At 49.2% G+C, this 70,510-nt stretch overlaps 1 protein-coding gene, 2 long non-coding RNA genes and 5 other non-coding genes across 8 annotated transcripts; 5 read left to right on the top strand and 3 right to left on the bottom strand.

The window, feature by feature from the left end:
• Positions 1 to 9,588: 9,588 nt before the first annotated feature.
• On the bottom strand, positions 9,589 to 11,493 carry ARL4D (ADP ribosylation factor like GTPase 4D). Its single transcript, XM_010594495.3, has 2 exons — positions 11,386 to 11,493; positions 9,589 to 10,843 (listed from the first exon to the last, which is right to left on the bottom strand). Exon 2 carries the CDS (start codon positions 10,755 to 10,757, stop codon positions 10,155 to 10,157), a length of 603 nt encoding a protein of 200 aa, XP_010592797.2. The 5' UTR covers positions 10,758 to 10,843; positions 11,386 to 11,493; the 3' UTR covers positions 9,589 to 10,154.
• A 6,864-nt stretch (positions 11,494 to 18,357) lies between these two features.
• Positions 18,358 to 18,542, top strand: LOC111751800 (U2 spliceosomal RNA). The gene has a single exon (XR_002786882.1). It is a non-coding gene; the product is annotated as a U2 spliceosomal RNA (small nuclear RNA).
• Positions 18,543 to 24,158: 5,616 nt separating this feature from the next.
• LOC111751789 (uncharacterized) lies at positions 24,159 to 35,872 on the bottom strand. Its single transcript, XR_002786867.2, has 4 exons — positions 31,685 to 35,872; positions 29,821 to 29,983; positions 29,193 to 29,251; positions 24,159 to 25,537 (listed from the first exon to the last, which is right to left on the bottom strand). It is a non-coding gene; the product is annotated as an uncharacterized LOC111751789 (long non-coding RNA).
• On the top strand, positions 35,308 to 35,498 carry LOC111751798 (U2 spliceosomal RNA). Its single transcript, XR_002786880.1, has one exon. It is a non-coding gene; the product is annotated as a U2 spliceosomal RNA (small nuclear RNA).
• A 2,805-nt stretch (positions 35,873 to 38,677) lies between the features above and the next one.
• On the bottom strand, positions 38,678 to 40,570 carry LOC135228008 (uncharacterized). The gene is made up of 2 exons (XR_010318245.1): positions 40,031 to 40,570; positions 38,678 to 39,381 (listed from the first exon to the last, which is right to left on the bottom strand). It is a non-coding gene; the product is annotated as an uncharacterized LOC135228008 (long non-coding RNA).
• A 15,431-nt stretch (positions 40,571 to 56,001) lies between these two features.
• Positions 56,002 to 56,192, top strand: LOC111751795 (U2 spliceosomal RNA). Its single transcript, XR_002786877.1, has one exon. It is a non-coding gene; the product is annotated as a U2 spliceosomal RNA (small nuclear RNA).
• Positions 56,193 to 62,604: 6,412 nt separating this feature from the next.
• On the top strand, positions 62,605 to 62,795 carry LOC111751796 (U2 spliceosomal RNA). Its single transcript, XR_002786878.1, has one exon. It is a non-coding gene; the product is annotated as a U2 spliceosomal RNA (small nuclear RNA).
• A 6,422-nt stretch (positions 62,796 to 69,217) lies between these two features.
• On the top strand, positions 69,218 to 69,408 carry LOC135228168 (U2 spliceosomal RNA). The gene has a single exon (XR_010318498.1). It is a non-coding gene; the product is annotated as a U2 spliceosomal RNA (small nuclear RNA).
• The last annotated feature ends 1,102 nt before the right edge of the window (positions 69,409 to 70,510 follow it).

Consider the following 70,510-nt stretch of genomic DNA (forward strand, 5'->3'; position numbering starts at 1 on the left):
TCCTTCACATAGAATTAAAATTAAAAAAAAAAAAAACGGTTGTTATAAGTCAGTTCTGACTCATAGCGACCCTATGTGCATTAGAATTGTGCTCCATAGGATTTTCAAGAGCTGAGTTCTTGGAAGTAAATGGCCAGGGCTTTTTCCAAAGCACCTCTGGTGGACTCAAATCACCAATGTTTTGGTTAGAAGTCTAGCACATTAAACACTTGTACCATCCGGAGATTCAGGATTTTTTTGTGGTTGTTGTTGGATGACATCATGTTGATTTTCAACTTAGAATGACCCCATATGACACAGGATAACTGCCCCCACAGGATTTTCTAGGCTGTAATCTTTACAGAAGTTGGGAGAGCTGCTGGTTCAAACCACCAACCTTTTGGTTAGCAGCTGAGAGCTTAACCACCGCATCACCAGAGCTCCTTTCAGGATTTTTAGAAGCTCTAAAGACAGCACTGGGCTTTTTTTTTTTTTTTTAAATAAATAAGAAAATACTAACTAAACACAGTTTAGTTTTAAAATCCACAGCATCCCAGACCAATCTGCAGAAGTCATCCTTCCTTTCATACCTTTCTCTCTTTCCACTCTAGTACCACTTGTTCTGAAATTATATTCCTGGGGGTAAATGAGGGAGGTGCAAATAATTGACTAAAGAACCCCCTCTTATTTCAGGGTGGTACAGAGAGCTGAGAGAGGACCAGGAAAAGCAGTTGAAAACAACATCCCAGCTCCTCCTCACACCCCACTTCCCTCTGACAGCTCTAATTGAGGCCTGTCACACGGAGAGAAGCCAGCTGCAAATTGTATTCATCAATGAATTACAGCAATTACAGCCCCTGCCTAATGCGGGTGACATGTCCAGTCAGGCAGTCCCTTCCCCTGATTCAGAGATGCCAAATGCTTGGGGTGGCCAAGGTCACTTTCCCCAGGTCAAACCCCGGATTTCACCCTGGCCCCACATCCTGACTTCTGACAATACATCGGGAGAGGATGGGTGCTCTCCGGCCCTCTGAGGGGTCTCCAGCGTGCTTCTCTCAGCCACTCTTGAAGCTCACCCAGCAAGCTAGGCCCAGTTCCTGCTGCTGTTCTTCTTCAAGCCGAGTTTCCTCCAGATTTGGTCCTTGGGGGAATTGATTTGCCTGTCAATAACCCTTTCCTTGTTGGCATTGGGCCCGCTCAACTCCTCCATTGCTCCTGCCCACCCTAACAACAGAAGGCCAAGGCTAGGGTGAGGTTCAGATGAAACCAGTGGAGGTGTAGTGGAAGTGTCACCTCCCAGAAGGACAGGTATGTGGCCACCCAGACTTGTCCCCAGCTGCTTCCCCACTCCCTCCCCTGGAGCTGGCAGCTCTGGTTTCAGCAATGTAAGGTGTGTGTTGTGTGTGCGGTGCCCTGGGAAACTCACATGCTAGGGAAATGGAGATGGGGAGGACACGACGTGGAACCCTCCCTGTGGGATGCTCTTTTTCTCTCTCTTGTTTTTCCCTCAGGATTCTGGCACCTCTAAAATCAGGGGTGTGACTGAAGAAAAGGAAGAGAGGTTCAGAGGTCAGGCCATCCATCTCCCAGCCTTGTGCAGAAATAATCATCTCTTCCTCTCCCCAGCCCCTGTTTAAAGGAGGGAGGGGATAGGGAAAGGAGGTGTCTTTTCTGTTCTGAAGTTTCTAAGGAAGTCAGCCCCGATCCCACCCTTCCCTTCCAGGGAATGTATCCTGTGATGTTTACGGAGGATTCGAGCCTTGAGAATGAATTTCTCCTGAACTGTCCCTTCTCCAAGAGAGGAGGTGGGGAGCGATACATCCAACAAAAGGAAAACACAACAGAGGGATTAGGGCCAGGTGGTCCCTGAGACCCCAAAGCTTTCTACGTAGGGGAGCAGTGCCACTCAGATGACCCATTGGCAAGGGAAGGGTCAACAGGAATACTGAGTCATCCCCAGCTTCCTGGAGGCTCTTGAAGAAACTCAGGGTTTCTTCCTGCATTTTAGGTAAACTCAAGAGAGACAGGGCAGTATCAGTGGCAAGAACCAGGAACTGGGGTTAGAGGGGAACAAAGAACCAGATGTAGGAAGAAACAACAGGACAAGGACAGGTAAGGGTAGAGGCCAAGAGTGAGAGTAGAAAGAGGACCTGATTGCCAAACGTGGGCAGGAATCAGGGCTTGAGGCTTGCCCAGGTCAGCTTGCTCTTCTCTTCTCTTCTCGGCTACTCCCTAAGTGGATGCACTGATGCACCACCCAGATCCCCTCTCCCCGGCTGTGAGTGGTAGCTGCCAATGGTTCCGCTGTCACTTCTCCAGAGACTTGCCCTTGGTCTAGAGGGCACATAGAGTAATCAGCAGCCCATGAACTGGCTGACGGGGGCACGAAAGTCCAGCCTCCCCGCCTCACAGTAGGATGGTTTCTGTGGTCGAGTCTCTATCCAGAGCTGCCCCACTGGATCAAGCCAAAACCAGACCCAGGTGAGAGCACAGCCCTGCGTAGCTCCTTCCCCCAGCCCCATCCTGACCTCCCTCCCATTCTCCTGAGAGTTTGCCCTCAATAATCCCAAATCCTTGGCTCAGGCTCTGCATCGAGGGAACCAGATCTAAGACACCTTCTTTGCGTACTGCTTGCACCTTAGCTCGCCCTGGGTTTTTGCACCTTAGCTCCAGTGCTGAGGACAGCGTGTCAGGGTCATCATAGGCTTTCAGTGCACAGTAATGCTAGATATCATTGAGACTATATGTGACTAATTGAAAGACTGAGTGATTGAATTAATGCACTGGATGGGAGATAAGTGAGTGGGGATTTTATTACAGGACACACACACACACACACACACACACACACACAGTGTTAACCTGATCCCCATCCCTCAACCTAGTACGTCCTGTCTGCATATAAGCCACCTGCTTATGTATATGCAAACTTAGAGATAAATAATAATAATCCACTGTGGGGATTATCCAGCTCCCCAGCTGGCATCTTCCTCCTCAGTATGGCCTCTCTGAGCCCTCTCTCTATTCCAGCACCTTCCTAAAGGGTAGGTGCTAGACAGAGAAAGGCAGTGTTTTGTCAGTACCGTTGAAAGATCAGAAACTATTGAGTCAAATCATGTTAGAAATTTTCTGTGGATTCCAGGTATCTGGGTTCATCAAGTAGACAGTTAAGAGCTGGCTATAGAGTGAAAACACCCTGAATGAAGCTCAGATAACTGCCTCCTAAGTAATCAGGAGTAATCAGGTTTGGATCATTAAGAATGATAAGATGTCTGTTTAGTCAAGATATGCAGTCCTCTCCTATCCCGAAAGTTGCCCAAGAAGGGGAATATGCAGATCTTTCAGGTTTTTCAGCCCTTATTGTCAGGAAGGCCTTCCTGCAGTCTACTCTCCTTCCTGACTGCTTCAGTTCTGTTTCTCATCTGATTTCAGAGACAGGAAAAACAGTGGTGCTCTCTCTCTCTTCTAACCCATAATGTTCCTTCCCCCAAATTATCTGGACCTACAACCATCCAAAAGAAACAGAATGCTAACCACATATGTAATTTTAAAGTTTCTGGTAGCCATGTTTTAAAAAAGTACAAAGTAACAGATGAAACCAATTTTAATAAAATATTTTATTTAACTCATTGTATCCAAAAATGATCATTTCAACATATAATTGATTTAAAAAAGTATCAATGAGGTATTTTACATTTTTTTTTCCCACAGTAAGTCTTTGAAATCTGGTGTGTATTTTACATAGCACATCTCAATTTCCCGAGCTCAATCACCATGTGGGGTTAGCGGTTCCCACACTAGACAGCACAGGACTATGCCTCTGGAGTCCCTTCCCTGCCCACCTGCCCCACGCCCCCTGCTCCTCTGGGGGGTGAGAGGGGGAGAACAGGGATCTAGATACAGCCTGACTATCCTGGGGTGACCTTGGGAGAAGCTAGGGGAGGAGAGTAGTGGAAAGGCTCCGGGGAGTATCCTAGGCCAGGTAATTACAGGGAAGGGAGGAACTGAAACCGTGTCCATTAAACCTTAAACTCAAGCCTTTCCTACTGAGCAGCAGTTTGGGCCAAGAAAATGCTCCCAAGGCCATAGTGTTCCAAATCCCTCATTACCTGGGACCCTTGACTCTGGTTCCAGGCCTTCTTCTTTTCCTCACCTCCAACCTTACTTGGTATCTTCTCTCCTGAGTGCCGTCAGCATTTATAGACTGAGGTGACGCCCCTCCTCCCTCCAGCCCTTGCATGGACACGGGAAGCTGCACAGTTATGTGATGAGCACCTGCTTATGCCGCCACTGTCCTATGGAAATGGTGGTCAGTAAAATGGATGAGGGCCATCCTCATGGAATGAATAGCCTGGTGAGGAAGGCAGGCTGTGAACAAACTTAAAAACAAACAAGATAATTTCAGAAAGCGATAAGATGAAGGCAGAAAGACCATAAGGAGCTCCCGACTCCCACCTTGTGCTGAGAACCATAGAAGGTGAACCGGAAAAGATCTCAGATATTATCTACTCAACTTCCTCATTTTACAGATGGGTAAACTAAGGCCAAGGTACTAGGAATGGCTTGGCCAAGGTCATGTAGAAGTTGGTGGCAGTCTTACCCTTCTGTTGCTTTATGGATTACTTTCTGGGGTGCTCCCTGGTCATACTGGAGGCTCTGTTCCTCCCCCATTACACTGGGAGAATTCCAGAGAGTGAGTAAGCAGTTCTGCCTTCTCTCTCCCGAAGGATAAGACACAGCATCTGGAATGCAAAGCAATGGATAATCTTGTAAAAACAAACAGTCAAAAGCACAAAACCTCAATTTCAACAATGTTTTTAAACCCAGCTGTCATCCCTACCCTCCTCCACCAAACTTTATACCAGATTTAATAGGAGCGAATGCTAAAGAGATAAGCTTGCTTTTAAAGCCATCCTGCCTCCCCATCTCCCTTGTCGCCCACTCCATTCAGGAGGGGATACACCCAGGATTACCCAAAGGGCCTGAATAAGCCAAACAGAGAGCTCAGGCCTCAAACAACCCAGAGGGCTGACATAGCTGAGGCTTCAGTCTTCTGCTTCCTCTTCCAGGAATCCACTGAAGTGATAGTAGTTGGAGGAGGTAGAGGGATCCCCGCTAGAGGGGTCAGGGGCCACTGGGGGAAGCCCTAGGCCTCTTCTGCCCTCCTCTCCTTGGGGCTGGAAGGCCTATTCTTCCTACACCCTCCAGAGTAGTTAGTCCTGGCATCGGCCCCACTCCTTCTCGAGTCATCTCCCAGGGATTTATTTCAGGATCTCTCATCCACTCTGCCTGATGTCTATGAGAAGCTGGGTGCTGGGGAGTCCTCACCATCCACCCACCAGCCAGGCAGCCCCAGATGGGACTCAATCCCCAGCCTCAGAAGTAATATCAGGAGCCTGAAGTCACTCTCCCTCCCTGCAAACCCTCCACCAAGTCACTGGTGATTTTCCTTCTTGCCTCCAAAAGAACAACACTATATTGTCTATGCCACACATACACACACACACATGGACCATTAGCTTGGAGGGACCTTGAAATCTGGGGATGGAGGATGAGGAGGCTGGGTTAAATTTACCTCCTCCCCCCGTCCCCCCCTACACAAGCTCACACTTTGGTAATATCTATGAAAACTTTAACACAATAATTACACTTTTAGGAATTTATCTTACAGGAAATCTTCCACAAGTATACAAAGAAATATGTAGAAGGAGGTTTGTTGGTGTATTGTTTGCAAGAGAAAAACACATGGACAACTGAAAAGCTCATTAGTAAAGGATTTAATTCTAAAATTATGGTACATTCATACAATGGAATCTCATGTAGTCATCCAAAAGAATGAGAAAAATCCATATGTCCTGACATTGAATAACATCCAAGATATAAATGAGAAAAGCAAAACCGTACAACAAATGCATTATAGAATCTCATGTTGGTCCCATTCATACTTTTTTTATATATGCAGGAAAAAACATCTGGAAGGACATACAAAAGCCTGTTCACAGCTGTTAGCTCTGAAGTGTAGATTACGGAGCGCCTCCACTTTCTAGATTAGATTTCTTTCGCAACAAAGAATTATTACTTTTGTAATCAAGAGAAACACAGTTAAAAAAAAATTTTTTTAATATTTAGAAAAAGGAAGAAAGGACAAATACCATAAGCCCCTCCTCCCACACAGCCAATGGAGGACATCGCATGATATTCACCCACAAACTCTCCAGTGAGCAGAGCAGCCATGGCTCTGCAGATGGCCTTGGAAATGGTATATGACCACAGACTATCCACCCCCACAGCCACTCCTGACCTGGGATTCCCTTGCTGCCTTCGCAGCCCCTGCTCCCTTGGCCCCTATTCAAAAGAGGCCCATGTTGGAGAGCAGAAGGCCAAGAGGCCGTCCTGGTGTATGCCTAAGCACTTCATGGAAACTCAGTTCTTCCTAGACCCAGGTGGAGGTGGTAATCTCAAGAAAGACTTGGGTGCCAGGCTACAACTGCCAGCCGTTCTGACCAGAGACACAGTAGAAGGTCCCAGATAGAATGGGAGAAAAATATAGTACAAAACTCAAATTCCTAAAAGGCCAGATTCACTGGACCAATAGAGACTAGAGGAACCCCCAAGACTATCACCCTAAGACACCCTTTGAACCTGGAACTGAAGCCACTCCTGGAGGTCACCTTTCATCCCAACAATAGATTGGTTTATAAAATAAACAATATCCCCTGTGAGTAATCAACTATATGAGACCTAAGAGTCAACATTTACCCTAAAGCAAAGATGAGAAAGTAAGAGGGGTCAGGGAAGCTAGATTAATGGAAATAGAACAAACAGGATGGAAATAATGAGAATGCTGACACATTATAAAAAAATGTAACGACGGTCACAGAACAATTTATATAAAAATTGTTAAATGGAAACCTAATTTGCTATGTAAACTTTCACCTAAAATACAATAAAATATTATTCAAAAAAGAAAAACTTGGAATGACACTGACACGTGGTCAACGTGGAGGGAGGGTCGGGACTCCTGGCCAGACTGGAGGCCTGAGTTCTGCTGGGCTTTGGTGATAAAGCTTCCACTACCAGGAAGGGGAGTGGAGAAGCAAAAGTAGGTCCTTAATCTAATCAAGGGAAGGAGGGGAGGGAGGAAGAAGCCAGAGCTCAGAGATGCTGGACACACTCCCAGGCTCCTATCTGCCCTGTGGGTAAAAAGAGCTGGCCTGGGAGGAAGGATCTGGAGGTTCCACTAAGTAGCTGTGTATTCTTGGACTGGTCCCTGACGTTCTGGGCCTTAAGGATTTTTTTCCTTCTTCTTCCCCTTCGTTCTTCCTTGAGCACAAAAGCAAAGGGAGGACCAGAGAGGACATGGAAAGGCAGGGAATGGACTTTTGACCTTTACTCAAGTTGTTTATGAGCACTGCAGCTGTGGGGGAGTCTGCCATCTTCGTTCTCATAAGGAGGGGCTCAAGGAAGGAGAAGGCGCACAGGGAAAATGCTCTCCATCTGGACTTAACAATCCAACATGTGCCGGGATTGGGGGTGGTTGGGGGTGGGGGGAATGTCTCAGCAGAGAGCCCAAACTCTGGGCCCACAGGTTTCCTCCAGCCTCACCTCGCAGATATCTAGCCCCTGACTACCACCGTTGGCCCCCAGGGACCCTCTGAGCTCAGGGAGCCTCTCTTCAGCTCCCATCTCAGGGTCACAAAGAAATTCAACTTGATAGAGAAACGGGCCAGAGAACTACAACCCTGCCCCCACCTCATCCCATCCTCATTCCTGGCTGTGGCCCAGAGCTCAAAATGTAGAATTACTGGATCCCTGGGATGGGACACTAAGCCTCCCAGACACTAAGGTAATCCCTTCCCTCCCAGCTCTCCAGTCCCTTTGAAGGATCAAAGCAGGAGGACTATTCCCAAAGCTCCCAGACCTCCACCCAGTCAGATATGACTTTCTAATCAGAATTTCCCAGCACTCCCTTCTCCCACCACCCTTTCAGAGCAACTAGTTTACTCCAGCTCACTCTCATCAGCCACCAGTTCCCCTCCTGCCTCCACCACCTGGAAGTCAGGCCAAAGGGATAGGGAGGGAAGGGGGTTGGCAGAGCCAGAACCAGAAGCTGGCAACTTGAAGGCCCCTTCAAGGCAAGGGGAGGGCAAGGACAGAGGAGGGGTACTCTGCACATACCCTCCCCCCACCAAATCCAGACACCTGATTCCTCCAGGTGACTAAAATGGAGAAAACAGGTCCTTGGGGATTGTGAGACAGAAGAGCAGAATTGGAGGACCCAGGCCAGTGCCGTCGGAGGAGGGGAGGAAAATTCTTCCAGCAGGGCAGAGGGTCTTTCAGCCCAGGGCCTCCCCAGCCTGGGCCAAGCCTTGGCATTTTCCTGGGCTGCAAAAGAGAACTCTGCCTGGAGAACTAGGGAGATGAGTCACAGGTGTGTGGAGAGGAGGGCCAGGTAGCATGTGTTCCAGCAGAACCAGCCCAGCAGCTCTGACGTGGACTCAGGCACTGTTCCGAATCAATGCACACCACCCAATTTTGCCAGCCTTGGGACTGGGAGGCATATCTGAACTGGCCCAGACACAGCAGGACAACTCAGGTCCTGCCTGCCCTGGATTTGGGGACAACTAGGAAGAAGCCCATTCCTTAGGATGCCTCCACAGGAGGTGGCTGCCAGAACCTTCTCTCCCTCCCCTGGTTCTTATATCTGATTCTGGAGCAGGGACTCTGTACCTACTCCAGGGATTCCGTGTTTGTACTAAGGATGAGGTGGACCAGGGGATAAAGGCCTATACTTGGTTTTCACTCACTCCTCTCACCCAGGAAGATTAGGAGAATCTAATTGTTTTGTTATCTCAGACACAGCTGGCCCTGGTGCTGGTCGGGAGGAGGCACTCAGACCCTCCCAATGTTATCATTTATTCTTCGTATCGCTACTAGCTACGTGGCCTGTATCCTCCCCCTCCTCTCCTGGAGGGTGGGGAGTGGGTGTCCAGCAGTTCTGACATTCACCAGGAGCAAACAACTCCCATTGCTGCCCCTCTGGAGGGAATAGATTTCGTTCCCAGAGCGGCCAACTCAGGGCTGAGTCAACAGGGCCAGGCTGGCTCCATCCAGCCTAGGCCTCCCCAGCTCCAGCCACTGCCACCACTGCCAGGGAGCTGCAGTCAGCAGGATTGAGCGCTCAGAGGCGGCTTCCAGCCAGGGAAGAATTACTTTCCACTCCCACCACATCCCCGAGGGGGGAGGGGGAATCAGACCAATCTGAGTGCTGGGGGCAGGGAATGGAGATGGGGACAGAAAGGCTCTAGGCTGCACCTATTTAAGCCTAAGAGCAGCTCAGAGCAGCAGAATGCAGTGCACAAGCCGCATTAAATGCACAAGGATCAGCTGGTGTCACGGCCAAGTAAGGCCAGAAAAGGGGAAAAAAGGAAAAAAAAAAAAAAGGTACAGAGATCAGGCCATAGCTTGGGGGTTTCAGCAACCCTCATAATCTCCACCAGCTTGCTTTGCAAATTCAGCTTCAAGGTAAGTCCCCACACCCCCACCCTGTAGGGAAACCCTGCACTATCCTAGGGCCAGGTAAGGAGAGAGGAAAATTCCAGACCAGGGTAAGAGCTACAGTGTCAGTCTTTAATAACTTACAGACAAATGTTAAAAAATAATTCATTAATCATAATAAGAGAGGGCACACATGGCTTCTATAAAAGGATTGTGGGTCTACAAATGAGGGGAGGGGCTCTTGGTACTTTCACACAACACAAAAATAACTATTGTGACTGGCACCCCCAAAGAAGTGGCCAGGAGGCTCCCCAGCAGAGGAAGTTCTCATTCATTCCAAATGCATTCTCCAAGCAACTTTCCATCCCCCCTGGAAACATCGATTAAAAAGCCAGAGAAAAAAAAGGAGAAACAGTCGAGGTAGAGTCATAGTTTACATTTAAGCCTCCACAGTCCTGTAGCTCCCTCTTCTCCAGGAGGTGAGGATGAGGGACAGATGTGCAAAGACACCCCACTGCCTGTCCCCCTTCACCAAAGCGGCACCAAAACAGGACCCTCAGTGCACCTCAGTCCCTCATCAAGGGGCAGGTCCTATACCCCAGGGTGAATGAGGGGACGCTGTTGCCTCATTGTCCTAGTGTGCAGACCCCTATTAGGCGGGGAGCGGGGGCGTCGGGTCACCGTCTCTTTTTGCTCCCTCGAGCAGCCTTCTTCCTCTTGAGGATCATCTCGTACAGGCGCTCAAGGCCTGGCTGCAGGCCCAGCTCATCCACTGCGCTGCAGCCCTGCACGTGCGTGAGCGTGGAGGCCGCCAGCTCACGGACTGCCAGCCTCTTCTCCACCTCAGCGGCACTCAACGCCCCTGGCAGGTCTTGCTTGTTAGCTAGTACCAGGACGGGCACACCCTGGTTGTCCGAGGCCCGGCTGATTCGATGGAGTTCCACTTTGGCCTCCTCCAGGCGCTCAGCCTCGGCAGCATCCACCACAAACACCAGCCCATCCGTCCTTCGCGTGTAGGAGCGCCACAGTGGCCGCAGCTTCTCTTGTCCCCCGACGTCCCACACCTGGAAGGTGATGCTACGGGACCCCCCCAGGGGCACCCGGATCTTCTCTGTGTTGAAGCCTTTGGTTGGGACGCTCTGGACAAACTCCTTGAACTTGAGGCGGTAAAGAAGGGAGGTCTTTCCGGACGAGTCCAGCCCAATGACCACGACGTGCAAGGCCTGGAAGTGGGGCAAGAAGGAGGCAGTGGGCGCTATCTCTGTCAAGTGGTTCCCCATGGTGCCCTCCGGCCAGGTCTTGGGGCTCCCAGTAGAGGCACGGAGGAGGCCTTGAAATTGCAGGCTAGGGACCACAGCTGGATTGTCTAAACAGGGATGAAAAAGGAGACTTTTAATAAACACGAATTTTTTTTTTTTTTTTTTTTTTAAGCTGCTATAGGTTAACAAGCCAGAGGAAGAAGTGGCGAGGTGCTCCCCTCTACCTGGGGGCCCTGACAGACCTAGAGGAGCCCGCTGGGTCCCGGGACACTCGGGGCGGGGGGAGACGACGAGGTCTCAACTGGACGGGCAGTCGTCTTGCAGCGCCTCTTCTCCCAGTTCGTGGCGCGGAATGCTGACGCCGCGACCCCCAAATTCCCAGGCAAAAATCCTAGCCAGAAGGGGGAGGTCGGGCAGCCCCCCCACACACACCAAATGCAGAGCCAGGATGCGGGCGCCGACACTCGAGGACTGCGGCCGGCTCCCACTCGCCTCCACCTCCCCAGGCGTCGACACAACCCTTCTCCCGCCGCGACCCCTTCCCCACCGTCCCGCCACACTCCCACGTAGGCATGTCTCCGGTCGCCGACACCAGCTCCCCAAGCCCCGCACCAGAGCCGCCTTAGCACGACCAGAACAGCCCCGTTACCTTCCGTCAGCTGCGCTCTCCCCGCGCCTCTCCCGGCCTGTCACCGGAGCGGCCACTGGAGCTGCCACGTGAGACCCCACAACCGCCTGTCTCCAGCTCACCCTCACCGCCGCCTTGGCGGAGCCGCGCGGGGCTCAGGCTTAAAAACCACAGCGTGACGATGCAAGGAGAGGGCCAATCAGCGGCGGGGCGGGGCGGGGCCAGGAAGGTGGGGCGGGGCGCGGAGAGCCTCACGCAGGCACACCAACCACAGGGTGACCAAGGCTGGGTTAATCCTTGGCTAGTTTAATTAATCTCTTCCACCATATAATAACAATTGGAGTTAAGTCGGCGATTAATCAGGAACGGAAGGTGGGAGGAACAAAAGGAGCATGCGGGGCAGCGTTTGGCTCGGGATAAGTGAATACCTTAATACTCTCAATACCACCGCATCCCCCTGCACCAGGCAGAGAGCTCCAGAAGTGTTCACCCTACACTTCTCATTCTGGCAGAGGGTATGCTGGAGAGATGCTAACAGTACTTTCTCCTTTTATCCTTCCTAATGCAGTTTTGAAACTTGTGTGAACCTAAACCAAAACTAGTTGATTCAGACTCATGGTGATCCCATGCGTGTCCGAGTAGGACTGTGCATATAGGGTTTTCCATGGCTATGACCTTTGAGAAGTGGATTGTCAGAAGTAGATTGTCAGGACTTTCTTCCAAGGCATGTCTGGGAGAATTAGAACTGCCAGCCTTTCAGTTAGTAACCCAGCGCTTGACCGTTTTCTCCACAACCCCATAAAACTGCTTTTGGAGGCAAGCCCATTACCCCTGTTTGATCCCCACAGCAGCCTTTGAGGTAGGAACTGGTGTTGTCAGCATTTTATAACTGAAAAAAGCTTCAAAAAGTTAAATGACTTGTGTAAGGCCCCATAAAACTAGTAAATGGCTGAACAAGGATCTGTCTACATCAAGTGCCTGGCTTCTTCAACACTTGACTCTATCCTCACTCATCAGGAGGCTGTCTGGCTGGCATCCTCAACAGAAATCCCTCAATCGCTGGTCAGAGTGAGGCCCAGGAGTAAGTCCCTCAAGGGCCTCCCTTGTTAAAAGAGACATAGAATTGTTCATTCAACAGCACCATTGCGTTGACCATCCTCATTCATACTGTGTGCTCTGTGTTAGCCAGCGACTATGGGGGATATAGAGGATGTCCTGGGCCTCAGGTCCTGGCCTCAGCAGGCTTACACTGTAGTGAGAGAGAGGAGATCGACCACTGACAGCAAATGCTTGTGAATCCTGAGATAAACACTGGTAAGACTTTAGAGGAGGAAGGGAGAATCAGCCAGAAGGTTCTGGAAAGATTTCTAGAAGTTAATTAGTCCTGTGTAAGATTGGTTAAGGAAACCTGGTTAAGCACTGGGCTGCTAACCAAAAAGTTGGTGGTTTGGACGCACCCAGTGGCTCCTCAGGAGAAAGACCTGCTGATCTGCTTGCATAAAGATTACAGCCTAGAAAACCCCATGGGGCAGTTCTACTCTGTCACATGAGGTCACTGGGAGTCGAAATCAACTCGACGGCACCACCAACAACAAGAGGATTGGTTAGGAGGGAGACAGAACTGGGCGGCCATTGCAGCCTGGTACAGTCTGGGCAGCCCTAGAAGGGAGGAGATGTCACAAAGGGGCAGTGTGACCAAAAGAAAAACAGTGTTACCCACAGGGAGAATGCCCCAAACTGCGGGGAGCAAGGGTCGAAGGAGAATGAAATCTTTAATGCTTCCCACTTTACATGAGGCCGGATTCTTGTATTAATGATGTAATTTCAACATTAACCTTTTTAAAGACTTTTTAAAGGGGAGGGGAAGTAATTACCAGGCTGCAGGGCCCAGTCCTTTCCTGCTCACCCTTCTCAATCAAGTGCTGATGAGATAAATAAGCTCCCATCTGTTTACCACCAGGCTGCCTTGCCACCTCCTTCTTCCCCTCCCCCTATAAAGCTAGTCACCTGGTTTCCCCAGCAATGCAGGGAGCCTCCCCACATCCCTAAAGAGATCAGGACCTTAGGAAATGGGTTTGTTACACCCAGGTTGATGGGGAGGGGATGGTGGCAGCTTGCAGCAGGAACTAAGACTCAGAGGAAGGGCTGAATTAGAAGGGATGGGAACTACTGCATGCCAGACTCTGGTCTAGGAACTTGGCCTACTTTTCCATTTCTAATATTCTATTCAAACCCATAAAATAAGCATGGTTATTATAAAAAAGAAGAAACTGAAGCACAGAAAGGTTAGGTAATTTGTCCATGGTCACACAGTTAGAAATTGGCCAAGCCTGGATTTGAACAAATGTTGCAATGGCTGTGAAATGAAAACATGCAGAACACTGTCTTGAGTTTCTTCCACAATCTTTGAAGCTTCACTATCATTTTTTCAATAATATGCCCTGGGACTCACACCGAAGAAGGAAATTGTTATTTGATTATCTGATAAAGGAGCTGAAACTGACAAGCCCACTCCACCCTTCATCTTTCAAGTTTGCCAGAGAAGGTGTTGATGAACAAATGGGAGGGAAGAGATGGGGCAGGGGAGGGGTAAATGAAGGAGCCTAGCTTGCAGGGGTCAAACCAGGCTGTGGGCCCGCCCCAACCCCTGCCTCCTTTAAATCCCAGCCCACCATCCCAGGGAGCCTTCCTCCCTTAAGGATCCACCAGCCATTCTGTTTCCTGGCAGCCTCACCTCTGCAACTCTTTCTCTCCATGAGGTCTGCACCTAGTGCATTGGGGGAATGGTTGAAGAGAACATTCGAACATCAGTACACTGAACAATCATTTATGGTGCTAGGCATATAGCCCTGAGTGGTATGGATAAGGACCTGCCCTCAAAGAGTGTCCATGATAGTGGGGGGAAGAGGGTAGACAGGCAGTGAATCAACAAGTTAACTTCAGATGGTGATACATGCCAGAAAGAGGGGGGGAAAAAAACAGGGCAATGTGCTGGAGAGTGATTGGGAGGAGAAAACGACTGTAGATGGGGTGGGGGGAGATATGAATGTCTACAACAGATGATGTTAGAACCAAGGTCTGAGTGACAAAGAGTTAGATGAGCATTCCAGGCAGAGGGACAGACTATCTGGGGCTACCTGTTTCCTCCTGTTGGCTTCCCAACCCGGATCAGATTCAAGCTGTTGTGTCATTGTTCTTCCTTTGATCTGTCTTCCCCATCAGACTAAGCCCTGGAAGGAAGGAGCTCAATAGTGTCTAGCACAGCGCCTGGCACACATAGGCAGTCAGAAAATCTTCTATGAATTAATGAATGATGGAATGATTAAATGTGTTCATGGGGGTTCCCTGAATGTGGGAACCAGGCATCCACCTTTAGCCTGGGAGTTTCTCTGTCCAGGGTTGTAAGGACCCTGGGGGTTCTGTTGATGATCCTAGGTTGGCCAAGAATACCTATACCAGTTGCCTGCCGTGGAGCTGATCTGACTCCTTGTGACCCTGTGTGTGTCACAGTAGAACTGTGCTCCATAGGGTCTTCAGTGGCTAATTTTTCAGAAGTAGATCTCCAGGTCTGTCTTCCAAGGTGCCTCTGGGTGAACTCAAAACTCCTATCTTTGGGTTAGCAGCTGAGCATGTTAACCATTTGCATCACCTAGGGACTCCAAGAGTACCTATAAAACCCTGCATATCTAGGCAGGGCCTGGGACAGTATTGAACTCTATGTGAGAAGGACTGAGGCCTTTATTGGGGAGGAGGCACTTCAAAGGAGAAAAAAACGGGGGTAAGGATTGGGGTGACACTGGGGAGGACCCTTCAAGGCATGGCAGCGAGCTAAAACACTCAGCAGACAGCATGAGTCTCACTCCCTCACTAGTAGACTGGCTTGGAAAAGCCACTTCTCTCCTGGGAGCCTCAGTTTCTTGAGCTTGGAACAAGGGGCTTAGATAATTGCCAGGTCCCTTCCCCTCTGACCCTCCATGCTCTGGAGTTGGGGAGGGCAAGGGATGGATGGAGCTCACATGGGAAATGGCTGCAGACATCTTTGTTTCTGCATCATCTTTGCAGCTTCTTGACTTGGAGTAGCTGCCTAAGCAGATGCTCTGAGTGAACAAATGAAGGAAGGAGGAGGCTACGGGAGGTGGGACTGGGATGGGGGTGGATACAGAAGAGCAACTCCCAGCTTGGGAATCACCAAGACTCATTTTTCAAATCCCAGCTCTGCTTCCTCACGAATAAGATGGGGTAAAATACAGTCCACCTCTAAGAGTGATTGTAAAAATAAAAGTGTGAAGGGGCCAGATGGAAAGAAACCCTTCTCCCCAACCAAGGACCATTTGAGAGGCAGCCATCCCAAAACCAAGTCCCAAGGCAGAGCCAAGGACTGAAATGGGTAGATGCTGCCCCCTGGTGGGTATATTCATCCCCACCCGATTCCTGAAGAAAAGTATAGGGAAGAGTATGTTATAGATTGAATTGTGTCCCCTCAAAATATGTGTTGTATACCTGTGGTTATAATCCTATTTGGGAATGGGTTTTCTTTGCTATATTAATGAACACTGATTAGTGTAGAGTTAGTCTTAAATTAATCCCTTAAGGTATAAAAGAACAGATTAAACAAGGAAGCAAGCAAGCAGAGATGGGGGAAGATAGATGCCTTGCCACATGAAGGTCACCATGGAAGCTGAAAAGAGGCAAGGACCCTCTCCCAGAGCCCACAAAGAGAGAAAGCCTTTCTCTAGAGCCATCTCCCTGAATTCTAGCCTCCTAAACTGTCAGAAAATAAAATTTTGTTTGTTAAAGCCACTCACTTGTGGTATTTCTGTTATAGCAGCACTAGACAACTAAGACAGGGTACGAGGTGAAGCTATTCAGGTTCCTTTACCCCTGTTTGGAATCTTCATTTCAGATAGGGCCTTTCCTACATTTTGGGATTGGGATGGAAAATCCACCCTCTTCCAGTTTTTTGGGAAGGTGAGATCAGGTTTAAATGAACATTATTTTAAACAGAAAATATAATTTCAGTTACATTTCCTATACATTTACTCAGGGCCTAATATTAGGTACAGGGAACACTGGAGCAGGAGGAGGCTGGAGGTCAAGGAAGGTGATGAAGAACTCAGTTGTAGCCATGTTGTGCCTGCAGGCTATTTGCATGGGGACAGATGTGCAGTGCCCATTTGTCTTGGCTAAAGGAGTGAACGTGGGATAGTCAGCAAGAAACAGCAACAGAAGCCCTGGGAGGAGTGAGGTTGCCCAGGGGGTAAAGAGGAGGGAGGGAGGAGGAAAGAAGGATCACAACATCTTCTGAGCATCTTCACACTAGAGGAGAGGAATGACGTGAAGGAAATAGAGAAGCAGCATCTGGGGAGGCAGGAGGAAAACTACAAGACCCTAGAGTGCCCAAAGTCAAGGAAAGAGAAGAATTGAAGAAGGAAAAGGGAGTGGCCCTCAAAGGATAAAGGGATAAGGACTGCCAGGAGATGGGGATTCCCAAGAGCAAGGCATCCAGATGAAGGCTCACCAGACCCTGGTGCAGCCCTCGACGTTGCAGGCAACTTGGTCTGTGCACATCAATTTGAGTTAGTTTAGGAAACTCACATTAACCAAACTCATAGAGCTGATGCATGAACCAGAAAGCAGAGTCGTTAAATTGCAACAAGAAATATTTGTTTTCAATGACCAGGATCCAAATGCCTGTAATCCAATAGGTGAAACCAAATTAGTGAGCAAAAGAGGGTCTGACAAACACAGAACTGAGCAGAGATCATGGGATGGGGAGGCCTGAAAAGGCATGATAATTATGTGTCTAGTGCAGGCCAAGCATATTATATACATTGTCTCATTTGATTCTCATTCTTTCATTGAACAAATATTTATCAAATGGTAAGTACATGCCAGGGCACTGTCCCAGCTGCTGGGGATAGAGCAGCAATGAAAGTCTCTACCTTCAAGGCAGGATACAAACAATAAACCACTAATGTGTGCATATTTGTAAATAAATCTATATGTCTATATTGTTATATGTGCCAGGTGCTGATAAAAGCTATAGAGAACAACCAGGTAAAGCTAGGTAAAGGAGGATATGAAGGAGTAGAAATGCTCAGGATGGGGAAGGGAATATTGTTTACAACAACACTCCATAATACCTTCTTGCTTTTTTGAGATCAAGTGAAAGAATATAAAATTCCCATTAAAGCACAGTTCGAAAACTCTGGTGGAGTAGTAGTTAAGAGCTATGGCTGCTAACCAAAATGTTAGCAGTTCGAATCCACCAGGTGCTTCTTGGAAAATCTATGGGGCAGTTCTACTCTGTTCTATAGGGTCGCTATGAGTCAGAATGGGCTGGACGGCAACGGGTTTGGTTTGGTTTGAGACCACAGTTCTGTCTGGAAAGAGAGTGGGACAGGTAAGTGCTCTCCTCTTGTACTCCTCCCCTCACCTCCCCACTGTCCGCCTCAGCTTTCCGCCTAGAAAGCCACCTTCCTCCAGGCTTTCTGTTCCCCTGACGCTGATGAGCCCTTCATTCCACAGGTTCGAAGCACATCTTTTCACCGGGTGACGCACTTAACACTGTCTTGAGTTTATTGTGAATACGTGTTCGAACTTTGGGCTTCTTCAGAACTCACACCTCTCCCCACCAACAGCTCCCTCCCACAAAAGCCTCCCATTGCCCAAGTCAGTTCCAGTTCACCAATGAGTTTGCACAGAGGCGGTCCGAGGGTAGAATTCGCAGCCTTAGCCACGCCTTCTCGGGCGGAAACGGGCGGGGCATGCAAATTAGAAATGACGCTTCAGCCGAACGGCGATGGAGTAAAAACGTAGACAAAAATTCCCTTAACAATGTACAGAATACAAAATCTGCACAAGAATCCAACCAGTTGCATACTACCGTCAAAGAAATAAAGGCAGTAACATCTGGAGTAACGGTTAGTGTTCTCACAGTGACGTTATTATGGGTGACAGAAAGAGGGTAACGAAGAGGCCAGTGACATCGATATTGTTTCTCGGTTTTTTAACTAAGATCAAATATAGTATTTGTTATTAATAATTTAATACTTGACACGTTCTGAAAACAATGTATTAACTAAATCTTTAAAGCTGGGAAATAGAATAGGAGCTTGTTTTGTTCACACCACATATGGACCTGGTATTGCAATATTTCCAAAAATGGTGCACTTCTTTTGGGGAAAGATTTTTAGTATTACAAAAATGGGCTTTGCTTTGTCATCTTAACGTGTACTGCTTTTTTCTCTGTGCAATGTTTTTTCACTAAAAATGCTTTTCTACTAGAGAAGTCTATTGTTTTTTTCTCGTGTTTTTAAGAGAATTGTGTGTTTTGGCTGGCGTAAGTAAGATCCGTCTAATGTCAGCGATGATGTTCTTTGTTCCACGTCCTTTCCTAAATCTGACCTGAAGTTTTTGTAGCTCTCTGTTGATGTACTGCTGCAGCAGCTTTTGAATGATTTTTCGGCAAACAAAGCTCCAGGAATTGATGGAATACCAATTGTGATATTTCAGCAAGTGCGTGCAGTTCTGGAGATGTTAACTTGTCTATGCCAAGGAATTTGGAAGACTGTTACCTTGCCAACCAACTGGAAGAAGTCCATATTTGTACCTGTCCCAAAGGTGACCCAAGAGAAGGTGGAAATTATGAAACAATGTCATCAAATATCACATGCAAGTAAAGTTTTACTGAAGAGAATTCGTAAATGGTTGCAGCACTACAGTGACAGGGAAGTGCCAAAAATTCAAGCCGAATTCAGAAGAGGACATGGAATGAGGGATATCATTGCTAATATGTCAGAAGGATCTTGGTTCAAAGCAGAGAATACCACAAAGATGTTTACCTGTGTTTTATTGACTATGCAAAGGCATTCGATTGTGTGAATCATAACAAATTATGGATAACATTGTGAAGAATGGGAATTCCAGAACACTTAATTGTGCTTATGAGGAACCTGTACTTAGACCAAGAGGCAGTCATTCTAACGGAACAAGGGGTTTAAAGCCAGGAAAGGTGTGTGTCAGGGTTGTATCCTTTCACCATATTTATTCAATCCGTATGCTGAGCAAATAATCCAAGAAGCTGGACTATTTGAAGAAGAATGTGGCATCAGGATTGAAGAAAGACTCATTAACAACCTACGATATGCAGATGACACAACCTTACTTGCTGAAAGTGAAGAGGACTTGAACCACTTACTGATGAAGATGAAAGATCACAGTCTTCAGTATGGATTACTCCTGAACATAAATCAAAAATCCTCACAACTGGACCAATAAGCAACATCATGATAAATGGAGAAAAGACTGACGTTGTCAAGGAGAAGACCCTCAACAAGATGGATTGACACCGTGGTAGCAACAATGGGCTCAAGCATAACAATGTCTGTAAGGATGGCACAGGACCAGGCAGTGTTTTTTTTCTGTTGTATATAGGGTTGCTGTGAGTCAGAACTGACTCGACAGCACTTAACAACAACACTACTATCCTATTATTTTTGAGTTCAATATCCACGGAGAAAAGATGATCCAGCAGCTCTGTGCTAGGAGCCACGAAGAGCTACTTGGAACATAGGGAAACATTTGGGCTTTTTACTTAGTTGATAATAATTTTATTTGATCTTTCCAACCCAGGGATTAACAAGGGGTGGAGAGTATGAAGGGCAAAAGAGGGTATAAGTAGAAGCCTAGAGACTAGAATCAGCAACCTGAAGAATGAGTCAGAATGAACCAGGTGAAGGGAGGGAGAACAGCATCTGGGCAGAGGGAAGAGCATGTGCAAAGCCTAGACAAAACATAGCACAGAACTGAAAGCAATACGTACATCTGTAAGGTACTGGGAGAAGGTGTGCTCCTGGTGGTATTTGGCTGAAAGGTACTGAAGACAGGAGCTCAGGACAAGCCTGAGCCAGGGCTCCCAACGGCCTGCATCTCCTTGCCCACAGCATCTCGCTCCTTACAGTCTGGTTTCAGGTCCCCCTGCTCCATGGTCACTGCCCCCTCAAGGTCCGCATCACCTCCCAGCTGTCAAACTCAGGGACCTCCTGACCCTTGTTCTCCAGTGCCTTGAGCCCAGGCCAGACCTTGGGGGCTCCAGGTTCCAGAAGGAGTGAGAGGGAACATTTGGGTGCAGTTCAGGGTGGTGTCACTTGAGTTGATTTCTAAGCAGCTGTGAGCAGAAGGGTATGTGAGAATGCAGTAGGAGCTGCCGCTGCATCACTTCGCTGGGGTAACCTGGGGTATCCTCAGCCCACTCATAACCCATTGCCATCAAGTCAATTCCAATTCATAGTAACCCTATAGGACAGAGTAGAACTGTCCCATGAGGTTTTCAAGGAGCAGACCAGTGGGTTCGAACTGCTGACCTTTTTGTTAGTAGCAGAGCTCTTAACCACTACATCACCAGGTCTCCCTAGAACCATAGGGAGCTAGAAATCCCTCAGATCAGAGGAGCTCTCAACTGGGAATGCCCATTAATTCCTCTGCCATCCCCCTGAGGGAGCCGCGATGCCCAGGCTTCATGTCAAGGCTCAAGACCTTGATTCCTTTGTCGTGCTGGCACTGGGCACTCTCCCACATGCACCCACCTGCAGGACCTCAAAGTGTCCCCTGTGTCCACCTTGAATCCCACAGCTGGGAGCCACTTGACCTGGGGACTGGCACTCATTATGGTCTCTCTAGACACCCCCCCCAGCGCTTCTGGGGGACCCAAGGAAGCAGCGAGGGCTATAGCAAGCCCTGACCTCCATTTTGTCTGTTACGTTCTTTGCTGCTTTGGAAAACAGGATGGGGCTCAACAGAGTAACCTGGCTGGACAAGTGTGGCGTATCTACATAGTTTCAAAAAACAGATTAGAATTCTCTTTAAATTAATATATATTAAATTATAATCAAGATGTACTTGGGTTTTGCTTTGTTTTCCTTTTTAAGATCGAGGACTCCCTTGCCTGTCTGACATCACAGAGGAAGTACCTGAGTCCCCTGGCCATGAGTGAGTGTGCACAAGAGAGAGAAGGGGGCCAGGACTGAGCCTCAGAATGCAAGCAGGAAATAGCATAGGTGACCCAATAATTACAGAGGATGGCAGAAAGCTCAGACCCACACTTCAATGGAAACAGTGTGGCTGTGGAAGCTAAAAAATGAGATAGAGTCACTTATGCCCAGCTGAAAGTACATGGCTGCTACCTGGTTTCACAGAGCAAAAATTTAAGGTAATGAGTAACTGTCTTAGGTTGGGTTCTCAAGAGAAGCAAAACCAGTAAAGTGTATAAATATATATAGAAAAAAAATAGAGAGAGAGATTTATATCAAGGAAATGGCTCACGTGGTTGTAGAAGCTAGAACATCCCAAGTCCATAGGTGAGGATAGAGGCTTCTCCTGATGCACACAGCCACAGGGGCTAGTGAACCCAAGATCAGCAGGGCAGGTTGGAGAGCAGGGCTCTTGCTCACAGGCTGCAAAGATTGATGAATCCCAAAGATCGGCAGGCAAGGCCACAGGTAAGCTGCTAACTCAAGTCCCAAGAACTGGAGGTCAGACGAACAGGAGCCAGCTGCAGAATCCAGAATGAGCAAAAGCCCACAAGCCTTGCCAGAATATCCACTTATATACAATGCAGGCCACACACCCAAGGAAACTCCCTGTCAACTGATTGGTTACTCACAGCAGATCCCATCATGGAGGTGATCACATAATATCGAATCTCATCATGGAAGTGATCACACCATCATATGACTATCAAACCACCGAAAATCATGGCCCACCCAAGTTGATATACGATCTTAACCATCACAGTAACCTAACTTTTAGAAATAGTATCAGCTTGTTTCTGTAGATTTATGTATAATTAACAGTTCCTGCTCTTTAACTCCTGCATTCCAGACAAAAAGCAGACGCCTGGTTATCTAAGAGCCTGCTAGGCAGACTCTGACTCCTCAAGACCTGCACTGTTTGTCTTCTTAGCCAAACACAATTCTGTGGAAGGAAGAATTTCAAGAGATATTTTTAATAAGTATCCAAAAGACTCATTGAAACCGTTTGGACTTCCCTGGCTGTCTTTGTTCCTTGGGTTATAAATACCCCATATTGTCTCATCCCAGCTGCAACACCCAGTCTCATGTTGTGTGTTGTCCAATTCGCAAATTGTATGACTGAGTAATAAATCTCCATCATTGTTTCAAATTTGTTTCAACTCTCAGAGATTATTCAACAACAGTGAATTCTCAGTTATTCAAACTGATAGTGCCTGAGGAGCCATCCTAACAGCGATTCATCCCCAAAATATATTTCATATGTTTTGGACTCAGGAACATTTGTTCAAGGCAGATTGTATCCTACCAAATAGGGAAGGAGGTGAGCAGAATAGCTGGGTTCCAATCCACTTACCAGCTGTGTAGTTAGACAAATGGCTTTACCATTCTCGCCTCAACTTCTTCACCTACAAAATGGATATGATAATGCTTTCCTCAGAAAATTAGATGAGATCAATAGGTACTTGGCAAGGTACCTAGCACAAACCAAGTCTTCTATACTATAAGAATAATCATGTGAAAATCACCATCTCAACCCTTGGTAGGAAAAGGTAGAGCAGAAAATCAGTTTAATGGACAGGATGTAAAGAATAGACCTGTAGGGCGTGGTGGGGCTGCTCAAAACGGCCCAGTGTTAGGTTTGATTAGAACCAGGTTTCAAGCCAGGAGGTGAAGGATCAGACAAGTGACCTGCAAAAATGCCGTTTCTCCCTAGTTTTTACTACCTGAGGGCTGGCTAGGTGCTGGGATTTCCAAAAGGGGGCTCACAGGTAACTTGTCAGGAAGGAAGCATCTTGAAAGACAGCACTTCCCTGAGACCAAATGAAAGAAAGATAATCCCTCTCCCATTGGAGAACATAAAAACTGAGGCCCCAGAGAGGGTGCGACAGAGCTAGGACAGGGCAGGGAGAGACTTGACCAGAGATGTCATCTGCCTTTAGCAAAACCACTGCATTACAGATCTTTGACAAAGGCCCAAAGCCCATTAAATGGGGAAAAGACAGTCTTTTTAACAAATGGTGCTGACAAAACTGGATATCCATCTGCAAAAAAAATGAAACAGGACCCATACCTCACACCACACACAAAAACTAGTTAAAAATGGATCAAACATCTAAATATAAAACCAAAAACTGTAAAGATCATAGAAGAAAAAATATGGTCAACACTAGAGGCCCTAATACACAGCATAAATAGGATACAAACCATAAGCAACAATACACAAACACCAGAAGATAAGCTAGATAACTAGGGTCTTCTAAAAACTAAACACTTAGGTTCATCAAAAGACTTCACCAAAAGAGTAAAAAGAGAACAAACACACTAGGAAAAAATTTTTTGCTATGACATATCCCACACAGGTCTAATCTCTAAAACCTATAGGAAAATTCAACACCTTTACAACAAAAAGACAATTTACAACATTAATCCAGTTAAAACATAGGCAAAGGATATGAATAGACACTTCACCAAAGAAGACATTCAGGTGGCTAACAGACACATGAGGAAATGCTTTCGATCACTAGCCATTAGAGAAATGCCAAACTACAATGAGATACCATCTCACCCTGACATTACTGGCATGAATCAAAAAAAAAAGGAAAATAACAAACGTTGGAGAGGCTGCCAGGAGATTTGAACTCTTACGCACTGCTGGTAGAAATACAAAATGGCATAACCTTAAAAAGCTAGAAATACAGATATACAATTCAGCAATCCTACTCCTAGGAATATATCCTAGAGAAATAAGAGCTGTCACACAAATAGACATATGCACACCCATGTTCACTGCTGCATTATTCACAATAGCAAAAAGATAGAAACAACCTAAGTGCCTATCAACAGATGAATCAATAAACTACGGTGCATACACAGGATAGAATACTTAGGCAATGATAAAGAACAATGATGACTCTGAAAAACATCTCACAACATGGATGAATCTGGAGGGCATTATGCTAAGTAAAATAAGTCAGTCACAAAAGTACAAATGCTGTATGAGACCACTATTATAAAAACTCTTGAAAAGATTTCCACACAGAAAGAAACAATCTTTGATGATTATGTGGGAGGGGCATGGTGGGAAGGGAAAAATACTAACTAGACAATAGGTAAGTGGTAACTTTGGTGAAAGGTAAGACAGTACACAGTACTGGGGAAGTCAGCACAACCTGACCAAGGCAAAGTCATAGAAGCTTCATAGACACGTCCAAACTTCCTGAGGGACCAAATTAGTGGTCTGAGGGCTGGGGACCATGGTCTCGGGGGACATCTAGCTCAATTGCTCTGTACTCTGCAGGGCTGACAAGGTCCAACTTCTGTTCTTATGGCTTCCGTCTGGTAGACTCCATCGGATAGATCCCACCCTTTCCATTCAAACAGTTTGTGTCCTGGGTCAGAGTGAGGCCCACCGGATGGCTGCTACCTACTAAATGTGACACTGGACAGTTTCTCAACCTATCTGGCCTCCCTTATTCCATCAGTGATGTAAGGATGATAATAGCTTCAAACCCTATAGGGGTGTGAGTGTTGACAGGTGGAAACCCCAAGTTCTGCTTGGCGAGACTCATCTCAGCCAATGAATGAGAGACCGAGGTGGGAGAGTAGAAAGGCACCTTTATTCTCTTGTACAAGGAAAGGAAACAGTTGCGCCTGCTGCCGCCAAGACTGCTCAGGGAGGACAAGGTTCTTTTTAAGGAGTTTACAAGTAGGAAGTTCATACAAGTTACATTAGTAACAGTCTTAATCATAGTAGGCAGGTTTACATATAACTTCATGCATCATATGTTCAGAAAACGGCAGTTAAACTCCACCCAGAGGTGGGGAAGTTCTAAAAGGTTATCCTGAACGTCAACATGGCGCCTAAACCAGCTTCCACGAATTTCCTCTAGTTTGGGGCAGCAGTTAAGGAGAGGGGAACCAGGATTTTAATGTGAAGCTACAGAGCCTGTCAAGCAAGGCAACCAGCGTTTTACTGTAAAGCTGTGGGGCATGCTAAGCACGCTGCCCGAGGCAGTGAATTTTCCGAAGCTGGGGACGTCAGGTTAGGAGGATCCCCGGGTTAACACGTACAAAGAATTCAGCGCGGTGCCTTGCTCACAGCTATCAGTATCCTTCAGGCAATGCTTGCGATTCGTCCGGTCCTGTTTGGTGGACAAAAGTGATTCGGTTAAGTGCCCATTGTGTGAGTCTCACAGGCCCGCCAGCCGCATGCTTTCCCCAGAGCTGAAGAAAGAAATGGACACCCTCCCCGCGAACTGGCACAGGAGGCGGGGAGCAAGGTAGGGCGGCGACCCGCCGCCACTCTGTCGGGGAGGGAGCCGGAGCTCCGCGTTCCGGCGGGGCCCAAGGGCTCCTCGACTTCCCACGCACGGTATCACCCGGGCGGGCGTTCCTCGGCTCCGAGCCGCCGGGCCCTCCCTCCTAACCTTCCCCGAGTCAGTGGTGACCCGCGGCTTTCATCAGCAGAACTCCGTCTGCTCCCTTCCACACACCCCACTTGCCGCGTGCCCCCAAGTTGCCTCCCTTCTGCGCCCGAAGCTCGCGTTAGTGCAACGCCCAGGGGGGCCTCTGAACCCCACAGCAGCTTCCGGCAAAGCTCGCGGTGCCCGGGAGGGGGCCAGGGTCCGAGCTGCGCTCAGTTGGCCACCCCCGCCCCCCCCAAGCCGGGAACTCAGGGGCAGGCAAATCAAGGCTTTTCAAAGGGGAAAGTGACTTGCTGGGTAGACTTTCGCCAAAAACACAACACAATGTTATTTAAAAATAATATATATAATAAAATGTGTTAGGTGCCACGAAGGTTCCGACTCATAGTGACCTTATGTACAACAGAAGGAAACACTGCCCAGTCCTGCGCCATCCTCAGAATCGTTGCTATGCTTGAGCCATCATAATATAATACTAAAAAAAAACATGTATACAGGGGAATTCAGTAAACGACACCATAGGCAAGGCAAGACCCATGCTCAGAAAAGACCTGAGGAAACCCTAAGCTTTCACCTTGGGCCGATCTCTAAACTCCTGAGCCTAGAGGTGTTTGTTTTGTTTTTTGTTTCATTGTAGCTTCGGACATTCAAGGAAATCTGTCAAAACACTAGTGGAAAGGGAACAATCAGAATGCAATGAAAGAGATGTTGACACGTTGTGAAAAATGAAACTAATGTTGCAGAACAATTTGTGTAGAAATTATCAGAAGGGAACCTAGTTTACTATGAAAGCTGTCGCCGAAAACACAATAAAATATTACTTTAAAAAAGCACTAGCTGAACACAAGCTTAAGGAAACAGAGACTTCAATAACAACACACAACAAAGAATGCAGTCTTTGCAAAAAAAAAAAAAATTCTAGGAAAGTCACTAAAACAACCTACTACTACAGCCTTCAACCGACAAACAACAAGAGCAAACCCTAGGGAAGGAGAGAATCTGATTTCCAGAGTTACCACATTATAATGTTTAAATGTCCAGTTTTCAACATTCTGGCATTTTCTCAAAAAATTGAACATAGAATTACCATATGACCTAGCATTTCCACTCTTAGATATATACCTGTTACAGGTTAAATTGTATCCCCCCAAAAGCTATGCTGAAGCCCTAACCCCCAGTACCTGTGAGTGTGACCTTTCCTGGAAATAGGGTCTTAGCAGATGTAATTAGTTAACATGAGGTCTCACTGGAGTAGGGTGGGCCCTAATCCCCATCCTATGTGACTGGTGTCCTTATAAGAAGAGAAGACACACAGAGACAGGCTGGGAAGAATGCCATGTGACGACGGAGGCAGAGATTGAAGTGATGCATCTACAAAGCTAAGGAACACCGAGGATGCCGACAACCACTGAAAACGAGGAGAGGCATGGAACAAGGCCTTCAGATGGGACCAACCTTCCCAACACCTTGATTTTGGACTTCTAGTTTCTAGAACTGTGGGACACTAAACTTCTGTTTTTCTAAGCCTCCTCGATTTGTGATATTTTGTTACAGCAGCTCTAGGAAACTAATACACTGCTTCCCCCTACACCCAAGAATTGAACACAGGGACTCGAACAGATACAAGTTTGCCAATGATCATAGCAACATTATTCACAATAGCCAGAAAGTGGAAACAACCCAAGTGTTCATCAGCTGATAAATGAATGCACAAAACGTGATAGATACACACATGGGATGTTATTCAGCCACAAAAAATGAATGAAATTCTTACACATCTTACACGGATAAGCCTTGAAAACATCAAGCTAAGTGAAAGAAGCCGGGCACAAAAGGATAAATATTGCATGATTTCACTTACATGAAATATTTAGAATAGGCAAATTCATAAAGACAGAAAATGGAGGCTGCCAGGGGCTGGGGGAGGAGGAATGAGGAGTTAATCGCTCAATGAGTACAAACCTTATGTTTGGGGTGATGAAAAAAATTTGGGGATAGATAGTGGTGATGGTTGCCCAATACTGTGAGTGTAATAAATGCCACTGAAATGAACAATTAAAACGGTTAAAATTGCTAATATTATGTCATATGTATTTTAGCACAATAAAATTTTAAACAAATAGGATCATCACATTTAAAAAAAAAAAAAAGTTCCTGGACCGCCTGGTTTCAGAACATTGTATTAGGCTCTTTGGGGCTAGAGGGATCTAAATGCAACGCAGCAGCCCAGACTCATCGTAAAGTGCTAGCAATCAGGAGAGCTCAGTGCTTCCTTTGCACCTGCGTCATAGAAACCTTTCCAAAGCTTGCTGTGTTTCATCTCATCCTCATTAAGAGATATCATGGAGTCTCTGGGTAGCACACATGGTTTAGCACTGGACTACTAGCTGAAAGGTTGGTGGTTCAAACCCACCCAGAGGCACATTGGAAGACATGCCTGGTGATCTGCTTCTGAAAGGTGACAGCTTGGAAAACCCTATGAAGCAGTTCTACTCTGCACACGTGGGGTCACCATGCGTCGGAATAGACTGGATGGCAACTAACAACCAGCTATCGTCCTTATCCTGGGCTTGATGGCCTACTATGAGCCAGTCTCTATGCTAAATGCTTTTTTTTTTTTTTTTGCAAAAATAGAACAAAACTTCTATTCCCAGCTTCCCCAAATGTTAACACCTCACATATCTATAGTACTGTGAACAAAACCAGCAGGTTAAGTCTATGCTACATGCTTTTGATGTCTTCTGCTTTCATTGCCATGTTCAATCCTCACGATGCCTCTTTAAAGGAGGTGGTATTATCACTCTCATTTTATGGGTGATAATTGAGTTATGGCTCAAAGATATTAAATCACACTCCCAGGAGACGCGAAGCCGCCTCGCTTATGTCTGGTCTTGCCCTTCCTCCTGCTCTGGCTGCCTCCACCCAACCCAGCACTTAGAGGAGACCCTATAGTTTCACTCCTCGGCATCTCCTATTTTCCCAAATAGATTGTCAGCCCCTCCTTGTAAGCTTGTTGTTAGGTGCCCATAGGGTTTTCTAAGCTGTAATCTTTATGGAGGCAGACTGCCCGGTCTTTCTCCCACAGAGCCATTAGGTGGGTTCGAACCAACAACCTTTCAGTTACCAGCAAAATGTTTAAACATTTCTGCCACCAGGGTTCCTTCCTTTTTATGCTTAGCACTGACCAAAAGGTCCTACTCAGACATTTTTAGGGGGCAAGGAGTGGAGGCCCTTGGGACCATCCAGAAGTGACTTAAAATCATTCCAGCACCCCCCTCCCTCCAAGGAAGTTTCTCTAGATTCTGCACGCACACACACACAAGCACACTACACAGCCAGCGTGCATCTGCCTTTCACGTCACGTCTGTCTCACCGAGAATCGTGAGAACCCAGTGTATCTGACTGGGCTAGCCTGGCATGAGCTCTTCAGACCTGATGATGAAACAAAGCACACGTTACTCATCCAGCAGTTTCTGGGAATGGAACACAGCGAAGCCATGTGGAACATGGCAGGCCACCCTGATGATTCTCAACTAGGAGGTCACCCTGGGGCTTCCCCGTTTCAGACCCGACAGGAGATCTGTTGATAAGCCTACAACCATCTGACCACCCACCCCCTCTGTCACTCCCACCCTGGAGGAAGGGCTGAGGACTTGTCAGCCACCCTCTGCAGAAGTTGGCAGGCTTCTCTGCAGCCCTGGGTTGGCACAAACCCACCCCAGAGGGAGTGGTCGGCCAAGAAGGTAGTAAAGGCTGAGCATGCTGGGGAGAGTCAGAGAGGATGGGTGGCAGACACGGCAATAGGGCCGAAATGGGAGCGAGGGGCTCCCTTCTCACCACCTGCCCCCACTCCCACACCAGGGCCTGGAAAAGCTTTCAGCCCCACTTGGGATCTCTTGGATGGCCCTCCAACTATCTGACCCCCATTGAGCCACCCTGGGGACCCGGCCCGCTGGAATCCTTGTAGAATATGCACTTGGAGGCATACTGGTTATCAGGACCTCGGACATTTTGTTGCCTCGGCTGAGGCGGTGGCTGTGGCGACGGTGGCTGTGGCGACGGTGCCTGCTGTGGTTGCAATGGAGGTGGTGGCTGAGACTTCGGCTCCGGACATGGTCGAGACTTTTCAGGTTGCTTCTCTTCCTTTTGGAGTTTCTTCAGTTCCTGACAAGAACCCCCAGGCAAGTGGCATCCTCCTCCCTCTGGCCCCCCTTACCCGCCCTCCCACGTACCAGAGGGACTGCAGGGGAGCCAGGCGCACAGAGAGAGGTAGAGGTGGCCCGGGTGGTCTCTGTCCCCTGGAGTTGGAGGCTGGTGCTGGAGCCTGGGCTCTCTCCCCCTGCCCACCGCAGCACCCGCGAGCTTTCTGTGGTGACAGTGTCCCCTGGCACTGCCCCCGCCCAGGAAATAGCAGCGTTTCTCGGTACCTACCTCCGGGCTTGGGAGCTGAGCACTGTTTTCAGTGCCAGAGAATAAAGAATAACTCCTTGTGAACACTTTGGAACAGCACTGTCCAATAGAAACATGTGTGCCACATGGATCGTTTTAAATGTTCTAGGAGTTTTAAAAAGTAGCTTACTTTTGAAAAAGGGAAAGAGAAACAGGTGAAACTAATTGTAATGAGAGATTTTATTTACCCCAAAGAGTCAAAGCATGTGATCTATATGAAAATGTGAATGAGATATTTTACATTCTTTGTACTAAGTCTTCAAAACCCAGCAGGCATTTTACACTTACAGCGCATCTTAATTTGGATCCTAAAGTTCCCGCAAAAAGATTTATCTTTTTTTCCACAAAATTTATAGTTGAAAAAGTAGAGTCCCATATCCCAGTTGTTCCAAACATACCTAAAAGCCTTCCAAAAATTGTATCGAGTGTCTGTTTTCAATTCATAATGGTTGTGTTGCTGTTGTGTGCCGTCAAGTCAATTTTCGACTCACAGCGACCCCACGTGAACTGCCCCTTAGGGTTTTCTAGGCTGTAATCTTTTTGGAAGCAGATCACCAGGTCTCTCTCCCGAGGAACTGCTAGGTTGGTTCAAACTACCAACCTTTGGGTTAGCACCCGAGTGTTTCAACTTTGCACCACCAGGGCTCCTAATTTTTATTTAAATGAATTACATGTACAGGAAATTAAAAATTCAGTTCTTCAGTCTAAGTAGCCACATTTCAAGGGCTCGGTGGCAGACAGGTTTCTATATCGGACAGTGACGCTTTGAAACTCCCCAGGCCTGATCCCCCAACTTGGCTTAGTACAACAGCAGCCCTGAGCCCCCCAATATGCGCGTGTACACACGCACGTGCGCACACACAAGGAGCTGGTTCAAGAGAAGCCCAAACAACCTTTTTTGGGCCCTACCCCAGCAAAATAACACTCACCAGCCAGCAGACAGCTCCTAGGGCTCAATCTTCCCCACCCCGCCCCGCCCCCCACCCCCAGCCCCCGGAAGGACTCAGGAACCTGGCCCCTTTCAGGCACCTGCTCCTGCTCCTGCTCCTGCTCCTGCTGCTTCTGCTGCTGGGCTAGCAGCCACCTCCTACGGTCCAAAGCCATCTGCCTGCGCCGGGCCTCCCAGTGGTAGGCACTGCCCATGATAGTGCGGGGAGGTGGAAGACCCCCGCAGGGGGTGGGGGCAGGCAGAGCGGAGGACCCGGCCACCGCCCCCAGAACCACCCACAGCACCAACCCCACTGCCTGTAACCAGACCCACCCATCTCCTCCCACCCCAACCGCAGGGCCTGGAACCAGACCCACCTCACAATGTGGCCACTACCAGGGCAACTGGGCAGTCGCCCCCCCTCCTGCCCCTGCCTTGGGAACAGGGAGGTGTTCTTCCCAAGCCTCCTAGGGAATGTCTGTAAATACCTTTCTCTCCAGGGTCCTGAGCAGGTAGGTGACACCTTTCTACCTCAGTTTTTAGTCTCGGTGTGCCTAGGGATGGTTCTCTCAGGCTTCTTTCTCTAACCCTTTCCAGGCTTCCAGCACCCCATCTGGCCCTCTGCGGGGCCCCGCCCACCCCCAAATGCTCTGGAATTTCCTTTCCCTCAGTCCTCCACCTCCTCCCCCTGCTGGTACATGTCTGTCTGAGTCAAGAGGAAAGAAAATACAAAATCCAGCTCTCACTGGGGTCCCTAGAAGGCAAGGTGACTTGTTAGGAACCGGCCTAGCCCTGGGGGGTTTTCATGCTGAGCTCAAGCCTAGGGTCGGCCTCTTCCTGTGACCCTGGGGACCCTACCTACCCTCTCTGGGCCTCGGTTTCCTTCCTTGTAGAACAAGAAGGGTATTATTTGTTACCTTCTTCACAGGGCTGGCATGAGAATCAAATCAATTAATGGATTTGAAATATACAAGAGAAAGTGTAAAGTTGTTCACCTACAGGTTGGTATTATTCCTGTATTACTATTATTCTTCCTACACGACCAGGTGGGGAGAGGCATTCCCTGGAGCCCAGAAAGGCTTTTGGGGGAGGGACTGTGTGCTTTAACTCGTCCCAAGGAGGCTATTGACCTACCTCGTTCTCACACTCACACACATACAGGCACACACCTTTAACCCCAGAAATGCATCTTTCTGGAAGCAGCAGAGCCTGAGTTTGGCCTCAGGGCTGGGGGCAGGAGAAGGGTGTCCATGAAAAAGGGTCTTCAAACCCAGCCCCAGCCCCAAACACAGCCTCCAGTGTGGTGGTGGGGATGGGGTGGGGAGGCAGAAGCCCTTGAACCGGAGAATGAGTTCCTGGTTCTTGGAGAGCTTGTGGTGAAGTCAGCTTGGACTTTGGAGTCAAACAGACTCAGGTTCGATCCAGGCAGTGTCACTTACTACCTGGGGGAATGGGCAGGTCACTCAGCATCTCTGAGCCTTCATGGGAGGGTTGTCCAGACCCCAGAGAATGCTTGGGAAGTGCCTGCCCTCACAATGGGCAACCAGCTATGCCGGTGGTAGGGATGTCCCAGCTTTTTAAAATATCTACGTGGAAACAATGATAATAAGAGGAGGTGAAAGGCACTGGAATGTTTCAGTAATTAAATGGACAAGGGAGGAAGTGGGTTCTTTTTTGCAACTCTTCCTCTCTTAAGACAGAGATTCCACTGCCTCAAGCAGCTTGCTTGGCACGCTCCCTCTGTAGCTTTACATTAGAATCCCGGTTCCCCTCTCCTTAACTGCTGCCCTCAAACCAGAGGTAATTGGCAGAAACCAGTTTAGGCGCCAAGCTGACCTTCAGGGTACCCTTTTAGCTCGGTAAACAGCCTATGCATAGCAGCCTCCCCGCCTCTGGGCGGGGCTTCACCGCCATTTTCTGAGCGTGCGCTGCATCGTGCCTGCGCAGTCCGATTAAGGACATTGCGGAAGTAACTTGTCTGAACTTCCCACTTGTAAACCCCTGAAAAGTAACCTTTCCCCTCGCCCTCCCTGAGCAGTCTTGGCGGCAGCCGCCCCGACTGCTCCTTTCCTTGCACGATGAAATAAAGGGTCTTGCTACACTCCCACCTTTACTGGATGAGACGCGTCGGGCTGAGCAGAACCTGGGGTTTCAACCCGGCCATGCTCTCACTTTCCCTCTTATTCTCTTCTCATTCTGCAAGGAACAGGGATCAGATAGGAAGATGCTTGGAACGGGACCCTGGGCTGAATTGGGAAAATGATTCCAGCCCCCTGAATCAGTCCTCATGCTAGAGGAGGGATTTTCAGGGTCAGCTGGCCAAGACTGCGCCCTCCTCCTTCCCGCCTCCCTTTCTGAGCCCCTCTCCTGCCTGCCCTGTGCACGCCACCTCTTCCGACCCCACCTCTGACCTCAGGTTTCCCTCCAGCTCTAGGATTCCACTCCCCATCCCACCCAACCCCTTCCAGTCTGGAGTTTTAAACTCCCATTGTGTCTCAGGGCATCTTCCGTGCTGTCGCCTGATCGGAGTCACTTGTAAGTCTGCAGTTAAAGAAAAGAGCTTGTTATTATTCAAGACCCAGAATCTTGTCGTGGAGGGAGCAAAGTGTAGCGGTTAGAAGCGTGAGCCAGGTGAAAAGTCTGGTGAAATCGCAGCTCCGTTATTTATTGGCCGTACAAAAAGCAGTCAAGTTGCACTCACGCGGTCCCGGATAAGTTTCCTTCCCTGTAAAGGGAGATAATACCTTCATCCTAGAGGTGTTGTGATGAGTAAAGGGTTAAGGATCAGAATTCAACAAACAGAGGCTTTTAATATTACAGCATTTCACGAATCTAAGATGTCACTGATTGTGAGAGGCACCATTATTTTAGGTATCAGAAAGAGGGAGGGAGGGAGAGAGAAGAAAATACCACTGCCGCGTAAACAGTAGCAGGCTGACATCACACGTAAGATACATCCTGATTTCGGAGATACAAAATATGAAAAAAAAAAAAATGTGCATCTTGGAATGGATGAAATGAAGTACCATCGTGGAGAGCGGCTCTTAACACGAGGCCTGAGCGCTGAGCTCGGTCTTTCACCGGGATGACCTTGAAGTCTCCCTCTCTGGACCCTGGTTTACTTGTCTACCAGGTCAGCGCAGGCTGGATGACCTCACCCGGCTGGTGCGAGGCCAGGGCACACAGAGACGGAGGCTACCTTGGTTGCTCTCTGCTGCCCCCCGCTGCCGCGAAGAGGGAATGGGGTCTCGCCTGAGAGGATGACGGCGCCCCTAGGGGCGGTGAAGCGCAGGCAAAGGAGCGGGCTGAGTCAGCCCAGGGGCTCTGCGGACCTTGACCTGGGCTCTGTGGCCCGACGCAACCCCCAGCTCCCTTCGGATCTTCAGCGCTGGGCAGGGCTTCCCATATTCCGTCCTCAGCAGCCGTGACCCCTTCACGGGAACCTCGTCGGACACTAAGACCCATATTCTAGACTGTTCAGCCATTTAGCTCGGTTTATACTCCCCCAACCCGACGCGGTAGCCATGAACGTTTCTACTTCTCAGCTGGGGAAACTGAGGCTCGACGACCTCCTGGGGTCTCGACTCCTCTCTGAGGCCCCTTCCAGGCGGCGCCGTACCAGCACACCTGGGCTCTCAGCGATCGGCTCCGTCTTCGGCCCGGACCCAGCCTGCCGCCTTCACACTGGCGAAGCGGTGGCTCTCTTCCGGAAATGCCGAACTGCTCTCCACCAATAACTCCCTCCCACCGGCCCCTCCCGTCCCCCACTCAGTTCTGTCTCCGCCGGCTGCAACCGGGAGGTCCGCTCGCAGCGCTCGGAGGCGGCCTCAAGGGTGGAGCCCGCCGCGATAGCCACGCCTCCTCGGGGGGAGGGTACCTGGCGGGGCATGCAAATTAGGGATGGCGCGTCAGCCCGGAAACGAAGGCGTAAAAATGCGTATAAAAAGTCTCTTAAAAATGTACGGAATACACAATCTGTACAAGGTCCACCTACTTTCATACTACTGTGAAAGAGGTAAAGGAAGTAACATCCGGACTAAAAGAAGGGATCTCAGCATGACTGTAATATGTGTGATAGAAGATGGATAGCAGCGATCCCGAAGTGGTCGGTATCGCTTCTCGGCCTTTTGGCTAAGATCAAGTGTAGTATCTGTTCTTATCAGTTTAATATCTGATACGTCCTCTATCCGAGGACAATATATTAAATGGATTTTTGGAGCTGGGAGATGGAATAGGAGCTTGCTCCGTCCACTCCACGCATCGACCTGGTATTGCAGTACTTCCAGGAACGGTGCACCCCCTTCGGGGGGAAGTTTGTTTGGTATGAAAAAACAGACTGTAAATTTCTCTGGCAGCTTGTGCTTGCTCTGAACTTTTTTTCTGATAGTGGTGTGTTTTTTACGGCGTTTTTTTTTTTTTTCCCCGGTTTACACGCTTGGTTTCTTATGCAATCTGTTCTTTTACTTGTCAGTGTAGAAACAAAATTATCTTCGTTTTGGCGGCGTTGAGTAAGAATTACCGTAGTAGTTTTAGGCAAAGTCCGTCGCTTTCTCTTGTAGCGGCAAGTGGTTTTTGGTAGGGAGATTTAGTATCAAAAGGGGAAAAACACTTCCATACGTACCTAATCTGGTTGGTACCGTGCCACGCTGGAAGGTGAAGGGGGCCGGGGGCCGGGGGCCGGGGGCCGGGGGCCGGGGGCCGGGGGCCGGGGGCCGGGGGCCGGGGGCCGGGGGCCGGGGGCCGGGCTTGCAATGGAACCAAGTCGTCGGAGTCCCTGCTCTGAACAGATAACTTTCCACGTGGAAAGTGTACTGGTCCTCCGTCATGTGTTCGCTGACTGGTTTTGCAGCTCTCAGGACTAATCTCGTCCTACTGGGTTTCAGGCACTCCCCAAATTCAGGTCCTCCCTCACGCCCCATCTCTTACCTCCGTCCCCATCTCCTAAGTCTCTTTCAGTCATCTGCCAAAACTCCCTTTTATTTGCTGCCTCTTCTCTAACCGTTTCCTTCTTAAGCTTGCTTTACAAACTCCATGTCCTCCCCGGAGGATACCGCTGCTGCTCCTGCAGCCCTCTCACCTGGTGGATGTTTTCTCTCCCCACCCTTCATTCCGATGGCCCCAGAGGTGACAGACAAGGTGTTCTTTTGTCCTCATTGCTGCTTCCAGACCATTCTCCCTCAAGCCCTGCAGCTTCGAGTCTCGGTCTTCAGACCACACCCCTTACTATGCTCCTTGCTAAAGCCATCCACGGACCCCTCTTCACTTCATGCCTTGAAAATTTTTAGCTTCTGGCTTATTCTTGCTCCCTGGGAAAAACTACTTTGGTCATCACTTTCGGTACTTTCAACGTCCACACGGATGATCCTACCCGGGGCAGCTCTCTGACCTGCTGGGGGTCACTAAGATTTAACCTTCGTGTGACAGAAAATCATTTACATGACTGTAATGGATGATCCTTTTATTGTAATGTTTCCACAAATCCTAATCCTGGTCCTCAATCCAGGGATCCATCAGGGATGGAGAAGGAGAGGGGCCGAAGGAACCTGAGGTCCTCCTCCATACACGGTCGGTATTATCATTCTGAGGTTGTAAAGCAGTCTCCACCCTTTACCCCTCTGTCCCTTGGTCCACATTCTTTTCTCAGGCTCCAGTGCCTCAATTTCCCCCCTCACCTCAACCTGGGCCCCCATCCTTTAAGCCCGCCTAGCTGGTGCTCGGCCACTAACCGAAAGGTTGGAGGTTCCCGTCCACCCAGAGGCACCTCGGAAGAAAGTCCTGGTGACTGACTTCCCAACAGCCAACCCCTGGAAATCTTATGGAGGACAGTCTTGGTCTAATACACATGGGGCGGCCATGAGTCGGAGTCAACTCGACGGCAACTGAAATGAAAGCCGCCGTGAGGGCCTGCCTGATTCCACTGACTCCACGTTCTGTTCCATATTCTCATTTGTTGGGTATCCTCCTAGGAACACAGAGCCAAATACACCCCGGTCTTGGGCCTCATGGCCAGGTGGGAGCCCCAATCATCTATTTATCTCTCAAGGCCCCCTCCTAATTGTGCCTGGTGTTCTCCTAGTCATATGGGCAGGTGTCAGGTCCCATCCTGGGCTAGATGCTTCCTGAAGGCAGGGATGGTGGCTGGCCCATCTCTACTGCCAGCGCCAAGCACAGACCCTGGTGGTCCCGTCACAGGTGACTAGTGACCCTATGTTAAGTTGGAAGTGGAAGTGATGGCCGGAGGCCCAGAGACCGGTGGGGATGGACCCTGGCCCTGGCTTGACCAGGACCGCTCAGCCGTATTTCCCTGGGCAAATCCACTTCCTCAGGGAAAAGATGGGTTATCAGTCAGCATCCTGTTCAGCCTGATGGTCTGTTCACCTCTTAGTGATTCGCTACTGCCCGTCACTTCCAGAGATGACATTCGTTCCCATGAGAATTCTCCAGCCCACAACCTCCACTTGACCGCGAACTGCTGGTTTGCAAGAATGGATCACAGTCACCTCTCAGTGTTGAGCCCCCTGATGGTTGTGCAAAAAGCACCTTCATGGAATGAATGTGTCAACCCGAGGACTCAAAAGATCAAACGTGATGATCAGTGCGTTCTGTCTCTTTTAAAGAAAATCCAGGAATATTGTAAAAATAGGGTGTGACACAGTTTGTGTTGAAGGTAGCATGTCAAATTTGTGATGGAAAAAAAAAAAAATGGACTCGTTTACCCCAGAATAAATACCAAATGCCTCAAAGATTTAAATGATTAAAAAGAAAAATAGAAACAGAGGAAGATTTAGGAAATTATTTTGTAACCCCAGAATGGTGAAGTCTTTTCTAACTTCGACTCCAAATCTGAAAGCTATTTTTTAAATGATAAATTTAATGATATGAATTTGGATTTTTAATGAAATCATCACCTTCAGCACAGCCAAAAGACAAGTATCAAACTGGGGAAAATATTCGCCACTTACATTACAGACAGAGGGTCAATCCCCCTAATATGTAAGTTGCAAATATAAGCCCTTAGGATAAAGCCCAAGACAAGGCAAGAAAAGGCACCAAGTCCCTGAACTAGGAGTTCCGAGAAAAGAAGCTAAACGTGGCTCTTAAACACACAGGAGGAAGCTCAACCTTACCCACGGAAAAAAAAAGAAAAAACAATCCCCTTGCCAATCCAGTCGATTCCGACTCATAGCGACCCTATAGGACAGAGTAGAACTGCCCCATAGGGTTTCCAAGGAGCGCCCGGTGGATTCCAACCGCCCACCTTTCGGTTAGCAGCCCTAGCTCCTAACCACTACGCCACGAGGGTTTCCTACCCACGGTAAGAGGGCTGCAAATTAAACTTCACTGAGGTATCATTTCCCACCTATAAGATCGGCCTCCACCCCCCAAAAAAAGGATCCCAGCCTTGGTCCCTGTTTTAATCATATTACCTTGGCTGAGGTATGGTAAGGCCAGATGCAGATCAAGAGAGAGAGGCCTTGAAGTTCTTAAAGGTGTCATTGTACTCACAGGTCCCTGGGGAGAACACTGCACTCCACGCAGGGCCATTCAGGGGTTGCACCTGGGGACAGGGTAACAACTACGGGCTGGAACTGAAGGGCAAGCAGGATGGGGTTAGCGAGGCTTCCCCAGGATTGAGACTGGATATGTTGAATTTCAATTCCGAAGGCTCCAGACATAGGGGCTGTCCCTCTTGTTAGGTCCCTGGCCGCAGGGCGTTTAGGGCGGGCGCACAGTGGCCCAGGAGTGGTTGGAGGATGGGCTTCATCAGCTGCTCAGGAAGGGGATTAGAGAGGCCTCTAGCTAGGGCCTCACCACCGGGTCAAAGCAGCAGGTTAAGAAAACACTCTGCTGATTACAATCGCACACAGTGTTGCCGGCGGGGTCCGGGAAAGAGGCGCTGCCGGAGAGCTCCCGCCGTGCTCTTCCATCACTGCCTGCCACCCCGTAGTTCCTGGCTCCCTCGCAGCGAGGACTGCCCCACCGTGAGGGCGTAAGGGCACCCGACTCGCCTCTCCGGACCTCCGCGCCGGGGCGGCGCAGCTTTGCAGGGGCTTGGGTCCGCTTTGAGCCAACTCCGCGGGAGTGAATCAGGCTGAGAAGGCACTCGAGAGCCTTATGCAGGAAGTGAAGAACTCAGACACGGAGCAAAGGCCCTGAGATCGGAGGGTGCCTGTTTGAGAAATAGCTAAGAGACTGCTGTGGTTAGAGGAGAAGCAAGTAAAAGAGAAACAGACTATACTATCAGGGCGGCAGTAGGGGGCTGAGTGTGGAACCTAGAGACTTAGTAAGGCAGAGAACAGAGGGGCCCCCAAATCTGCAAACAAAGTAACAAGAAGTGGGCCAGGGCGCAGAAACAAAGCCATTCTCCAGAACAATGGGGCAAGGTATCTAAAAATAGCCTGCAAACTTCTTTAAAGTTGCCTTTCAGAAGCAGTTGGAGAAAACCAGGCCCAGGGACATGCACAGAACATCCACCTGTGACCACTGTGTGACCTTCCACCAGGGGCAGTGAGGGGCTACAGCCCCAGCCCGGGAATCCAACCCGGGAGCGGGAGACTAGCAGGTGCGACACCCCATAATAAGTCCTGCTACGAATCCCAGAGGCCTCCATGACAGGAGCCATCTTGGAAAGCTGCTGCTCAAGCACCTTAGTTAACATGTCCCCGCCTGTGTCTATGAATAAACATGAATCTTTTCCCTCCCAAGAGCTTTTAAAAACTCCAGCCTGTCTTTTGTTCTGTGAGATGAGGGTATGCTTTGCTCTAGGCCCTCCTGGTCTCCCTTGCAAGCCTCTTCAAAAAAGCTTTGCTCCTGTGGAAAACTAGGAGCCTTACCTGCTCATTCTTGACCAGTGAGAGGCAAGAACCTTATTCCAGTAACAGAACGACAAGTGATTAATTTGCAATGGAACACGTTCCATCCCCGTGGGTGTAATTCAGGACATCCTCTTCTCAGGAGGAAACGACCTGGCGACCTGAAGAGGGGAGAGCCAAAGACCTTCTGAAGAAGAACCTGGACAGGAGCGTAGAGGCCCTGACGAAGTGTGGGGGGCGGGGGCGGGAGAGCCGCCTCCTCCCCTCGTGTCCGCCCTGGCTGAGCGGGTTGAAGGCGCGACCTCGGCTGTTGCTCAGCTATTGGGTGTGAAGCACCAGCAAGGGAAAGAACAGTGAACGAAACAGAGTCCCTGCTCCCAGGGGCGCCTTTGGCACCACGGGAACTGCAGCCGCGTCAGCGCTCCCTTCAGAGTCCCCGGCAGCCGCCCTTCCTCTCGGGTCTTCCCGGTGGACTCGCACAAGCCAGGAGGTCGGCCCCAGCGGGGCTTCGGCCCCCCGGCTAGCAGCAGCGCTCCGGGGTGTGGAGCCCGCCGCGGTAGCCACGCCTCCCGGCCTCCCGGCCTCCCGGGGGCGGAAACCGGCGGGGCAGCAAATTAGAAATGGCGCTTCAGCCCGGAAGCGACGCGGCAAGAACGGATATAATAATTCTCTCTAAAAATGTAGAGACTACAAAACCTGCACGGGGACCTATTTGCACAGCAGTGCCAAAGACGCAAAGGAAATTATATCTGGAGTAAGTGTTAGGGACGAGTCTCATCATGAACAGAATATGGATGACAGGAGGAGGGAGGGTGACACTGCCCAGTCCCGCACCATCCTCACAATTGTTGATAAGTTTGAGCCCATTGTTGCAGCCACTGCGTCAATCTGTCTCATTGAGGGTCTTCCTTTTATTTGCTGGCCCTCCTCTTTGCCAAGCATTGTGAATGATATCTTTCTCCAGGTACTGAACCCTTCTGGTAACGTGTCCAAAGTGCGTGAGAGGAAGTCTCCCTTGTAAGGAGCATTCTGGCCTTACCATGGCTTGGGTCTGGAGCACCTTAGTCCTCAAACTGATACCTTTTTTTTTTTTTTTTAGGACTTTAAAGAGGTCTTTTGCAGCAGATTTGCCCAATGTAATACGCCATTTTTTTTTTCTTGACTGCTGCTTCATGGGCGTTGACTGTGGGTCCCAGTGAAATGCTGTGGGTCCCAGTGAAATGAAACGCTTGACAACTTCAGTGTTTGCTCCATTTGTCATAAGGATTTGTGTTTGTTTGTTTTCTTTATGCTGAGGTGTAATCCATACCAAAGGCTGTAGTCTTTGGTCTTCATCAATAAATGCTTCAAATCCTCTTCGCTTTCAGCAAGCAACGTTGTGTTATCTGCATAACAGGTTGTAATGAGTCTTCCTGCAATCCTGATGCCTCGTTCTTCTTCCTATAGCCCAGCTTCTTGGGTTATTTGCTCAGCATACAGATTGAATAAGTATGGCAAGAGGATACAACCCTGACGCACACCTTTCCTGATTTTAAACCACACGATATCCCCTTGTGTACAGGTTCCACATGAGCCCAATTAAGTGTTCTGGAATTCCCATTATTCTCAATGTTATGGTTCCCATAATTTGTTATGACCCACACAGTCGAATGCCTTTGCATAGTCAATAAAACACACGTAAACATCTTTCTGGTGTTTTCTGCTCTCAGCCAAGATCCATCTCATGTCGGCAATGATAGCCCTCATTCCACATCCTCTTCTGCATCTGGCTTGAATTTCTGACAGTTCCCTGTCGCTGTACTGCTGCAACCATGTATGAATTATCTTCAGCAAGCATTTACTTGCGGGTGGTATTGTTTGATAATTTCCACTTTCTGTTGGATCACCTTTCTCTGGAATGGGCACGTATATGGATCTCTTCCAGTCGGTTGACCAGGTAGCTGTCTTGCAAATTTCTTGGCATGGACAAGTGAGCCCTTCCAGTGTTGCATCCATTTGTTGAAACATCTCAATTGGTATTCTGTCAATTCCCGAAGCCTTGCTTTTCACCAATGCCTTCAGTGCAGCTCGGACCTCTTCCTTCAATACCATTGGCTCTTGATCACATCCCATCTCCTGAAATAGCTGGACTTCGACCAATTCTTTTTGGTCCAGTGATTCTGTGTGCTCCTTCCATCTCCTTTTGATGCTTCCTGCATCGTCCAATATTGTACCCATAGAATCCTTCAATATTGCAACTTGAGGCTTGAATTTTTCTTCAGTTCTTTAAACTTGAGAAATGCCAAGCGTGTTTGTGATGGTTAAGGTTGTATATCAACTAGGCTGGACCATGATTCTCAGTGGTTTGGCAGTTAGGTAGTAATGTAATTTGGCAGTTAGGTAATGATGTAGGCATCCTCCATGATGTGATCTGATGTGATCGGCCAATCAGTTTAAGGGGAGTTACTCAGGGGTGTGACCTGCATCCAATATATATGTGGACATTCTGGCAAAGCTCACTGGCTTTTTCTTGCTCTGGATCCTTTTCCAGCTCATCATCATCTGACTTCCAGTTCTTGGAACTCGAGCCAGTGGCCTGCTGTATTGCCTGCTGATCTTGGGATTCATCAGCCCCCATATCCTGTGAGTCAGGAGCCTGCTGACTTACCTGTCGATCTTGGATTCATCAGTCTCTGCAGGCTGTGAGCCAGCGGCTTGCCGTCTGAGCTGCCAATCTTGGGTTCATCAGCCCCTGCAGCTATGTGAGTTAGACGAAGCCTCCAGCCTCACACCTGATCCACAGACTTGGTACTTGCCAGCCTCTACAACCATGAGAGCCATTGTCTTGAGATCAACCTGTGTGTGTGTGTGTGTGTGTGTGTGGCTGTGTGTGTGTGTATGCTTCACTATGAGCCAGCCTAAGACATTGGTGCTGAGAGTGGTTCTACAGAAACAAAATAGTGAGGATGAGTTTTCTAAATTGGCTCTCAGGTCTGACTAGTCTTAAAGGTGCTGCCTCCAGTAGAAAAGAAGGCACTGCTAATCTGTGGCATGAGGTGGCAATATTAATATGCAAAATATCACCACCAATAGATAAGCGTTGGCGAGAAGCGAGGCTCTGGCTGATCGCCTGTTTCGTACTTTTCTACAGCTTTGTCAGAATGAGAAGTATAGGGAAGCTGGTTGGTTGGTCCCACTTTGTCTTAGTTATCTAGTGCTGCTATAAGAGAAAGACTACAAGTGAAAAGCTTTAATAAAGAGAAATTTATTCTCTTACACTTTAGGAGGCTAGAAGTCTAAACTCAGGGTGCCAGCTCTAGGGGAAGGCTTTCTCTCTGTGTCGGTTCTGGGGGAAGGTCTTTGTCATCAATCTTCCCCTGGTCTAGGAGCTTCTCAGCACAGGAACCCCGGGTCCAAAGGGCGTGCTCTGCTCCCAATGCTGCTTTCTTGGCGGTATGAGGTCCCTCTGTCCCTCTGCTTGCTTCTCTCTTTTATATCTCAAAAGAGATTGACTCAAAATACAATCTAATCTTATAAATTGAGTCCTGCCTGATTATCATAACTGCCCCTAACCCTGCCTCGTTAACATCATAAAGGTAGGATTTACAACACATAGGAAAATCACATCAGCTGACAAAATGGTGGACAATCACACAATACTGGGAATCATGGCCTAGGCAAGTTGACACACATGTTTGGGGGACACAGTTTAATCAGTAACGTACTTTCTCTAGATATAGTGGTAAGAAAGAGATGAGCTCAGGGCTTCAGAGTCACAGCTCAAGCGCCACATAAAAGACCTCAAAGTTGCCGCTTGTGCCCTGAAAGAAAGCCTTATTTCTTGTAGCAACAGAGCTGATATTGCCAAACACCAAACTCAGAGTCTTCCTGTAAGAGTGATTGAATTACAAGGCCAAGGCCACCTGAATTCCCAACCTGGAATGGTGCTGAAGTTCAACTGAGGGCATTGATTGGGAAGAAATAGGATCCTGAAACTTGGAATGGGGACATATGGGCAGATAATCAGGAAGCTGGGGACATTGAGCCCCTAAATTCCATTGAATCACTCCCGTCAACAAAAACAGCCCTCTTACTACCATCTGAAGAGATTATTCCATCTTTGTCTGCCTAGCCACCCTACCCAGTAAAATCAGTATGCCCTCCACCCCCATCTGATGAGATTAATACAGTCGTGTCTGAAGAGCCTTTGTCCAAGTCATCACCTGGGGCAGCATCTGAGTCATTGCCTGGGGCATTGCCTGGGGTAGATGCCTTACAAGACATTGCTGAATGTTCCCAGGACCCACCCCCGCTACCCATTTTTGCTTCTAGACCTAAACTAGACTTACGTCACAGCGAGCCCGGAAAGGTGAAGTACAAAGTCTGACCGAGGAGGAGGTGTGCTGCACTCCAAGAGAACTGTTTGACTTTTCTAATATGTACAGACAGAAACCTGGGGAATATGTGTGGAAATGGCTATTGAGGGTGTGGGATAATGGTGCAAGGAACATGAAGTTGGATCAGTCTGAGTTTATTGATATGTACCAACTAAGCACAGAGTCTTCATTCAATGTTTCAGCTCCAGAGGTTATGAAAGGATCTAGTAGTTTATCTGGTTGGGTCACTGAAGCATGGATTACACCATGGACTACATTGAATTAGGTTGAAATAACGGACCTGCCTTTGTACACTGTAGAAGAAGGTATCCAAGGTCTTAGGGAAATTGGCGTGTCAGAGTGGATTTATCAGGTTAGGCCCACAGACCCACACATGGAGTGCCCAGAGGTCATGCCTTTTTCCACAATGGTGAGGAACAAATTTGTGAAGGGAGCCCCAACATCCTCGAATATTGCTGTGGTTGCTATTTTCTGTATGTCAGACTTCACAGTGGGAACTGCCCTGAGTTAAGACACCTAACTACAATGGGCCTGATTGTAGGAGGACCCCATGGTGGTAGGAGCCAAGTGGTGGAACTCAATCAACAAAAACAAGGTGGATGTGGTTACCGTAATGGACAGCAGAGTAATAGTGGGATTAGGGTGGGATTGTAATGCCCTAAGGTCGCATCATTGATCCAATGTAAAGGGAGTTTCCCTGGGGTGTGGCCTGCACCACCTTTTTATCTTACAAGAGATAAAAGAAAAGGGAAGCAAGCAGAGAGTTGGGCACCTCATACCACCAAGAAAGCAGTGCTGGGGGCAGGGTGCATCCTTTGGACCCAGGGTCCCTGTGTGGAGAAGCTCCTAGTCCAGGGGAAGACTGATGGGACGGTCGACAGAGAGAAAGCTTTCACCTGGAGCTGATGCCCTGAATTTGGACTTTTAGCCTACTTTACCTTAACTCTTCGTTAAAGCCATCCACTTGTGCTATTCCTGTTATAGGCAGCACTAGATGACTAAGACATAAGCCAAAAGCAATACCGCATTCCTGGAGGGATTGCAGAGATTACTGCCACCACGAAGGACTTGAAGGATGCAGGGTGGTAATTCCCACCATATCCCCACTCAACTCACCTATTTGGCCTGTGCAATGGAATATCATACACTTGAAGAATGACAATGGAATATCATAAACTTAACCAGGTGGTGACTCCAATTGCAGCTGCTGTTTCCAGATGTGGTTTCATTGCTTGAGTACTTGGTATGCAGCTATTCATCTGGCCAATGCTTTTTTCTCAATTCTAGTTTTGAAGGAACACCAGAAGCAGTTTGCCTTCAGCTGGCAAGGCTAGCAATACACCTCACTGTTCCACCTCAGGGGTATATCAACTCTCCAGACCTATGTCATAATTTAGTCTGCAGGGAACTTGATCACCTTTCCCTTCCACAAGATGTCACACTGGTCCATTACATTGATGATAGTATGCTGATTGGACCGAGTAAAGAAGAAGTGTCAATGGCTCTGGACTTATTGGTAAAATATTTGCATGCAAGAGGGTGGGAAACTAATCCCACAAAAATTCAGGTGCCTTCCACCTCAGTGAAATTTCTGTGAGTTCAGTGGTGTGGGGCATGCCAAGATATTCCTTCTAAAGTGAAAGACAAGTTGTCACATATGGCCCCTCCAAAACTAAAAGGGAGGCACAATGCCTGGTGGGCCTCTTTGGATTTTGGAGGTAGCATATCCCTCATTTGGGTGTGCTACTTCAGCCTATCTATCAAGTGACTCGAAAAGCTGCTAGTTTTGAGTAGGGCCCAGAACAAGAGAAGGCTCTGCAGCAGGTTCAGACTGCCGTGCAAGCCACTCTGGCACTTGGGCCATATCATCCAGCTGATCCAACAGTGCTTTAAGTGTCAGTGACAGATAGAGATGCTGTTTGGAGTCTTTGCCAGGCCCCTATTGGTGAACCACAGTGCAGATCCTTAGGATTTTGGAGCAAGGCCCTGCAATCCTCTGCAGATAACTACTGTCCTTTTGAGAAACGGCTTTTGGCTTGTTCCTGGGCCTGAGATGAGGCTGAATGCTTAGCCATGGGACACCAGGTCACCATGTGGCCTGAGCTGCCCATCGTGAACTGGGTGTTGTCTGACCCACAGAGCCATAAAATCAGACATGCACGGCCGCACACCATCATTAAATGAAACTGGTATATACGAGATCAGACCCGAGCAGGACCTGAAGTCACAGTAAGTTGTATGAGGAAGTGGCCCCAATGCCGAGGATCTCCACTCCTGTCACATTACCTGCTCTCTCCCAGGCTGCACCTATGGCATCATGGTGAGTTCCTTGTGACCAGTTGACTGAGGAAGAGAAAACTCATGCCTGGCTTACAGACGGTTCCACATGATATGCAGGCACCGCTCAAAAGTGGACAGTGGCAACACTGCAGCCCATTTGTGGGACCTCCCTGAAGGACAGTGACGAAAGGAAAGCCTCCCAATGGGCAGAACCTCAAGCAGTGTGCCTGGCCGTTTGCTTTGCTTGGAAGGAGAAATGGCCAGATGTAAAACTGTATACTGATTCATGGTCTGTGTCCAATGGTTTGGCTAGATGGCCAGGGACTTGGAAGGAACATGATTGGAAAATTGGAGACAAGGATTTATGCGGAAGAGATATGTGGATGGGCCAAAGAAGTGAAGATATTTTTGTCTTGTGTGAATGCTCGTCACAGGAGGATTTTAACAGTCGAGTGGATAGGATGATGTGTTCTGTGGAAACCAGCCGCCTCCTTTCCCCAGCCACTCCCATCATTGCCCAATGGGCTCATGAACCTAGTGGCTATGGTGGCAGGCATGGAGGTTATGCATGGCCTCAGCAACATGGACTTCCACTCACCAAGGCCAACTTGGCTACAGCCACTGCTGAGTGCCCAGCATGCCACCAGCAGAGAACAACACTGAGTCCCCAATATGGCTCTGTTCCTTGAGGTGATCAGCCAGCAACCTGGTGGCAGATCGATTACATTGGACCACTTCCATCACGGAAAGGGCCCCCTTTTGTTCTTAATGGGATAGATACTTGCTCCAGACACAGATTTGCCTTCCCTGAATGCAACGCTTCAGCCAAAATACTGCATGGATTGAGATGTGTTCCAAAAAAATATGTGTATCAATCTGGCTAGGCCATGATTCCCAGTATTGTGTGATTGTTCATTGTTCACCATTTTGTCATCTGATGTGATTTTCCTATGTGTTGTAAATACTATCTCCATGATGTTGATGAGATGGGATTGGCAGCCGTTATGCTAATAAGGCAGGACTCAATCTACAAGATTGGGTTGTGTCTTGAGCCAATCTCTTTTGAGATATATAAGAGAGAAGTGAGCAGAGAGACACGGGGACCTCATCCCACCAAGATACAAGAGCCAGGAGAATAGCACGTCCTTCGGGCCTGGGGCCCATGCGATGAGAAGCTCCTTGACCAGAGAAGATTGATGAGAAAGACCTTCGTCCAGAGCCAACAGAGAGAGAAAGTCTTCCCCTGGAGCCGATGCCCTGAATTTGGACTTCTAGCCTACTAGACCGTGAGAAGATAAACTCCTGCTTGTTGAAGCCACTCACTTGTGGTATTTCTCTTATAGCAGCACTAGATAACTAAGACAACTACCATCCATGGACTTACAGAATGCCTTATCCACCGTCATAGTATCCCACACTGCATTGCCTCGGATCAAGGGACTCACTTCACAGCAAATGGAAGTGTGGCAATGGGCCCACGCTCACGGAATTCACTGGTCTTACCACGTTCCCCATCACCTTGAAGCAGCTGGCTTGATAGAATGATGGAATGGCCTCCTAAAGACAAAATTACAGTGCCAGCAAGGTGGCAATACTTTGCAGGGTTGGGCCAGTGTTCTCCAGGAGGCTGTATATGCTCTAAACCAGTGTCCAATATATGGCGCTCTTTCTCCCATAGCCAGGATTCACAGCTCCAGGAATCAAGGGATGGAAATAGCAGTGACACCACTCACTATTACCCCTTGTGATCCACTCATAAAATTTTTTCTTCCTGTCCCCACAACGCTGTGCTCTGCAGGTCCGGAGGTCCTGTTTCCAAAGGGAGAAATGCTCCCACGCAGAGACAAAATACAGATTCTATTGAACTGGAAGTTAAGAATTTCACCTGGCCACTTTGGGCTCCTTATGACTATGGAACAACAGGTAAAAAAGGGGAGTTACTATATTGGCTGGTGCAATTGATCTTGCTTACCAAGGGGAAATTGGATTGGTGTTTCACAATGGAGGTAAAGATGATTATGTCTGGAGTTAACAAACAAACAAACAAACAAACAGAAAATAACAAATGTTAGAAAGGTTGCAGGGAGATTGGAACTCTTATGCACTGCTGGGGGGAATGCAAAACGGTACAATCATTTTGGAAAACGTTATGGTGCTTCCTTAAGAAGCTAGAAATAGAAATAGCATACGTTCCAGGAATCCCACTCCTAGGAATATATCCTAGGGAAACAAGAGCTGTCACACAAATAGACATATGCACACCCATGTTCACTGCAGCATTATTCACGACAGGAAACAGACAGAAACAACCTAAGCGCCCATCAACAGAAAAATGGGTAAACAAACTATGGTACATACACACAATGGAATACTATGCAAAGATAAAGAACAATGATGAATCTGCAAAACATCTAACAACATGGATGAATCTGGAGGGCATTATGCTCAATAAAAACACATGAAAACGTTTCCTTCCACAGGGAAAGAAATAATCTTTGATGGTTATGAGGGAGGGGAGGTGTCATGGACTGGATTATGTCCCCTCCAAAAATGTGCCTATCAATTTGGCTGGGCCATGATTCCTGGTATTGTGTGATTTTCCTATATGTTGTAAATCCTGCCTCTATGATGTTAATGAGGGAGGATGGGCAGCAGTTGTGTTAGTGAGGCAGGACTCAACCTACAAGTTTGGATTGTGTCTTGAGGCAATCTCTTGAGACATAAAAGAAAGAAGCGAGCAGAGAGACAGGGGGACCTCATACCACCAAGAAAGCAGTAGGACAGAGCCTGTCCTTTGGACCCAGGGTTCCTGTGCAGAGAAGCTCCTAGCCTGGGGAAAGATTGGTGAGAAGGCCCACAAAGAAAGCCTTCCCCTGGAGCTGACACCCTGATTGTGGACTTTTAACCTACTTTACTCTGAGAAAAATAAACTTCTCTTTGTTAAAGTCATCCACTTGTGGTATTTCTGTTATAGCAGCACTAGATAACTAAGACAGGAGGGCTGGCGTCTTAGGCTGGGTTCTCCAGAGAAGCAAAACCAGTAAAGCATATAAATATATCTATATAGAGAGATTTATATCAAGGAAATGTCTCACGAGGTTGTAGAAGCTGGAATGTCCCAAGTCCATGGGTCAGGACAAAGGTTTCTACTTCTTCACGTAGTCACAGGGGCTGACGAACCCAAGATCAGCAGGTCAGAGAGCAGGGCTCTCGCTTACAGGCCGTGAAGATTGGTGAATCCCAAGATCGGCAGGCAAGACCACAGGTAAGCCACTAGCTCAAGTCCCAAGAACCGGAGGTGAGAGGAACAGGAGCCAGCTGCAGAACCCAGTGCCCGCAAAAAGCCCCCTAGCCTTTCAGAATGTCTGCTTATTGTTGATGCAGGCCACACACCCAAAGAAACTCCCTTTCAACTGATTGGCTACTCAGAGCAGATCCTACCATGGGGGTGATCACATATCAGATCTCAACATGGAAGTGGTCACAACATTATACAACTGTCAAAACACTGAGAATCATGGCCCAGCCAAGTTGACACACAATCTTAACCACCACAGAAAGAGACTGGAGAAACTCTGAGACTATGGCCCCTGGACACCATTTTAATTCAGTATTGAAGTCACTCCTGAGGGCCACCCTGCAGCCAAAGATTAGTCTGGACTATAGGGCCAAGAAAAACACGCGTGAAGAGTGTGTTTTGTAGTTCAATCATGTATAAGAGGCTAATGGGCACATCAGCCCAAAAGCAAAGACAAAACGGCAGGAAGGGACAGGAAAACTGGACAAATGGAAACAGGAAAGTGGGGTGAAGACGGGAAGAGTACGGACATGTTGCAGGGTTGCCAAGCAATGTCACAAAACAATTTGTGTTAACTTTTTAATTAGAGACTAATTTGCTCTGTAAACTTTCACCTGAAACACAATTAAAACAAAAAGAAGAAGAAGATTAAGTCTGGAATACAGGAGATCCCTTACGCCATCTCTTAGTACTACTATGCCCTGTGATTAAAGTCAGTGGACAACTACAGCAACTCAATTCCGACATGATTACTAATGGCCCAGACCCTTCAGGAATGAAGGTTTTACTCACCTTGCCATGCAAAGAACCATGACCAGCTGAGGTGCTTGTTGAGGGTACAGAGAATACGGACGCATGGGGGAAAAAGGTAGTTCTAAATACCAGTTACAACAATGTGATCAGTTGCAGAAATGAGGACTGTAATTGATATGAGTATTTCTTCCTTGTATGTGTGCATCAAATATTTTTGTTTTCTCCACTTATAAAATATAAGATGCAAACAGGGTGATATGGGTTGAATTGTGTCCCCCAAAAGTATGTGTATCAATTTGGCTAGGCCGTGATTCCCAGTACTGCCCGCCATTTTGTCATCTGGTGTGGTTTTCCTATGTGTTGTAAATCCTATCACTATGATGTTGATGAGGTGGGATTAGCAGCAGTTACGTTAATGAGACAGGACTCAATCTACAAGATTGGGTTGTGTCTCGAGCCAATCTCTTTCAAGATATAAAAGAGAGAACTGAGCAGAGAGACAAGGGGAACTCATACCACCAAGAACAAGAGCCAGGACAATAGCTCGTCCTTAGGACCTGGGGCCCCCGTGCTGAGAAGCTCCTTTACCAAGGAAGATTGATGACAAGGACCTTCTCCCAGAACTGACAGAGAGAGAAAGCCTTCCCTTGGACCTGGCACCCTGAATTCACACTTCTAGCCTCCTAGACTGTGAGAGAATAAATTTCTCTTTGTTAAAGCCATCCACTTGTGGTATTTCTGTTATAGCAGTACTGGATAACTAAGACACAGGGCAGATATGACTTTGTAATTGTTTACTTAGAGATTGTGTATGGTTTAAGGAGATGTGTAGAGGTGCCAAATTGACAAAGGGTGAACTGCGATGGTTAAGGTTATGTGTCAGTTGGGCTGAGCTGTGATTCTCAGTGGTTTGGCAGTTATGTAATGATGTAATGTGGCAGTTCTGTAATGATGTAGTCATCCTCCATGACATGATCTGATGTGATCAGCCAATCGGTTGTAAAGGGAGTTACTCAGGGGTGTGGCCTGCAGCCAAAATATGTATCTATGTAAATTCTGGCAAAGCTTGCTGGCTTTTGCTAGCTCTGGAGGCTGCATCCAGCTTGTCATCATCTGACCTCCATTTCTTGGGGCTCGAGCCAGAGGCCTGCTGTATTGCCTGCAGACCTTAGATTCCTCAGTCACCACAGCCCGTGAGCTTGGGTTCGTCAGCCCCTGAAGCTACGTGAGTCAGGAGAAGCCTCCAGCCTGATACCTGACCCGCAGACTTGGGACTTGCCTCATGAGCCCTTTCCTTGAGATAAATCTCTCTCTATATACACGTATGTTTCAACGGTTTTGCTTCTCTAGAGAACCCAGCCTAACACAGTGTATTTTTCTTTTGATTTTCTGACTCCAGGTCTTTGCTCATTTCATTATAATACTTTATCTTCTCGAGCCGCCCTTTGAAATCTTCAGCTCTTTTACTTCATCGTTTCTTCCATTTGCTTTAGCTACTCTAGGTTCAACAGCAAGTTTCAGAGTCTTTTCTGACAAACATTTTGGTCTTTCCTTTCTTTTCTGTCTTTTTAATGACCTCTTGCTTTCTTCATGTACGATATCCTACACGTCATTCCACAGCTCGTCTGGTCTTCAGTTGTTAGTGTTCAATGCATCAAATCTATTCTTGAAATGGTCTCTAAATTCGGGTGGGATATACTCAAGGTTGTACTTTGGCTGCTGTGGATTTGTTTTAATTTTCTTCAGCTTCAACTTGAACTTGCAGTTGAGCAATTGATGGTGTCTCTTCTGCAGTTGGCCCCTGGCCTTGTTCTGACTGATAATGTTCAGCACCTCTATTGTCCCTTTCCACAGATGTAGTCGACTTGATTCCTGTGTATTCCATCTGGTGAGGTCCACATGTATAGTCGCCATTTATGTTGCTGAAGAAGGTATTTGCAATGAATAAGTCGTGGGTCTTGCAAAATTTTATCATGCAATCTCCAGAGTCGTTTCTATCACCAAGGGCATACTTCCCAACTACAGATCCTTCCTCTTTGTTTCCAGCTTTCACATTTCAATCACCAGTAATTAGCAATGTGTCCTGATTGCCTGTTTGATCAATTTCAGACTGCAAAAGTTGGTAAAAATCTTAAATTTCTTAATCTTCGTGGTTGGTGTGTAAATTTGATTAACAGTCATATTAACTGGTCTTCCTTGTCAGTGTATGGATATTATCCCACCACTGACACTTTGCACTTCAGGATAGGTCTCGAAATGTTCTTTTTGACAGTGAATGCAGTGTTGTTCCTCTTCAGTTTGTGACTCCGAGCGTAGCTGACCTTGTGATTGATTCAAAACGGCAAATACCAGTCCGTTTCAGCTCACTAATGCCTAGGATATCTACTTTCAAGTGTTCCATTTCATTTTTGACAACTTCCAATTTTTCTAGAGTCATAGTTCCCCACATTTAGGTTCTTGCTAACTCACTCTTAGCTTCCAGTTCCCTCTTTTTTTTTTTTTTTCTTCTTTTACATGCTCTTGCCTTGGTAAGTTATTGGCCCGCCTGGTATCGATCTGTTGCATTTTAAGCCAGCTAACAGTAGTCATGTACTAGCATGAAGTAGTAGTAGCAATTGTCTGTATTAGCACTAGGGGTCCCTGTGTTGGTGCAAACGGCTAGCGCACTGGGCCACTAACAAAAGGGTGGCAAAGTTGGTGGTTTGGGTGGAAGTGTATCAGAAACAAGGACCTGGTGATCTGCTTCCAAAATATCAGCCATTTAAACCCTATGGAGCACAGTTCTACTCTGACACATGGGGTCACCATGAGTCGGAGTTGACTAAACAGCAACTCGTGGTGCTGGCATGTTAGCACTCACTGTGTAAGGAGAAGTATGTTCTTAGCCTATAAACTCTTTGGGATAACTCTCATCATCCTCGCAACAAACTTGAATTTAGTTGCTGTAATTACCCACCTTACCAGAGGGGGTGTCTCCAGCTAACACACCTAGCAGATCTGAGGCTCCAACCTGGTTCCAGGCTCCACGCTGTTGTCCCTGCCCCCCATTAAAGCTCCTTATCATGCATTGTGTACATATAGGATGACACACCATTGCAACCCTGCCCTTCCCTCCATGCCCATTAACCACAAGAAGCCCAGGCCACACAACTCTTCCCTATTTCCCAAATCTCATTCCCATTAGGCAATCTGCATCCTTTACGACTTCTTCCCCAAACCCATTGTTTTCTTCACGCCCCTTCTCTCCTTTGCTCTGCCATGGCTCTCCTATCTGAGGATATTGAACTCCAGCAGCCTCAGAGTATCAAGTGCTAGCTGAATGGGAATACCTCACCACTGATTTCCCTCTGGCAGGGAAAGTGGGGACTGTTCCTCCTCCACGGTGGTCCACATAGACCAACGGCAATGTTCCCGAACTGGCCCCGACCCCAGCTTGGAGTTCAGCTTCGAGTGGCATACCACCCACTCCCTCACCTCCTTCCCGCCATCGGTCCAGCCGCGGGTCTCCCGTCCTACTGCGCACCCGCTCATTCCTTGGGGATTTTAGCTGCCGGCTCACTGTCTCTCGCCGACTTACTCCTGTCACGATTCCCGGTGATGGCAACACCCGCGCAGATGATCCTTCCAACACCCTGGCCTGATCTCAGCTCCTTAACCTTGACCCCCATACTATAATCTACGGCCCGTGTTCAGATTTCGCCAATCATCTCAACAGAGCCCCTTACTGCCATTTGTTTTCCTGGCCCAGGAGCCAGTCCGGGATCACTTGTTGCGTTTGGTTGGCATGTCCCTCTAAGTCTCTGTGGGGCGGAGGCTTTAACTTTGCCCAAAGCATTTGGTCTTTATCCTTGGTCCCTGAGAGATGATAGCCTCTAAAACGTTGGGACCGTGCCCCAGTGAGTGAAGTGTCTTGGATGAGGGCTCCAGACCACACCACCTAATGAGGTGCCTCTTTGGTGGGGGTTGGCCAGGCCAGAAGGACTCAGTTGACTGCAGGGCGCGGGGCGGGGGGTGGGGTGGGGGGGTGGGGAGGCACGATTCAATCAATCCTGCCTGCTTAATGAGGCTTCGATAAAGGCTCTGGACTCGGAAGCTCCCCGGGCTTCCCGGTTGGTGAAAGGCATCCATGCAGGGGCGAGGGTAGCGCATCCCTTTTTGGCACGTGGAAGCTCCGCGTTGGGAACGCTCCCAGGCCTCAGGCTCTGCGTCTCTTCGTTTGTATCCTTTTTGCTGTAATAAAACTGTAATCCTAAGCAGAGCGCTTTCCCGAGTTCTGTGAGTCGTTGTAGCAAATTACCAAACCTGAGGGAGTAGTGGGAGCTAGCAGGCCGGAAGTGAGAGGGAGCCCCTGGGGCCCCCGGAGCTTACCGCTTGGCATCCCGACCCGGGGTAGTGGGAAAACTCCCAATTTGTAGCGGGCAGGTCAGCCTCAGCCACCCCGGCCTCCCACGCTCTTCCTCGGGAACCTCCTTAGGGCGTCTGAACTGGTGGCTCCTTGTGCCTGGAATGCTCCTCCCCTCGCAGGAGAGGACTGGATTTACCGCGAAGCTGTGTCCTCCCCACGGAGGGCCCCGTACCCAGGAGTCGCCGGTCCACCCGGTGAACCTGTCATCGCCTGCATTGCCCGGGGGACTGTACTCTGGCGACGCCCACCAAGAAGAAAAGAAGAAAATTAATGGTAAATAAATCCTCATCATCATAAAAGAGAGGGAGGGAGAGAGAGAAGGTGAAATCGAGATACGTGTGTGTACACTTATCCGTATATGTCTATATACATACGTGTGTGGAGGTGGTATACGGTTAGGAGGACACTGTGAAACCCTTTCAGCGTAGCTGTGCGTTTAAGGATTTGAAAGAAAAACCTCATAGAGCGGTTTGCGTCTTGCTCGTCCTGGGTTTTTCCTCCTTTTTCCCAGGGCGACGCGGCTGAAGGAGCTGTCCCACCCCATCCTCTCTGTTGATTTACGTGCGGCTGGGTTTGGGTTTGGGTTTGGGTTCCAAGGCGAGGGGGCGGTCCCGCCGAGCCGGAGAAGGCCCGTGTGGTCGGTTCATGCAAATGAGAAATGTCTGTTTCGCCCGGAAGCTAGGGGAGCTGAAAAGTTAAAAGGTGCAAAAGGCCCCAATAAGTATCAACCTGCCAAGCCACGTATTCGCTGAGGTTCTGACAGCAGAACGGTGGCAAAAGTAGGAGAGCGGGTGAGTCCTGGGTTGAGGCTGTGTGTGCTCACCGTGAGCTGAAGATGTGTGAGGGGAGCAGTGCCCCGGCGAGGGGGGCGGAGCCCGGCATCGCTTCTCGGCCTTTTGGCTAAGATCAAGTGTAGTATCTGTTCTTATCAGTTTAATATCTGATACGTCCTCTATCCGAGGACAATATATTAAATGGATTTTTGGAGCTGGGAGTTGGAATAGGAGCTTGCTCCGTCCACTCCACGCATCGACCTGGTATTGCAGTACCTCCAGGAACGGTGCACCCCCCTGCGGGGACCACAACCGGCGGTCTAACAGCAGCAGAAATGGCGCGCTTCTCCTTGTCTTTTGCGTTTATCCGGCGCCCGCGTCTTCTAGCCGGGGCGCCTTACGGAGTAATGTCTCCTCTTCGCCGGCGAGACAGCAGCTCGGGTCCTCACGTCTGCCACACCTCTGAAAAGCCTACCGGGAGGGTTTGCCGCTCAGGCCCCCCCTGGGGTCCACCCACCGCGCTGCAGAAAATTCGGTGTTTCACCGCTTTGGGAAGCGCCGCCTCCTCTGGCCCTAGTGGGCTCTGACCACGTGTGCACAGGGACATCAAGTGGACGCTGCCACCGGGGCTCAGGGCTGGCCCTGCACATCAACCCGGGTACGGCCTATTCGTCAGCTGGAATACATACGTCGCACACCTTATACAACAGGCTCAACACCCACGGAGGCAGCAGTCAGGAAGTCAAAAGACGCCTTGCGTTGGGCGAATGTGCTGCAAAAGGCCTCTTTAAAGTGCTGAAAAGCCAAGGCGTCGCCTTGGAGACTGAGGTGCGCCTGACCCAAGCCGTGGTCTTTGCAATCGCCTCCTACGCATGCGAAAGCTGGACGACGAATAAAGAAGACCGAAAGGAGAATTGACGCCTTGGGATCTTCGTGTCGGAGAAGAATACTGGCGATACTACTACCGTGGACTGCCAAAAGAACCAACGCACCTGTCTTGGAAGAAGTACAACCAGCATGCTCCTGGAAGCAAGGACGGCGCCCACACACATACTTCGGACGCGTCGTCAGGAGGGATCAGTCCCTGGAGAAGGGCGCCATGCTTGGTAAAGTAGAGAGGGTCAGCGAAAAAGAGGGAAGACCCTCAGTGAGGTGGATCGACACAGTGGCTTAAGCACAACGACGATTGGGGGGATGGCGCCGTACGTAGGGTCGCTATGAGTCGGAACCGACCGGATGGCACCTAAGAGCAACAACAACGTACAACAGGCACACTTTTGTATTGCGCGTGCATACGTGTAACGAGATGTATGAGTGATAGAGAGCGCGAAGGACCAGAGGGGGGAGCGTGCGAGTACCTCCAGTGGTATAACGGTTACACTGGCACTCTATATACCAAGTGGAAACCCTGGGGGCCTAGTGGTTAAGCACTGCGGCTGTTCACCAAGAGCTCGGCAGTTCCCATCCGCCGGGCCCTCCTTGGCAACTCTACGGGGCGGTTCTGCTCTGTCCCGTAGGGTCGCTGTGGGTTGGAATCGACTCGATGGCAGCGGGTTTGGTTTGGGTTTTGTCTTCGTTTTTTTAATCAAGTCGGATGGTATTAGTTGGTGGTAATGCTGGAAACCCCGGTGGCGTAGTGGGTAAGTGCTATGGCTGCTGACCAAAAGGTCGGCGGTTGGAATCCGCCAGGAGCTCCTTGGAAACTCTGTGGGGCGGTTCTACTCTGTCCTATAGGGCCGCTGTGAGTCGGAATCGAGTCGAGGGCAGTGGGTTTGGTTTTTTGCTTTTAATGCTGGAGATAAGTTAGAGACGGATGCTGTAAACCCTAGACTCCAGCGACGAAGGCGTAAAACAAAGAGGTAGGGCGCGTTTTGATGAGAATGCACAGAAAGTGCAACCCTCGTCCGTTGCTGGGGGGAGCGTACCACCACGTTCGTTCCAGTTGCTTTGGAGAAGCCCGGCGGTTCCTCAGACACTCAAACAAACATGGAGTCACCGTATGACCCAGCGCTCCCCCTCCTAGGTATATATACCAGCCAACCAGTTGTTGCCGTTGAATCGATCCCAGCCCCATGACAACCCCACCTGTGTCCGAGTAGAACTGTGCTCCACGGGCGTTTCGATGACTCACCCTTTGGAGGCGGACCACCGCCAGGCCTTTCTTCCGAGGTGCCTCTGGGTGGACTCCGACTTCCAACCTTTAGGTTAGCCGTCGTCGAGTGCTTTGCACCGCCCGGGGGAATCCCGCCTTGCAAACACACCCTGCTTTTTCTTCTCCCTTCCCTGACTTTGCTCAGGCGCTTTCTTTTGCCTTGAACACCCGCCCCTTCGCCAGCTCTTCTGCCTATTGTAGTTGTTAGGTGCCCTGGAGTCAGAGCTGCCCCTCCCCCCCACCCCCCGTAGGGTTGCCTAGGCTGTTTATTGTTATGAAAGCTGCCTCTGGGTGGGCGTGAACCTCCAGGTTCCCGCTAGCAGCAAGCAGTTAAGCATTTGCACCACCCAGAGAATCCAGTGAAGGCATAAGACCACACAGGAGCTAAACTCGCTCATTGCAACAGTTTTCAAAATAGCCCAAAGGCGGAAACAGCCAACACATCCGTCAACGGACGAACGGGAAAAAACGAAACGTGGTGTATTCGTACAAGGCGGTTGTAAAAGTTTTGCACATGTTTTTCTTGTGAAGTTATTTTCCTTGAGGGTATTGTGAGGTTTACTGCTGCTTTTTCCAATCCCCTGTATGTCTTTTCTCCTTCTCCTTCCTCTTCACTTTCTCCTTTTCCTTCTTCTCCTCCTCCTTCCTCTCCTTCTCCTTATCCTCTTCTTCCTCCTACTCCTCCTTCACCTCCTTCTTCTACTGCCTTGTCGCCCTGGTTCCCTAGTCCAATGTTGAGTAGACCTGGTGCAAACCTGACTTTCTTGCCTTGTTGTTGATCGTACAGGAAAGATATTCAGTCTTTCACCATGAGGTATGTCAACTCTAGATTTTCTTAGCTGCCCGTTATCGGGTAGACGTTCCATTTTACTCCAAACTTGGTTGTTTTTTAAATCATGAATTGGTGTTGAATTTCGTCAAATGCTTTTTCTATACCCCTCGAGATGAGCAAGGAGCCCCGGTGGCACAACACTTAGGTGCTTGGGCTGCTAACCACAAGGTTGGCAGTTCGAACCCGCCCAGCAGCTCCTTGGGAGAACGACCTGGCAAACCGCTCTCATAAAGATGATAGCCTAGGAAAGCCTATGGGGCAGTTCTCTGTCACATGGGGTCGGTTATGAGTCGAAATCGACTGGATGTCACCTAACGACAGCAATAACAACTTTGAGGTAATTTCTTCCTTTTTAGTCTGTTAACGTAGTGCATTACATTGATCTTAAAAGTTAAAGTAACTTCGGACCGAATCCTGGTTTCGGGTCCGGCATGTCAACGGCTCTGAACCACCAGTCCTGTCCTCACCACAAGAAAAAACTGAAAAAGTGGACATCAACGACTCGTTTTACACCCATCAGGGAATAGAGTTCGCGGGGCAAATTATCGTCCAGAAAACCGGAGAGGCACACACGCCAATACAAAGAATCACCGCTGCCTCTGGGCCTAACATCGGGGCTTTGCCAGGGATTACAGCTTGAGAGAACATCAGTTCCTTTGACCTGGTACGTGATGGCCGGCTTTCAACAAAAGATTGCGAGGGAAAAACAAAACAAAACAGTCCAAAGAGACAGGGCAGGCATCAGAAACAGAGTCCGATATTGCAGATTTGGGCAATATCAGATCGAGATTTATAATAACTATGATTACTACGCTCTAATGGAAATGTCAGCAGAGAGGCCGAAACTCTTAAGTATCAAAAGAAAATCTAGAAAGAAAGACGAAACAAAACCTTGTAACAGGGATGAAGAATGTTCATCCGTAGACCGGACATGGCTGAGGAAAGAATCAGTGAGCGTGGAGACATGTCAATAGAAACTCCCCCAAACGGAAAAGTAAGCAGAAGAAAAGACTGAGGAAAAAGAGGAGCATCCAGGAACCGTGGGACAACCACAAGTGATGTAACAAACGAGCCATGGAAAGACCGGAAGGAGAAGAAAGAGAGAACGGAACAGAAGAGATACGTAATGGAATGTCACGTAATGTAATAACGTAATAATGGCTGATACCTGTCCAGAACTGTCCGTAGGGACCAAAGCATAGGGGGCTGAGAGAACACCGAGCAGGAGAAACAAAACCAGAACAAAACCAATCGAAAGCCTAAACCTAGGCACATCATATTCCATTCAAACTGCAGAAAATTGAAGGTAAAATCTTGAAAGAAGCCAAAACACAAACAAACAAACGAAAAGCCACCTTAGCTATAAAGGAACAAGGGTAAGAGTTACATCAGACTTCTCTTCATAAACCGTGCAAGCGAGGAGAGAGTGGAGCGACATATTTAAAGTCTTGAAAGGAAAGACAGCAACCTAGAATTCTGTGCCCCAGGATTTAAAGACTTTCCCAGTCAAACACAACTTGCGGGAATTGTTGGCACTAGACCCGCCCTGCAAGAAATGCTAAAAGGAGTTCTTCAGGGAGAAGGAAAATTACATAGATCCGAGACTCGGATGGACAGAAAGAAAGGAAGAGCGTTCGAGAAGAAATAACATGAGGGTAAAACCGAATATTCTATTTTTTCTTGTGCTTAACCGATCTCGCATAACCATTTATTTAAAATAATAATAGTGGCAACGCTCTACTGGATGATTATAGCTTATGGATAAGTGAGATGTATGACAGCAATGCTAGGAGGGACGGGGGCGCGGTGGGTGTTCTCTTTCTCTCTGCGGTGGTCCTCAACGTCCATCTTCCCTGACTGCCCCCGACCCCAGCCTGGAGTTCAGCTTCGAGTGGCATACCACCCACTCCCTCACCTCCTTCCCGCCATCGGTCCAGCCGCGGGTCTCCCGTCCTACTGCGCACCCGCTCATTCCTTGGGGATTTTAGCTGCCGGCTCACTGTCTCTCGCCGACTTACTCCTGTCGCGATTCCCGGTGATGGCAACACCCGCGCAGATGATCCTTCCAACACCCTGGCCTGATCTCAGCTCCTTAACCTTGACCCCCATACTATAATCTACGGCCCGTGTTCAGATTTCGCCAATCATCTCAACAGAGCCCCTTACTGCCATTTGTTTTCCTGGCCCAGGAGCCAGTCCGGGATCACTTGTTGCGTTTGGTTGGCATGTCCCTCTAAGTCTCTGTGGGGCGGAGGCTTTAACTTTGCCCAAAGCATTTGGTCTTTATCCTTGGTCCCTGAGAGATGATAGCCTCTAAAACGTTGGGACCGTGCCCCAGTGAGTGAAGTGTCTTGGATGAGGGCTCCAGACCACACCACCTAATGAGGTGCCTCTTTGGTGGGGGTTGGCCAGGCCAGAAGGACTCAGTTGACTGCAGGGCGCGGGGCGGGGGGTGGGGTGGGGGGGTGGGGAGGCACGATTCAATCAATCCTGCCTGCTTAATGAGGCTTCGATAAAGGCTCTGGACTCGGAAGCTCCCCGGGCTTCCCGGTTGGTGAAAGGCATCCATGCAGGGGCGAGGGTAGCGCATCCCTTTTTGGCACGTGGAAGCTCCGCGTTGGGAACGCTCCCAGGCCTCAGGCTCTGCGTCTCTTCGTTTGTATCCTTTTTGCTGTAATAAAACTGTAATCCTAAGCAGAGCGCTTTCCCGAGTTCTGTGAGTCGTTGTAGCAAATTACCAAACCTGAGGGAGTAGTGGGAGCTAGCAGGCCGGAAGTGAGAGGGAGCCCCTGGGGCCCCCGGAGCTTACCGCTTGGCATCCCGACCCGGGGTAGTGGGAAAACTCCCAATTTGTAGCGGGCAGGTCAGCCTCAGCCACCCCGGCCTCCCACGCTCTTCCTCGGGAACCTCCTTAGGGCGTCTGAACTGGTGGCTCCTTGTGCCTGGAATGCTCCTCCCCTCGCAGGAGAGGACTGGATTTACCGCGAAGCTGTGTCCTCCCCACGGAGGGCCCCGTACCCAGGAGTCGCCGGTCCACCCGGTGAACCTGTCATCGCCTGCATTGCCCGGGGGACTGTACTCTGGCGACGCCCACCAAGAAGAAAAGAAGAAAATTAATGGTAAATAAATCCTCATCATCATAAAAGAGAGGGAGGGAGAGAGAGAAGGTGAAATCGAGATACGTGTGTGTACACTTATCCGTATATGTCTATATACATACGTGTGTGGAGGTGGTATACGGTTAGGAGGACACTGGGAAACCCTTTCAGCGTAGCTGTGCGTTTAAGGATTTGAAAGAAAAACCTCATAGAGCGGTTTGCGTCTTGCTCGTCCTGGGTTTTTCCTCCTTTTTCCCAGGGCGACGCGGCTGAAGGAGCTGTCCCACCCCATCCTCTCTGTTGATTTACGTGCGGCTGGGTTTGTGTTTGGGTTTGGGTTCCAAGGCGAGGGGGCGGTCCCGCCGAGCCGGAGAAGGCCCGTGTGGGCGGTTCATGCAAATGAGAAATGTCTGTTTCGCCCGGAAGCTAGGGGAGCTGAAAAGTTAAAAGGTGCAAAAGGCCCCAATAAGTATCAACCTGCCAAGCCACGTATTCGCTGAGGTTCTGACAGCAGAACGGTGGCAAAAGTAGGAGAGCGGGTGAGTCCTGGGTTGAGGCTGTGTGTGCTCACCGTGAGCTGAAGATGTGTGAGGGGAGCAGTGCCCCGGCGAGGGGGGCGGAGCCCGGCATCGCTTCTCGGCCTTTTGGCTAAGATCAAGTGTAGTATCTGTTCTTATCAGTTTAATATCTGATACGTCCTCTATCCGAGGACAATATATTAAATGGATTTTTGGAGCTGGGAGTTGGAATAGGAGCTTGCTCCGTCCACTCCACGCATCGACCTGGTATTGCAGTACCTCCAGGAACGGTGCACCCCCCTGCGGGGACCACAACCGGCGGTCTAACAGCAGCAGAAATGGCGCGCTTCTCCTTGTCTTTTGCGTTTATCCGGCGCCCGCGTCTTCTAGCCGGGGCGCCTTACGGAGTAATGTCTCCTCTTCGCCGGCGAGACAGCAGCTCGGGTCCTCACGTCTGCCACACCTCTGAACAAGCCTACCGGGCGGGTTTGCCGCTCAGGCCCCCCCTGGGGTCCACCCACCGCGCTGCAGAAAATTCGGTGTTTCACCGCTTTGGGAAGCGCCGCCTCCTCTGGCCCTAGTGGGCTCTGACCACGTGTGCACAGGGACATCAAGTGGACGCTGCCACCGGGGCTCAGGGCTGGCCCTGCACATCAACCCGGGTACGGCCTATTCGTCAGCTGGAATACATACGTCGCACACCTTATACAACAGGCTCAACACCCACGGAGGCAGCAGTCAGGAAGTCAAAAGACGCCTTGCGTTGGGCGAATGTGCTGCAAAAGGCCTCTTTAAAGTGCTGAAAAGCCAAGGCGTCGCCTTGGAGACTGAGGTGCGCCTGACCCAAGCCGTGGTCTTTGCAATCGCCTCCTACGCATGCGAAAGCTGGACGACGAATAAAGAAGACCGAAAGGAGAATTGACGCCTTGGGATCTTCGTGTCGGAGAAGAATACTGGCGATACTACTACCGTGGACTGCCAAAAGAACCAACGCACCTGTCTTGGAAGAAGTACAACCAGCATGCTCCTGGAAGCAAGGACGGCGCCCACACACATACTTCGGACGCGTCGTCAGGAGGGATCAGTCCCTGGAGAAGGGCGCCATGCTTGGTAAAGTAGAGAGGGTCAGCGAAAAAGAGGGAAGACCCTCAGTGAGGTGGATCGACACAGTGGCTTAAGCACAACGACGATTGGGGGGATGGCGCCGTACGTAGGGTCGCTATGAGTCGGAACCGACCGGATGGCACCTAAGAGCAACAACAACGTACAACAGGCACACTTTTGTATTGCGCGTGCATACGTGTAACGAGATGTATGAGTGATAGAGAGCGCGAAGGACCAGAGGGGGGAGCGTGCGAGTACCTCCAGTGGTATAACGGTTACACTGGCACTCTATATACCAAGTGGAAACCCTGGGGGCCTAGTGGTTAAGCACTGCGGCTGTTCACCAAGAGCTCGGCAGTTCCCATCCGCCGGGCCCTCCTTGGCAACTCTACGGGGCGGTTCTGCTCTGTCCCGTAGGGTCGCTGTGGGTTGGAATCGACTCGATGGCAGCGGGTTTGGTTTGGGTTTTGTCTTCGTTTTTTTAATCAAGTCGGATGGTATTAGTTGGTGGTAATGCTGGAAACCCCGGTGGCGTAGTGGGTAAGTGCTATGGCTGCTGACCAAAAGGTCGGCGGTTGGAATCCGCCAGGAGCTCCTTGGAAACTCTGTGGGGCGGTTCTACTCTGTCCTATAGGGCCGCTGTGAGTCGGAATCGAGTCGAGGGCAGTGGGTTTGGTTTTTTGCTTTTAATGCTGGAGATAAGTTAGAGACGGATGCTGTAAACCCTAGACTCCAGCGACGAAGGCGTAAAACAAAGAGGTAGGGCGCGTTTTGATGAGAATGCACAGAAAGTGCAACCCTCGTCCGTTGCTGGGGGGAGCGTACCACCACGTTCGTTCCAGTTGCTTTGGAGAAGCCCGGCGGTTCCTCAGACACTCAAACAAACATGGAGTCACCGTATGACCCAGCGCTCCCCCTCCTAGGTATATATACCAGCCAACCAGTTGTTGCCGTTGAATCGATCCCAGCCCCATGACAACCCCACCTGTGTCCGAGTAGAACTGTGCTCCACGGGCGTTTCGATGACTCACCCTTTGGAGGCGGACCACCGCCAGGCCTTTCTTCCGAGGTGCCTCTGGGTGGACTCCGACTTCCAACCTTTAGGTTAGCCGTCGTCGAGTGCTTTGCACCGCCCGGGGGAATCCCGCCTTGCAAACACACCCTGCTTTTTCTTCTCCCTTCCCTGACTTTGCTCAGGCGCTTTCTTTTGCCTTGAACACCCGCCCCTTCGCCAGCTCTTCTGCCTATTGTAGTTGTTAGGTGCCCTGGAGTCAGAGCTGCCCCTCCCCCCCACCCCCCGTAGGGTTGCCTAGGCTGTTTATTGTTATGAAAGCTGCCTCTGGGTGGGCGTGAACCTCCAGGTTCCCGCTAGCAGCAAGCAGTTAAGCATTTGCACCACCCAGAGAATCCAGTGAAGGCATAAGACCACACAGGAGCTAAACTTGCTCATTGCAACAGTTTTCAAAATAGCCCAAAGGCGGAAACAGCCAACACATCCGTCAACGGACGAACGGGAAAAAACGAAACGTGGTGTATTCGTACAAGGCGGTTGTAAAAGTTTTGCACATGTTTTTCTTGTGAAGTTATTTTCCTTGAGGGTATTGTGAGGTTTACTGCTGCTTTTTCCAATCCCCTGTATGTCTTTTCTCCTTCTCCTTCCTCTTCACTTTCTCCTTTTCCTTCTTCTCCTCCTCCTCCTCCTCCTTCCTCTCCTTCTCCTTATCCTCTTCTTCCTCCTACTCCTCCTTCACCTCCTTCTTCTACTGCCTTGTCGCCCTGGTTCCCTAGTCCAATGTTGAGTAGACCTGGTGCAAACCTGACTTTCTTGCCTTGTTGTTGATCGTACAGGAAAGATATTCAGTCTTTCACCATGAGGTATGTCAACTCTAGATTTTCTTAGCTGCCCGTTATCGGGTAGACGTTCCATTTTACTCCAAACTTGGTTGTTTTTTAAATCATGAATTGGTGTTGAATTTCGTCAAATGCTTTTTCTATACCCCTCGAGATGAGCAAGGAGCCCCGGTGGCACAACACTTAGGTGCTTGGGCTGCTAACCACAAGGTTGGCAGTTCGAACCCGCCCAGCAGCTCCTTGGGAGAACGACCTGGCAAACCGCTCTCATAAAGATGATAGCCTAGGAAAGCCTATGGGGCAGTTCTCTGTCACATGGGGTCGGTTATGAGTCGAAATCGACTGGATGTCACCTAACGACAGCAATAACAACTTTGAGGTAATTTCTTCCTTTTTAGTCTGTTAACGTAGTGCATTACATTGATCTTAAAAGTTAAAGTAACTTCGGACCGAATCCTGGTTTCGGGTCCGGCATGTCAACGGCTCTGAACCACCAGTCCTGTCCTCACCACAAGAAAAAACTGAAAAAGTGGACATCAACGACTCGTTTTACACCCATCAGGGAATAGAGTTCGCGGGGCAAATTATCGTCCAGAAAACCGGAGAGGCACACACGCCAATACAAAGAATCACCGCTGCCTCTGGGCCTAACATCGGGGCTTTGCCAGGGATTACAGCTTGAGAGAACATCAGTTCCTTTGACCTGGTACGTGATGGCCGGCTTTCAACAAAAGATTGCGAGGGAAAAACAAAACAAAACAGTCCAAAGAGACAGGGCAGGCATCAGAAACAGAGTCCGATATTGCAGATTTGGGCAATATCAGATCGAGATTTATAATAACTATGATTACTACGCTCTAATGGAAATGTCAGCAGAGAGGCCGAAACTCTTAAGTATCAAAAGAAAATCTAGAAAGAAAGACGAAACAAAACCTTGTAACAGGGATGAAGAATGTTCATCCGTAGACCGGACATGGCTGAGGAAAGAATCAGTGAGCGTGGAGACATGTCAATAGAAACTCCCCCAAACGGAAAAGTAAGCAGAAGAAAAGACTGAGGAAAAAGAGGAGCATCCAGGAACCGTGGGACAACCACAAGTGATGTAACAAACGAGCCATGGAAAGACCGGAAGGAGAAGAAAGAGAGAACGGAACAGAAGAGATACGTAATGGAATGTCACGTAATGTAATAACGTAATAATGGCTGATACCTGTCCAGAACTGTCCGTAGGGACCAAAGCATAGGGGGCTGAGAGAACACCGAGCAGGAGAAACAAAACCAGAACAAAACCAATCGAAAGCCTAAACCTAGGCACATCATATTCCATTCAAACTGCAGAAAATTGAAGGTAAAATCTTGAAAGAAGCCAAAACACAAACAAACAAACGAAAAGCCACCTTAGCTATAAAGGAACAAGGGTAAGAGTTACATCAGACTTCTCTTCATAAACCGTGCAAGCGAGGAGAGAGTGGAGCGACATATTTAAAGTCTTGAAAGGAAAGACAGCAACCTAGAATTCTGTGCCCCAGGATTTAAAGACTTTCCCAGTCAAACACAACTTGCGGGAATTGTTGGCACTAGACCCGCCCTGCAAGAAATGCTAAAAGGAGTTCTTCAGGGAGAAGGAAAATTACATAGATCCGAGACTCGGATGGACAGAAAGAAAGGAAGAGCGTTCGAGAAGAAATAACATGAGGGTAAAACCGAATATTCTATTTTTTCTTGTGCTTAACCGATCTCGCATAACCATTTATTTAAAATAATAATAGTGGCAACGCTCTACTGGATGATTATAGCTTATGGATAAGTGAGATGTATGACAGCAATGCTAGGAGGGACGGGGGCGCGGTGGGTGTTCTCTTTCTCTCTGCGGTGGTCCTCAACGTCCATCTTCCCTGACTGCCCCCGACCCCAGCCTGGAGTTCAGCTTCGAGTGGCATACCACCCACTCCCTCACCTCCTTCCCGCCATCGGTCCAGCCGCGGGTCTCCCGTCCTACTGCGCACCCGCTCATTCCTTGGGGATTTTAGCTGCCGGCTCACTGTCTCTCGCCGACTTACTCCTGTCGCGATTCCCGGTGATGGCAACACCCGCGCAGATGATCCTTCCAACACCCTGGCCTGATCTCAGCTCCTTAACCTTGACCCCCATACTATAATCTACGGCCCGTGTTCAGATTTCGCCAATCATCTCAACAGAGCCCCTTACTGCCATTTGTTTTCCTGGCCCAGGAGCCAGTCCGGGATCACTTGTTGCGTTTGGTTGGCATGTCCCTCTAAGTCTCTGTGGGGCGGAGGCTTTAACTTTGCCCAAAGCATTTGGTCTTTATCCTTGGTCCCTGAGAGATGATAGCCTCTAAAACGTTGGGACCGTGCCCCAGTGAGTGAAGTGTCTTGGATGAGGGCTCCAGACCACACCACCTAATGAGGTGCCTCTTTGGTGGGGGTTGGCCAGGCCAGAAGGACTCAGTTGACTGCAGGGCGCGGGGCGGGGGGTGGGGTGGGGGGGTGGGGAGGCACGATTCAATCAATCCTGCCTGCTTAATGAGGCTTCGATAAAGGCTCTGGACTCGGAAGCTCCCCGGGCTTCCCGGTTGGTGAAAGGCATCCATGCAGGGGCGAGGGTAGCGCATCCCTTTTTGGCACGTGGAAGCTCCGCGTTGGGAACGCTCCCAGGCCTCAGGCTCTGCGTCTCTTCGTTTGTATCCTTTTTGCTGTAATAAAACTGTAATCCTAAGCAGAGCGCTTTCCCGAGTTCTGTGAGTCGTTGTAGCAAATTACCAAACCTGAGGGAGTAGTGGGAGCTAGCAGGCCGGAAGTGAGAGGGAGCCCCTGGGGCCCCCGGAGCTTACCGCTTGGCATCCCGACCCGGGGTAGTGGGAAAACTCCCAATTTGTAGCGGGCAGGTCAGCCTCAGCCACCCCGGCCTCCCACGCTCTTCCTCGGGAACCTCCTTAGGGCGTCTGAACTGGTGGCTCCTTGTGCCTGGAATGCTCCTCCCCTCGCAGGAGAGGACTGGATTTACCGCGAAGCTGTGTCCTCCCCACGGAGGGCCCCGTACCCAGGAGTCGCCGGTCCACCCGGTGAACCTGTCATCGCCTGCATTGCCCGGGGGACTGTACTCTGGCGACGCCCACCAAGAAGAAAAGAAGAAAATTAATGGTAAATAAATCCTCATCATCATAAAAGAGAGGGAGGGAGAGAGAGAAGGTGAAATCGAGATACGTGTGTGTACACTTATCCGTATATGTCTATATACATACGTGTGTGGAGGTGGTATACGGTTAGGAGGACACTGGGAAACCCTTTCAGCGTAGCTGTGCGTTTAAGGATTTGAAAGAAAAACCTCATAGAGCGGTTTGCGTCTTGCTCGTCCTGGGTTTTTCCTCCTTTTTCCCAGGGCGACGCGGCTGAAGGAGCTGTCCCACCCCATCCTCTCTGTTGATTTACGTGCGGCTGGGTTTGGGTTTGGGTTTGGGTTCCAAGGCGAGGGGGCGGTCCCGCCGAGCCGGAGAAGGCCCGTGTGGGCGGTTCATGCAAATGAGAAATGTCTGTTTCGCCCGGAAGCTAGGGGAGCTGAAAAGTTAAAAGGTGCAAAAGGCCCCAATAAGTATCAACCTGCCAAGCCACGTATTCGCTGAGGTTCTGACAGCAGAACGGTGGCAAAAGTAGGAGAGCGGGTGAGTCCTGGGTTGAGGCTGTGTGTGCTCACCGTGAGCTGAAGATGTGTGAGGGGAGCAGTGCCCCGGCGAGGGGGGCGGAGCCCGGCATCGCTTCTCGGCCTTTTGGCTAAGATCAAGTGTAGTATCTGTTCTTATCAGTTTAATATCTGATACGTCCTCTATCCGAGGACAATATATTAAATGGATTTTTGGAGCTGGGAGTTGGAATAGGAGCTTGCTCCGTCCACTCCACGCATCGACCTGGTATTGCAGTACCTCCAGGAACGGTGCACCCCCCTGCGGGGACCACAACCGGCGGTCTAACAGCAGCAGAAATGGCGCGCTTCTCCTTGTCTTTTGCGTTTATCCGGCGCCCGCGTCTTCTAGCCGGGGCGCCTTACGGAGTAATGTCTCCTCTTCGCCGGCGAGACAGCAGCTCGGGTCCTCACGTCTGCCACACCTCTGAACAAGCCTACCGGGCGGGTTTGCCGCTCAGGCCCCCCCTGGGGTCCACCCACCGCGCTGCAGAAAATTCGGTGTTTCACCGCTTTGGGAAGCGCCGCCTCCTCTGGCCCTAGTGGGCTCTGACCACGTGTGCACAGGGACATCAAGTGGACGCTGCCACCGGGGCTCAGGGCTGGCCCTGCACATCAACCCGGGTACGGCCTATTCGTCAGCTGGAATACATACGTCGCACACCTTATACAACAGGCTCAACACCCACGGAGGCAGCAGTCAGGAAGTCAAAAGACGCCTTGCGTTGGGCGAATGTGCTGCAAAAGGCCTCTTTAAAGTGCTGAAAAGCCAAGGCGTCGCCTTGGAGACTGAGGTGCGCCTGACCCAAGCCGTGGTCTTTGCAATCGCCTCCTACGCATGCGAAAGCTGGACGACGAATAAAGAAGACCGAAAGGAGAATTGACGCCTTGGGATCTTCGTGTCGGAGAAGAATACTGGCGATACTACTACCGTGGACTGCCAAAAGAACCAACGCACCTGTCTTGGAAGAAGTACAACCAGCATGCTCCTGGAAGCAAGGACGGCGCCCACACACATACTTCGGACGCGTCGTCAGGAGGGATCAGTCCCTGGAGAAGGGCGCCATGCTTGGTAAAGTAGAGAGGGTCAGCGAAAAAGAGGGAAGACCCTCAGTGAGGTGGATCGACACAGTGGCTTAAGCACAACGACGATTGGGGGGATGGCGCCGTACGTAGGGTCGCTATGAGTCGGAACCGACCGGATGGCACCTAAGAGCAACAACAACGTACAACAGGCACACTTTTGTATTGCGCGTGCATACGTGTAACGAGATGTATGAGTGATAGAGAGCGCGAAGGACCAGAGGGGGGAGCGTGCGAGTACCTCCAGTGGTATAACGGTTACACTGGCACTCTATATACCAA

The sequence above is a fragment of the Loxodonta africana genome, chromosome 18 (assembly GCF_030014295.1).
Source record: "Loxodonta africana isolate mLoxAfr1 chromosome 18, mLoxAfr1.hap2, whole genome shotgun sequence".
In the NCBI taxonomy this organism is placed as follows: Eukaryota; Metazoa; Chordata; class Mammalia; order Proboscidea; family Elephantidae; genus Loxodonta; species Loxodonta africana.

Excerpts from the sequence above, each read along its gene's own strand:
- ARL4D (XM_010594495.3), bottom strand. The coding sequence starts at position 10,757 with ATGGGGAACCACTTGACAGAGATAGCGCCCACTGCCTCCTTCTTGCCC.